The sequence below is a fragment of the Epinephelus lanceolatus genome, chromosome 12 (assembly GCF_041903045.1).
Source record: "Epinephelus lanceolatus isolate andai-2023 chromosome 12, ASM4190304v1, whole genome shotgun sequence".
Lineage (NCBI taxonomy): Eukaryota > Metazoa > Chordata > Actinopteri > Perciformes > Serranidae > Epinephelus > Epinephelus lanceolatus.
Genome location: NC_135745.1, coordinates 31001964 through 31073808, shown reverse-complemented (window position 1 = coordinate 31073808; position 71845 = coordinate 31001964). Strand labels below are relative to the sequence as shown.

Sequence of the window (71845 nt, the reverse complement as noted above, 5' to 3'; positions counted from 1 at the left end):
GGTGGACGGGAGGGGTGGTGGATGGGACCAACAAACACCAACTTTCGTCCGGGAGAGTGGTATTTGCGTATCGTAAGATTATAAAGCCTAACCCTGTTCTTTTTTCCAAAACCCAACCATGTGCATTAGTTGTTGGGGAAAAACAAATGTCAACTTGTACGGTTGTAGTGCTTTTATTTTGAAAGAGACTGAAGACAATGCATGTAACAGGCAGAACTTGACACAGTGTCCCAGAACGTTAATAACCAACACACCCAGGGTACCTTTTCACATCGTACCTGGATGTGGAAAGTCCATGACCAAACGTCAATATGTAACAAGGTCGGAGTGAGAATGTGTTGCAACAAACACACAGCCTCTCCAACAAGGCAGTGAACTACATACTTATCGATTCTGTCTTCAAAGCCAGACTCCATTGACAAAAACAGCAATTTGACCATGTTGAACACAGGAGCTGCTGGTGTAGCGCAGCCTCACTCAGTTTGTTTGTTTGTGTTCTTGTGTGACTTTGGTGAATGTGAGCTAACCCTTTAAAACATCAAAGTCACATAATAACACACACAACAAAAGAAACAAATGAGGCAGCAGAACACCAGCAGCTCCTGTTCAGTCGGGTAAAATTACTGTTTTTGTCAATGGAGTCTGGCTTTGAAGAGAGCACTGGTAAGTTTCACTTTTCATTTAGTTCCCTGTTGGAGAGGACTGTATGTTTGGGAAGTACTGAGCACAAGACTCAATAAAAGAGACTTGGATTCTACTTGTTGGATTGGATGTTTAGATACAGTCTTGCTGTTGACTATGACTACAATTCATCAAGAATTTTCTCCAGTTTTGACAAGAGACATTTTTGTGGTGGCCTGTCCCCATGTGACAGCAAGAGAGCACCATTTGCACCAAATAATCAGAATTTTATGACCTGCTCAGAGAGTCAGTTTAACTGGAATATTCTGTCCATCTGGTTCACAGGCACAGCGGATCCCCCAGCATTCCCTGCAGGAGCTTGTACTTAATGAGGATGAGAAGAAGCTTCTGGCCAAAGAAGGGGTGATCTTACCCAGCAAACTGCCATTGTCCAAGGTACATGAGCAAGACACACGCTTACACATATGTAGGGCAGATGTCTGCACACACACACACACTCACCATACACATTCACTGCCTTCTCTCTCTCTCTGGCACACACATGCATGCATCAAAATCTAAATCTGTATCCCCAGTTTCACAGCCTCTGCCAGTTGCCCCCCCTCCAACCCAGTTTCCCCTCACTTACCCTTTTCTTCTTCATTTTCTCTTGTCCCTATCCTCCCATGTGTTTCATCACCCTGACAAGTTTGAAGACAGGGTTTTGAAGAAGATCCGGCGGAAAATCCGCAACAAGCACTCGGCTCAAGAAAGCCGGAAGAAGAAGAGGGAATATGTTGATAGTCTGGAGGGAAGGTAGGAGCCGGCTGCGCTCAGCGTCCTCACACAACAAAACATAATCTCTGCACTGGCCTAGAAAATTAAACTTTTAACACTAAACTTGTAACACTTTACTTGAAGGTATCTACATAAGGGTGACATGACACTGTCATAACTATGACATGATACTGTCATGAACTTGTCATAAACATTATGTACATGTCATAAACGTTTATGACTGCTGTCATTAAGTGTCATTCGGTTTTTGTAATGACAAGTTGACATTGTTTGGGTTGACTTAACATGACATTAATTAAAGTGACATTACCAGAAGATGTCTTTGTCATGACAAGTTGACATTAAATTTGTTTGGGATGTCCTTATTATGACAACTTGACATTAACCAGGATGATGTCTTTGTCATAACAATAATAATCATTATGTCAACTTGTCATAAACACAAAAAGAGGTGCATTTCTTGTTAATGTCAAGTTGTTATGACAAAGACATCTTCTGGTAATGTCATCCTGGTCAATGTCAAGTTGTCATTATAAGGACATCCCAAACAAATTTAATGTCAACTTGTCATGACAAAGACATCTTCTGGTAATGTCACTTTAATTAATGTCAAGTTGTCGTAATCAAGACAACCCAAACAATGTCAACTTGTCATTACAAAAACCGAATGACACTTAATGACAGTAGTCATGAACATTTATAACATGTACATAACATTTATGAAAAGTTCATGACCAGGTCATGTCATAGTTACGGCAATGTCATGTCACTCTTATGTAGATACCTTCAAATAAAGTGTTACCAAACCTTTATCTGCATTCGTTGTGATCTGAAGCTCTCCATAATGATACACTTAATTCACTTTAACAAACTTTTGCATGGATTGTGTGGTTACATTTTTAAAAAATCAGTTTTTACTATTTCATATCATTTTTGATGAAGTGGAGTTTATGAAAACTTTTTTCACTGATATCCGGTGTTTATAAAATCTTCCCTGGAATAAGCTCCTCAGGCTCACAGCAACAGAAGTGGTTTGTTTGGTAATGAAAAAAACAGAGAGCGGTGCAGCTGTCATGGTTGAGCAAACGAAGAGAGATCAGATACTAACAGAAACTCAAACTTTTTCAACAGAAAAAGGCTTCACAGAGCTGTACACAAAGTTAATTGATATCTGGAGAATTCAGCACCAAAACATCACAGAAATAACAAGGAGTTATCACCAATGCTCCCCAAAGCAAACCACAAGGACCCTGTAGAGTTTTACTTTAACTTTCCACTGATATTTCTAAAAACTGACATGTTCGACAGATGAAAAATGTCAATTACTACTACTAACACTCACACAAGCATCATATCGGGTTATTAAGATGGTAAATGAAAGTGCTATGGGAGTATGATGTGCTCAATACTTGTCCAGACATGTATACATGCTTGGTAACATATGTCCTCAGGCACATTGCTACACACCTTAGCATGCTAATGTTCCCTAATTGTTATTATCCTGATTGTAACGACAACATATTGTGGACTATGATCAGTTAGAACTAATAGAAGAAGATGATTCGGTCATGTTTGGTGTAACAAATCAAAGGCATTATACACTCATTGACCACTTTATTAGGTACACCTGTACAACTGCTAGTTAATGTATAAAGCTAATCATGTATAGACATGGTCAAAACGACGTGCTGAAGTTCAAACCGAGCATCAGAATGGGGAAGAAAGGTGATTTAAGTGACTTTGAACGTGGCGTGGTTGTTGGCGCCAGACGGGCTGGTCTGTCAGAAACTGCTGATCTACTGGGATTTTCACACACAACCATCTCTAGGGTTTACAGAGGATGGTCTGGAGAAGAGAAAATATCCAGTGAGCAGCAGTTCTCTGGGTGAAAATGCCTTGTTGATGCCAGAGGTCAGAGGAGAATGGCCAGACTGGTTCAAGATGATAGAAAGGCAACAGGAAGTCAAATAACCACTGGTTACAACCGAGGTCTGCAGAAGACCATCTCTGAACCAACAACACGTCCAACCTTGAAGCAGATGGGCTACAGCAGCAGAAGACCACACCAGAATTTGGTGTCAACAACATAAAAGCATGGATCCATCCTGCAGCAAGCAAACAGTTTTCTGACCTCAGTGAAGATGTTGTTTTTGAAAGGCTAAATACCAACAAATAAGGATTGAAGCAGACTATTTTGTTAGATAAAGAAAATATTTTTTAAAATAAATTTTGACTTTTGAACTGTACAACATTTATTGAAAACATTTGGATCATACGAGTCAGACACAATCCTACACAGGCACCACTGGAATCTAATTCTACAAAGAGTTTAATACTAATAATATTAGTGTAGCTTAATACGTATCTGCAATTGTGCAGGAATACCATGCTTAAACAGAATAAATGGACATGGAAAAAAAAGCTGCAAAGCATTTGAATGATAATTTAGGATCTGAATGTCTGTGTTATGGATGACATTCAAAGCCCTAATCCTACGATACATGTGAAAAAATAGGCAGCTAAGGACTGACATATAATCAGTGAACAGTCTCAGGATGTGATGGTTTTCCAGAACAATTAGAAAATGTTACATCAGTACAGCTGACAGCTTCCTTTGTCTGATCTGTGGTCAGCTGGACAGAAAACCCTGAATAGTGTGATCACCAGCAGGACAAAAGGGCCGCTGAGCTGCTGTGTGTGTGTTGTAGCTGGAGGGGGGGATTTAGCAGAAGTTGAAGACGCTGTGCAGATGCACCATCTCACAAAAGAGGGACAGGAGGCTTTACCAAGATGAAGCCCAGTTTAGTCCTCCTCCTCCTCCTCCTCCTCCTCTTCTACCTCCAGGGTCTGCAGAATGAGTCCTATCACACAGCCAGCCTTTGTCACCAAATTTGTTAATCCTGCCTGCCTCCCCCACGTTGGCTCTCCCTCCCCATCACTCCTCCGCAAACAATGCAGAGTGGAAAAGCTTGTAGTTGGATTTATACGGTGAAAGACTCCTTGAAAAGGGCAATGCAGCAATATTCCCACATGAAACTGTGTGTCAGATGCCTCTGGGTTTATTCATCAGCCTCTCAGTATTTGTTCAACTGCTTGATCTTACTGATGCTGAGCTTCACAGGACTGCACCACTGGACTCTAAAACTTGCCACCAGTGATTCATCTCAGAGTCATCTGAGACTGTGCGGAGGTGCCAGGACCCAAAGTTGGATCTGAACTCTGAGAGAGTAGAATAAAGTGAGAGTCCAAAGATGGACAAGCTGTGGCCAGCGTGTGGTAATCTATAAACCAACAAACCATGGTGTTTTCCACCTGAATCAATAAACATGAATTTTAATTAGATCTATACTTTGGGATCAGTTTGTATGTTTATATCCTCTGTCAAATATTAATGAAGATTGATTGTGTGCCAGGCCACAGAGTCACCAAACAAACTTTTGTGCATTCAACCAGACTTTTTTTTTTAAAAAAAACACCTATCTGATAGTTTGCTATCAACATCTCATTTAAACACAAGCTCCGTTGCCTCTGGACAACAAGTTTCGTGATGAGATTGTCACTCCCAGTGAGCAGAGTCAGCATTTGTTGATAATTAAGCCAGCTGCAAGCGGAGCGTATCAACATGGTATCATTATCAGTTGTAGTTCAGCCCAGTCAGAGGACCATAATGGAGCGTGACTCACAGTGACTAAAAGACAGCAGCGACAGCAGAAGAGGGGAGGTGGGGAGGGAGGGAGGATTCGCTGGATGACAGAATGGGGTGCGAGATAACACTCAGCAGACGGATATTGGCAGGGAGACAATACGACATCATAACACGGTTTTATACGATAGCCTTTATCAACGTTTCTCCTCTCTTTGTCTTCTGTCTCTTTCTGCAGGATGTCTGCATCTAGTGCTCACAACCTGAAGCTGCAGAGGAAGATCCAGCAGCTGGAGGAGACCAACAAGTGAGTCCCCAAATCAGTCGAGAAAATGGAAATGGAAAATGGCCATCAATTTCCCCAAACCCAAAATGACATCTTCAAAGGGTTTGTTTTGTTGGACCAACAGTCTAAAATCCAAATATCCTCCTGTGACCGTGTGCCCTCATACGAGGACATCACATTTTGGGTTTACTTGACCTTATACTTCATTCTTCTTAACTCAGACATGTTGTCCTTGTTCATGGACACTTTTCCGTGCCATCTAGTGGTAGTAAGAGCACAATACGTTAATCCATGTAAAAACAAGATGGCAGCCATCTTTGCCAAGTCAGTCTGCAGCTGATCCCGACACAAAAGTGGACAAGGTCCAAAACCTGATCACATGTAATGGTTGAAACTTGTTTATGTATAATTAATAATGTTGGTAGTTTGATACGGCAACAAATTTGACCAATTTTAGCAACAGTAACAAGCTAAAGGCTAGTTGACATTACACGATTTCCACCCTGATTTTGCGTCGCAGAGACTATTGTAACCTTTTGAGTGTTCATACCTTGCGATGTTTGTTTCTGTCAGAGGGAGTCTTGCCAACTGCGTCACGACCTGTGTGTGCACACCACAAGATTTCTCCACCGAGCCCTCGCCGACAGAGCCCCAGATAACGCGGTGACATCACCAAACTACGTTTTTTAACTTGGAGACGACACATCGTAAAGGCATGGATATTCTCCCCAGTGTTGAATCAGATCTGCCTCCAGGGCCTGGGTCCAAACACAACGCACTCCCCCGATCCTGTGGACGCGCCATTGTTGTCGTTGCTTGCCGGCTTGTCAATGTTGCCAGATCTTGGGAGAGAAACAAGCAACCAGGGCTATGGAAACAAGCCCAAAAGAAGCAACTATCATGCGTTTAAATAACTTATTAGACGGATATATATAGAGGAAGGTGACATTTAGAGAGCAAGCCCAAACAAGCAACTCCACTTTAGAAACAAGCCCAAAGTCTTGGCTAATAAACGCACCTGGCAAGTGGCAACCCTGCAGCTTGTCCTCCTCACATTTCTTCTGTCCTCCTGCGTGCTGACGTAGGACGTGTCCCGCCTCTCATTGGCTGATGCTCTCTGTCAGACGTGTCACACTTCTCCAGTTTTCTAGCATGCCAGATATCCAGTCCCAGTCGCAGACGAGGGGGCGACTTGCTCGTCCCACACATGAGGACTCGTCGTGGCAGACTATCTGCCGACTCACCTCTCTATGTCAAAACCGTGGTAAAAACCGTGTAATGCTAACTAGGCTTAAGACACTACTAGTAAGGAGGTACTCGTTTGAAGACATTAAGACTTTATTATCGTCTCGTTTGAGGACATTGGAACTTTATTATCACTGGCAGTGTTTCGTTTTTTATACGTATTGGGTCCTCAAATAGCTAGGAGAAATTAAAAATGCATACCAAACAAAGGTTCAGTCTCAGGAGGATATTTTCAATTTACAGTGATTTAAATAGCATGGCAAGAGTTATTCAGCCTGTTCTAATTCCTACAACATCAAATACCAATGCCTTGGACACCCTTAAAGTATCTATGTGACACACAGCTGAAACACATTGTGACTTGTGGTTAATGTTGTGAAACGGTCATGGTTAGGCTTAGGCAACATAACTACTCGGTAAGGTTTAGAAAAAGGATAATGTAACGTAATGTGACATAAATACATCATATGAGTGATGTCAGATCATGATGAGCGTATGTAAATTGCGTAATGTGATGTTTAAACAACACTGACTCTTGGTTTAACACGGGACACAAACTGTGGTCTCCTGGGTGAAAGTCCGGTTTGTGTGACCCATTCGCCCCTCCAACCTCCCGCCATGCCTTTGACATCGATATCATCCACTGAAGGCTGTTACAGAGCAACAGTGTTTGATGCTCTACAAATGAGAACGGGCTGAATTTGAGAGGCTGGAACTATTTACTGTTGTCATTATTCTTTAGTGACTTAAACAAATATTTTGCCATCTAAAAATGATAAACTACCACTGTCAGATTGTGTCAGCTGTAGCTTATCAATTAATTAAAGACCCTGTAAAAGGGGTCAAACACGTGCTCTTGATGGTTACATGCATAATATGGAGCTAAAAGACTGAAGGTTAAAGCGAAGGCAAAACATCCATACTGACTTGACATTTCTCTACATTGAAATACACATGAAAAATTCAACAGCAATGTCTCTTGGGCCGCAGTAGCTCAGCCCATAGGGACGCGAGTTGGGAACCAGAGGGTTGCCGGCTCAAGTCTCTGTCTGGACCAAATATGGAGTGTGAAGTGGTAGCTGGAGAGGTGCCAGTTCACCTCCTGGGCATTGCAGAGATGCCCTTGAGCAAGGTATCATGACCCAGTTACTCAAGATAATCTACCGACCTAGTTGTGAGCAGTTTCATGTAGGAACTATTTTCTTTCTCTTTAAAACCACACCCACCAACCAAATCACTGCTCAGAAGGACGTGTTTACCAGAGATGGGGACTCGAGTCATTGTGACTTGGACTCGAGTCGACTCGAGTTGCTGTTTTGATGACTTGTGACTTGACTTGACAAAAAATAAAATACTTGAGACTTGACTCGGACTTGGAAGTTAAAGACTCAGGACTTGACTTGACTTGAGACACGATGACTTGAATGACTTGAGTGTTATTCACATCATGTTTTTGGTTAGAATATAAAATTAATAAATTAATTTAAAAAATAATGTCGATTACCCGGTAGGAGCGCAGGCTGAGAATGGCGTTGTCATGATTGGATCACTACCCTGTCAATCAGTCATGCCCTCTCTACCTACCTTACGTGTTTATTAGAGAAACAGGCCCTCTTATATCAGATAGGCATCAACATGTCAGCGGGAGGGGTACCCAGAGTCATCATCTTTGGCTTTCGGAATTACCATTATTACGGCAAAAGACGAACAGCGCAGTGCAAGACATGCGGCATAAACATCTCGGACAGCCAGGCAACAACTTCAAACTTTGTTCGTCATTTGAAGAGCCATTCTGCCCAGTAAGTGCTTGTCAAATAGCTAATATTATCTGGTTAGTCGGTAGTTACCTAACGTTAGCTTGATACAATACTGGGGTGGGGTGGGGGGGTGGGTCGGTTTGGTGGAACTTGTTTTTTAATTTATTTGCTAACATTAACCCCAGAAAACGAGAGCGAACATTCCGACCGGTTCATAACAAGACCGGCTGTACATTTTATGAACGAGCAACACAGGGTTAAATGAGCTAAATGGGTGATTTTGGCCGCTGCCTTGGTTAGTGTGTGTGTGTGTGTGTGTGTGTGTGCGCACGCGCATGCATGGGGGTCGTCCCTGCAAAGTAAACATTGCAGCGATGAAGTCAGCGTTTACTGACAGTTACTTATATCTTGTCTTTTCACTTTATTAAGATCAGATTCTGCAGGTAAAAACACAATAATAAGGTGACTTGACTTGGACTTGACTTGACCCATTACAGGACTTGACTTGACTTGACATAACCTGTGACTTGACTTGACTTGACTTGCCCAAGAAAAAATGACTTGGGACTTACTTGAGACTTGAAGGTTCAGACTTGAGACTTACTTGAGACTTGCTCATGTGTGACTTGGTCCCATCTCTGGTGTTTACATTTACTGCTAGCTCACCTAGCACTGTGGAGCTAGTTAAGACTGCAGCTCAACTGAGGAAGACACCATTAATGTTTACATCTCATGCTGTCATGAGTAGATGCATGCTTCCTTCTGTGCAGTGATACGGTTGGTGGGTGAAGTTCAGTAGAAAGAAAATAGCTCCTACATGAAACTGCTCACAACAAGGTCTGTGGATTATCTTGAGTAACTGGGTCATGATTTCTGGAAAGAGACAATGCTGTTGAGTTTTTCAAATTTATTTTTGGGGCTCTAAGCACCACAAATCGAGTGCCAACTAGCTCCATTATATTCGAGAGAAGGCCGACATCTCTACAGCTGATATCTCCAACACTCTGGAACTCACACCTTCCACGTGCCCTTCATGGTGGCATAGATACAGCCAATAGAGGTCAAAACGAGGTCCCAGTGGCGGAGGCTATATTTTCCCCTTTAACAGAGGCAGCATTGAAGACGGAAATATTCTGTGTGGCCAATAAATACATTGCGACATGTGGGTAGATAATTGTTTTCACTATATTACTGATTTGTTCCCTTCTACCACTTTTTAAATGTCTTCGTCGTATCCCACGGTCTTATCTTGCTTAAACTATGCTCCACTGCCCACATGATCTCTGGTGGTACCACTCCATTTCATCTGTATCCATGAGCTTTCAGATAACACGCACAAATACAGACGAAATGAACGCAGAGTGTAAACAGAGGGCTCTATCTCTGTCTGTATACATATCTAACATTGAGCAGGAATGAGTCCTAGAGGAAAAATGTGTATTTTGATTTGAGGGTGAACTGTCCCTTTAAGCTCTAGAGCCAGCTGCTGCAGAAAAAAAAAACAATTCCACAAGCATCCATCAATCCTCACAGTGTCATGAACTCAATTTTGGGCCTAATCTCAAACACAATAATTAAGTGGAGCCTTGGATATTTTAATGTCTCAGTTTCTCTTTTAATTTTCCATTTCATCTCACTCTATATTTGGTTTTCATGTGGCTAAATTGTTGGTATGAGTTTGTATTTTCTGCCTTAGCTGTGTGTTGGAGTACGTCTGTCTGTGTCCCATTGATCCTCATTGATTTTGTCCCGGCCCGTCCCTCTGTGGGTGCTGACAACCTTGTTACTTTCCAGTAAGTTTAAAATCAGGACTGAGGAAGCTCAGTGTTAAATCACCAGGACACAAAGCCCATCCAGTTTTAACACTTCACACAGTGTTCTCAGACTTTGCTTCCTCTTCTATCTCATTATTCTGCCTTTTTTCCTGATGCTGGCAGAGCGATGAATTGAAACAGACCGTGGGAGGAGGCTGTGTGCCTGCACCTCCCTGCCACGTGTCTGCACCTCTTTTTGGTGCTTTAGTTGCCACTGATCACAGACGCTGAAACAATGGTGCCTATATTTCATGTCTGTATTTGTGTTGCAGAGATTTGCTGGAGCAGCTAAGCCGGCTACAGGCCCTCCTTCCAAACAGCCCCAGTAAAACAACACACAGAGGGACCTGCATCTTGGTGAGATGTATAACACATTACATTGATTCACACCACTGAACTCAGACAGCATAATCTGCAACAGCTAAATAATATATACATAGCATACACAGTATATACACACCACAGCGCCTGAGCACATCATTAAACCACTGCCTGTGCTCCACTGTTTACTAACGCTGTGATTTCCTTCAAGATTATAATCAAAAATGTTGCGCTCATCTTTTATGCGAATTGTATGAACGTAACTCAATTTCTTCTTTCCCCTGTGCTCTCTGTAATTTCCCTCTGGCCTCTGTCGTCTGTGCCTGGCCTGTTTCGCTCCCACTGTCTTTGTTCGTTTCCAGGTTTTGCTCCTCTCCTTCTCTCTGCTCATTTCCTCAAATCTTCAGCCAGACCCCTACAGCCAGCCCAGCCAGGGAGACTACACACAGAGCAAAGGTGTGTACTCACACTCACACTTTCTCTCTCTGTAACACAGACACAAGCACACACTCACACTTCTCCTCCACCACATCTCTGCCCCTCAGTGCCTTCCCGCTCCCTGCAGACGATAGATGAAGTGCGAGACGTCCCTCCTGCCCCTCTCTTCTCTGTCTCCAGGGGCTTTGAAGCACTGTACAGGCTGATGGAGAAGCTCTGACCCTGGACAGATTTCCCCATGGTTGATTTCCCATCCTCTCAGCACCAGGATCACAGGCACCGGGACCATCACTGATCTCCTTGGGACCCCCAGGAGGAAAGATGTAGCAAAGGAAAGCGGGCTTGCTTGCAACTGCAGCATGGCAGTGAGCAGTTTAATTGCTTTTCAGCATCTGTTTTCTCACCGCAGAGACTGAGTGAGGCGTTATAGTATAGTATAGTATTTCAAAGATTTAAGGTCTGTGAGGAGGTCATCAAAACAGATGTAATTTTTCATTTTGCTTTGGAAAACAGAGCCCCAGGGACCTGGTGGAGCATGTATTATATACCGTATACACTACTGCAAGATGCATGATCTGCAAAACACTACAAATGTACATTCACTGCTGTATTTTATTTACTTTTGATGTATATGTTGAAAACCTTTTTCCAGAATGATTTGCATTTTGTAACAGTTGAGTGCAACGCTGACAAAGCACAAGTGAATTAAAGTGTTTACTCCAGTGAATTTTGGAAGCGCCTGAAGGGATTTGTTTCTTTCAGTAGCGCCATGTGTCCAGTCTGGAACAGATTTGCATCCCACAAGTAATAAGGCAACATGTGAGAAAATAAATTTGGTCCCCAAAAATAATTATCAGCAAAAGAGGCCGGATGACTTATCATTTCATTAAAAAATATCATAATAAGCTTCACTTTCATGCCAGCTGTCAATGTGGGAAAGTGGGCTTTAGTTTTTAAACTAGTAGGTATATCTCAGTTTTAGAGCAAAAGTCTTTGTGGTTATTATATTTGTGGAAATATAATTTTTGGAGGGTCATGTCTCTGTTTGGAGTGTCTCTCTCAAGTGGGGTCAAAGAGAAATGTTGCAAAACTTGGGGTCATTTAAAGTGGAAAAAGACAAGTTTTGCTTTAACTTAAAATTATGAAGTAAATGTTAACTACACAATGTAGTAGCTAAAGAATGATGACAAAGTCTAAGGGCAGCTGTGAAACTGAGCCTACTTTTGGGAGCCCTTCTGTGTAGAGTTTGCATGTTCTGGCTGTGTCAGCGTGGGTTTTCTCCGGGTACTCCGGCTTCCTCCCCAGTTCAAAGAAATGCAGGTTAATTGGTGACTCTAAATTGTCCGTAGGTGTGAATGTGAGCGTGAATGGTTGTCCGTCTCTATGTGTCAGCCTTGTGATAGTCTGGTGACCTGTCCAGGGTGTACCCCGCCTCTCGCCCAATGTCAGCTGGAATAGGCTCCAGCTCCACTGCGACCCTCAAGAGGATAAGCAGTTATGGAGAATGAATGAATCACATAATGTAATGGTTGTAGAATAATGACACCATCAGCATTTAGATTGGTTCCCTGTAAGCCTCGCTTTCATAGTGCAGCTCTGTCTGCCACAAGCAGCAACTGCCAGGGATGAAAAATGAAGCCAACATGGAAGTGCAAAAAAAAAAAAAAAAAAATTGCTGCTCTTCAAATGACCACTTGAGACTCCATAGGCAAGTTAATCCCCATCAACCTCCATGTTAAAATACCCAAATTTACAGCAGAATTAAACATGCTTACAGCCTGGTACAAAAAATGGATTTGGCTTTTATAGCTAATTCCCTCTTCATGATGACTGTATGGGGAGTATATTTTCATATTACTCACCCATTTAGAGGTTATAAGCCTACAGAATTAGTTGCTACCACACTCAGCGATAACAGTGGTTAAGTGACAAAACCATGACATGACCCAGGTCCATGGATTATTGGCCTAGCCATAGCTGTAGCTATTTCAGTGTGTTTTTACTTCATGAAAGTTGTCATGTTTTGGTCATCTAAAAGTCCCTCCTAAGAGATGGATGTTCCGCTTTTCCGTACATTCTGTTGTCATGGTTTAATCTCGTTTTTGCCTAGCCAAAATTAACGTCAGTATTACCATGCTAACCAAACTAACAGCTAGCTGTTAGCTCTCTTAGTGACAGCTTACCGGCTCCAAACCGTAGTTGAGAACATGCTGGCTTATTAACATTCATTTCAGCTTGGCTTATTATTAGTAGCTAACTTCTGGCGGTCCGGACCACTCTGCAGAAGGAAGGATGGCAAGGCTAACAATGACATTATTGCAGTCCTCACTGCAAGACAACAAACATGGCCTTCTCTTGAGGGTGAGCAGTAGCCCTGAGCTTATCTAGACGCTTCATTCTGCTGACTAGCATAACTCTTCGCTGCCTGCCGTCTTAACTGTGACATCGAGAGAGCTCCCAGCAAGCATTTTTTGGTTTAAAAAACGTCTAATAGCCATCTACATGAAGACCTGACGTCTAGGCTAAATCACGGCTGAATTTGGGCTGTCAGTGAAAATTTGGTAGACGTCTAACCATAGCCAAAGTGTAGACGTCATCAATTATACGGCTATGTAGAGACCATGTCCAAAAAATGGAGATAAACATATTTTAATTACTGTTGACTCTCCATACGTGATTGAATATCATACCGCATGCCATCTGCAATGGCGAAAATTACATTTAATCAATTTCAAAATTAAATCGGCTAGATTTGGGTTACGTGTAGCTAGACTAAATCGGAGCTAAATATAGCCAATACGTTTAAATCACGACTATTGCTTGCTGGGCTGCTTCCCTTCAGATACACACAATGACGAACACCCACACAGGTTACCCTCAAGGACCACTGTCTTTAATGGGGAGTAAGGGTGAGCCGGTAACATAGTGCTTGGGTTAGCTCCACCCTCTTGTCTGAATATGGTCACTTCTGGCTCCAAAAAACAAAGATGGTGCCAAATTCGAGGCTTTAAAATCGACAAACCAACGCGTGACGCCAAAGTGGCTATGTCCATTATTTAATACGTTCTTGATCTACCAACACATATGATCTCCTGGGAAAATAAAGGTTTGATATATGACACAAAGGAAGTGCCTCAACCTTTGCACAGCCAACACAGGAAGAGTATAGCGCTTTTGTTTTCCGTGGTAGCTATCAGCAGCTATCCCCATTTACGAAGAGTATCAATGTAAGTTCTTTGCAGCTACTGTCCCCAGTGGTGGAAATGGAGGATGATGGAACAAATGCAGTAACTGTGGAAACTCTACTCGGCAAAAGAAAAAGAGGCTCTGAGGAAAACGGAAAGCAATCCAGCTATCTTTGTGACAGTGGTGCCAACAATAAAACTACTTAGAAATGCTGGAGGTGGGAGCTGAAAAGTTGTCTGTTGACACCGTAAAACATTTGAGGGATGATGACTGAAGCTGCCATTTGTTACAGTCCATCCATTAAAACAACACTTGACTGATTATTCTGTTGCAGCGTCTCACATAATATAATCTGTTCCACATTCTGTGCAGAGCGTCCATTGTTTTCCTACTCATCTCTGTTCCTGTCTGTAATACATCATAATTCAGACAGCTTCATCTGTGTTACAGGATCGTCTTCACAGGGTCTCAACTGTAAATCTGCGTCACAATGTCCATCTCAGAACACACAGTTCCATTAGCTCGATGTCTTCCCAGCTAAAGAACCAGGGCAACATTAAAGACGTGTGGATTAATTTTTGAACTGCTGATGTTGCAGCAGCCTCACTGTACCAACATGAGCTCAGCCCCGTGAGATACTCTTTACCATAAATATGAATGTTTTATGTCTATGCTCTTTATACACTGTGTGTGTGTTTAAAATTTTATTTGACGTTTGCAGACAAGGCTGCAGCTCATACTGAGATTAATGTGAGGTCATGTCTGATAATATTTTTGGAAAGTTGGAGGATTTACTGTAAGACATGAATAAGTTTATATTTTATGATTATGGGTTTTTCAAGGCTGATCTCAATGTTCTTTTAGCATTAAGTTTGAAAGGCAAACAAGACTAATAATCTAGAGTTATGTTAGTGGCTTTGTGAGGCTTATGTACAGTGGTACTCTGAGCTAAGCTAACGTCAGCATGCTAACATGCTCACAATGACAATGCTAACATGCTAGTGTTTAGCAGGTATAACGTTTGCCATGTTCACCATCTTAATTTAGTGTGTTGCAGGCCTCCAGGAAAGCTGCTCAACCTTGCATCAAATGTTTCCAAGTGGTCACTCTCGGTATTGCAGCGAAAAAAATCCCCTGCGGCCCAATAAGCATTTTCCCCACAGACCACTATCGTAAAAGACTTGTCTGTAAAACTGTTGACACCTCGAACTACAAACAAGGTCAATTATGACTCTTTCTATTCTGAACTATGAAGCCATGGCGGTTTTATATTTGTAAAACTTTCTTCAAGATGAGAAAAGCCATTTAAATATCTGTGACATCATCACAATATAAAGTCACATATTCAATAGGCCGCATACTGCAGAAGTAAACCTGGAGGCTAGAAAACTTTTTTGGCGTACATGCCAGGTGAGCAACTCCATTGGAATAAATAGGCTCCATCTTGGCGTCCGGTATCTAGTTATTGTTGCACGCTAACATTTGTTGATTAGTGCTAAACACAGAGTAGCCTACAGTCAAGGCTGGGAGTCATACACTAAAGTATCAGACAAAATTGAATTTTAATCTGGCAATGGCACTGGGCGGTCGGGGGATCACCAAAGGTACAACATCATGAAGGGGACATAAATATCTGTTCCAGATTTCAGTGCAATCCATTCAGTAGGTGTTGAGATATTTCAGTCTAGACCAAAGTGGTGAAGCAACTGAACAACCAACACTACCATTGCTGACGCCAGGCTGAAAGCATGGCTAACTACATTTGAATAAAATGAGAGGAGTTCAGGTCGAACTTCAACGTAAGGAGATAATCATTATTAGAAAATATAATTCTGAATATAAATAAATAAGTAAAATATAAAATGTTGGGATTATTGTTTAGTACTCTATAATCAATTCGACAGAGTTTGGTTGGTGGCTTATCAAACACATCTTGGTTGGGTTCTGTTTGGCAAATTGAAATAAAAATCCAGACCCTGTTTGCAGTATAGGTGTCATATACATTTATCAATCCTCTCTGACTGTTATAAGAACAGAGATTAAACTTTACAATTTAAAACTTGAATGATTTCAGCATACCTGAACTAAAAATGTGAGAACACCATCCACACTGGGAGTCAGACTGAATTACTGATCAGACTGCTTTAAGCAGTGTGTTGGGGTTGTGTGATAAAGAAGTTCAGATGAAGGTAGAATTATGTCAGAGTTGAGCTGAGGTGCTGCTTCCTGTGGGGGAAACAGGTCTCAGGAGGAACAGATCATTAATTCTGATGATCTTGCAAGCTAAGGGTGTCCATGTGTGGCTTTAACAAACTCAGCAACACAATCATAAGCTGGAACATTTGCACATTTTGCTTCCTTAAAGGGACAGTTCACCCCCAAATCAAAAATACAGATTTCCCCTGTTATCTGTAGTGCTATATCAGTCTGGGTTGTTTTGGTGTGAGTTCCCCAGTGTTAGAGACATCAGCCATAGAGATCTCTGCCATCTCCCAAATATAATGGAACTAGATGGCACTCAGCATGTGGTGCAAAAAAAACACAACTGAAAAACTCAACAGCTCTAATTAAATCATGACATGGTTACTCAGGGTAATCCACAGACCTTGTTGGGAGCAGATTCATGTGGCAACTATTTTTTGTCTACCGAAATACACCCACCAATCGTATCACTGCACACAAGGAAGTGTGTGGACGAGAGGCTTATGCTGGTGACAGTATGAGATGTAAACTCTAGTGGCGTCCTCCTCAGCTGTAATGTAAGGGGGCAACGTTCATTCAGCCTGTTCTCATTCCAAAGTCGTCAAATAGTGCTACTTTGTCAGTGATTTCAGTGTCAGACACCTGACGCCAAAAGCCACCTTTTGTGGTTGTATGATACACAGCTGGGCAGAATCAGTATCAGACAGCACTTGTCGCAGCAGTATGATTCGCCGCTGGAAGGTGTCCGGTTGAAACACTGGCGGTTACAATGTAACATAGGGAGCTGGAAAGTCCCTATAGGGCAGGTGGGAGGGGTGGTGGATGAGTCCAACAAACACTGGACTTTCACCCAGGAGCCTGGTTTTGCTTCTGTATGAATGTAGCGCCAGACCATAATGTTTGTTTCCAGACCTAACCATGTGCTTTGGTTAACTACACCTCGTCATGTGCATTTGTTGACATCCCAGCAGTGGTAACAGTGATAACATAACCCAGATCTTCCACAAGATTTTGCCCACAGAATGAGACTCTGCCAACTGAGCAGCTAATTTCCACTAGCTGAGCTGGCTACTTCTAATTTAGCCCCCGCTAACTTAAGTGGGGAAACAATGATATAATTGTGCAGCTCTTCTGTAATTTCTAAATGTCATCTGACCAAATTGTGAATCGAATCATTTCGCAGGGGTTGTGACACTCAAAAAGATTTATCCACTGATTTACAGATGTCTATTTCACAATGTAAGTCAATGGGGAAAAGTCTTTTAGGGCCCAATGGCATCATGTGAGGGACCTTAAAGTTGTTGCTATAGGGGTTTGGCCACTTCCTGGGGGACTGGCTGTAAGCTTAGCTAGCTCAGTGGTGCTAGGTGAGCTAGCAGATATGTGTTTCCTTCTGTGCAGTGATATAGTTAGGTGTACTTCGGAAGAAATAAAATTGTTCCAACATGAAACTGCTCGGGAATGTATTTTTTTTTTGGCGCTTTTAGCACCACAAGCCGACATCTCTGTAGCCAATATCTCCAGCACTCGCACCAAAACCATCTAGACTGATAAATAGCACTAATTAATGATGATAAACATTTGAAGGACTGACAGACATGTCACATACCATCATTATTTCTTTCAAATTGAAGTAGTGTAGAACTTTGGGTGGGCATATTAGTAAAATTTGCTTGATATTTGAGATATTTTGTTGAGTTTTTTCTTTTCTTTTGGAAATTAAAGTCTTATGTGTCTTGCCCACGCTTGGGTTTCTAATAAGAGCTTTGCTCAAATGAAGAGCTCTTTAAGAAACTAATTTGTTTGACCCCACTTGTCACCTCTCTGAGGCAAGGACACAGTGAGAGGAACTGATTGAATCTTCGCCTTTCTCTGCCGCTCTATGGTTTATGCATCACAGCGGCGCGGAGGGAGCCATTCAGAGTGTGTAGTCAAATCACTTTGTCTGCGAGATGCTCTCTCCACCAAAGAACGACAAAGACGGAGCACATTTAATGTCCTTGGTCAGCCAGGAAATCACAAACTGAGTGTATGGGAGGCGCACAGAGCTCACAGTGTCTGATTAGGACTACAAAAGAACATTAATGCTTTTATCAGGAGAGCTGCAGCAGGTCATTCTCATTCATGATAATCATATACATCTTTATCCTCATATAAATAAAATATGACATGTGTACTGTATATTCACTATCATACATATTAAAATAAACACTTATTTTCACTCATGTTTTACCCTTGTCTAGAAACGGGGGGAAAAGAGGTGTTTTTTTAATGATTTTTAAGTTTTTTATCTTCCTGTCTTATTGCTTTTTAGGTGCCGTGATAAACAAAAACAAACTTGTGAAAATGAAATTACCTTTTTAAGTCTCTTAAAAAGCTTCAGTAGAATGAAAATGAGCAGCACAGAGAACCTCCAGGTCGCACTCCAACCATATCTTTGTTTTAATAAGACATTAAAAGGAAACTGTCAACATATTAGTTTTGTTTTCTGCTTATGGAGCCAGACAGAAAAACAGGAATGAAAATAATTGCTTCCAATTGTCTTGACTGGACTTTAAATAAGACTCAGTACAGCATTTTAATAGCTGGAGGATCAGACAAATTCTGCAAACCCCAAATGCATGTGAAAGATTTGTGCAAATCGTTTGATGAGTTACAGACTGTCTGAGCACCTCCCATCTGGACTGTGGAGGCTGCTTTAGAAAAACAGTCAATTTCCACCTCCTTTTCTCTCCCACACACAGCTGACCAAAGTTAGGCATTGTGTGATTATACTGAGGGTGACCTATAGGAAATGCAAATCAAACACACACACACACACACACACACACACACACACACACACACCTTTCTCCCTCACAAAGACTGACAGCTGTTTGAAATCTCATTTATCATTCCTCTGATGTGCATCGTTTCAGCTGCACGTGAACCATCCCTTGTATGTCACCCAGGAAACCTTTCTGAAAATACCATCCTGTGTAATTTACCCTCACATCATATGCAGGAATATTAAAGGTGATATTTAGATGTGACATCAGAGAGCGGGATTAGTGGGCTCCATCAGAAACAATGACAAACAATGAATGGCACGCTTATAGCTCACCATTTACAGAAAGCAGAAATACAGCTTGAAACACATATTTTTCTGAGCTTAACAGACTCTTTTGCAGTTCATCAAACTGCTAAAATATTCTTCCCACCATGCAACACAAGGATTTACCGACCCATCTGGTTGGATCTTATACTAGAAACAGAGCAGATAACTGGCATTATCATGGTTTTAAACCAGAACTGTGGTTAGAGGAGCTTCATTCCTGCTGAGCATCTGCTGCCGTAATCACCTTAACAGTGGTGGGTGGGTGTCATTTTCAATCAACACCTTCTGCAGCCTAACCATCCAGGGGAAGAGTTCCTGCAGCTCCTTAAAAAGTCTTTAAAGGCACTGAATTCATTAATCTAAAAACTAGGCCTTAATTGGTATTAAAACAACGTTGGGATAATGGACTGAACTTGTACAGCGCCTTTCTAGTCCTCCGACTACTCAAAGCACATTAACACTACATGTCACATTCACCCATTCACATATGGGCTACCGTACAAGGTGCCACCGCTACTCAGTTTTTAACACATTCACACACCGAAGGAACAGCCATCAGGACCAATTTGGGGTTTAGTATCTTGCTCAAGGATTCTTCGACATGCAGACTGGAGGAGCCGGGGATCGAACCACCTATCGTCTAATTAGTGGCCGTCCTTTGGTGGCTGCAGCTCTTACTTGTGGTGCTAAAAAAATCCCTCAAAATCTTACGAATGCTACGACATGTAAGAAAGATGGGAAGGGGTGTATAGGATTTTTTTTTTCTGACACTGCATTACAAAATCTATCTATCTATCTATCTATCTATCTATCTATCTATCTATCTACCTACCTAAGACCATCCTGATGACTCACTCTCTGTATCAGTCTGGACTTCGCACTGCCCCAAACACTTTCAGTGGGCGGGAGTACGCGCCTCATCAGACAGACTCCTTCATCAAATCAGTGTAACAAAACACCAGGAAACATCATCTTCATCACCAAAAGAGCCAGCTGATAAATCAAGCTTTTACCAAAACCACTCGAAAGCATGGCAAAAAATGTATTTTCCTCTGAGAAACTCTACAAGTGCTCTTGATCTTGTTGAATTGTTGTTATTGACTGTATTTCTACAATAACTTCGCTTACTGCTGTGTTTACTGTATCAGGGAGCAGGAGCTGCCATCACTGTTCAACACTGTTGCAAATCCCTGATTTGTTCCAGTTGGATTTTAATTTAAAGCGTTAGGGCAGCAGTGACTCCAGACTGATACAGAGAGAGAAACAGAATGGCATAATGACTTTTTATGACGTCTTATACTATGACATTTTTAAAATTATATACTATGTTATGATTTTTTTAATTTGTATTTTTTTATGACATATAAACAGTTCACAAAAACTACAACAATCGTCAGTGACAAGGGCGTAGGTTTCATTTCAGCATTGGGGGGGACATGGTTTTAGGGTCCTGTAAAAAGAAAATTTGGAGCATCAAACTCTCAGACACTAATTTTTCTGCACCAATTTATGGTGTAAACATCCCAAATTTAGTCAATACAAAAGTCCTCTTCTATTTCATGTTTCTCTTGGGGCAGACAAATGCACATGTTCTTAATAAAGAGGGGGCTGTGTTCGCTGCATCAGCCCCAAAGTCTACACCTATGGAGCGACCTTTAGCTCAGTGGGTAGAGTGTGCACCCCCATAAAGTAAATCCTTTGCAGTGGCCCAGGTTTGATTCTGATGTGTGGCCTTTTGCTACATGTCATCCCCGCCCCCTCTGTCTCCCACCTTCCCCACCCAATCTTCAGCTGTACTATCAATAAAGACACAAAAACAGCCACAGAAATCTTTTTTAGCCTTTCTGCAGCCCACAAAGGCTACATAACACTTATATTAAATTCTAGTTTCCCACTGAACACAATTGAAAGCAATAAAATGTGTGTGTGTGCTTTATTTTCATTATTTTATTAATCTTGCTTTTGTTACTATATTAGGCACTTGTGTTAGGAAGGGTGTAGGTTTCATTTCAACACTGGGGGGACACATGAAATAGAGTTTGGAGGTCCTCTCCCAGAATATTTTCAGCATCAAACACTTAATTTCCTGTATTCTGGTGGATTTTTATGGAGCAATCTGTGCCTTTTCTGCATCAATTTATGGTGTAAACATCTCTAATTTCGTCAAAATAAAAGTCTTCTGCTACTTCCAAAGCTTTATTGCGAAATCTACACCTATGTGTATCATTTTCACTTCTTCTACACTTTACATTTACTGCTCTACTGTTTGTATCCTAACCTTTTCATGTCCAGTGGTTTTAAAAGCCATCTTCTTGTATATGCATGGGTTTTGATGCTATAGTTGCATTTAATTCACTATAGTGGACCCTAGTGCGTCATGCCATACACTGCCACCCACTGGCCAGGTGTTGTCAGTGCAACACAAATCTCTCAAAAACAAGATGGCCGACGGAAATCAAGAAATGTTGTGCAGCCAATCCTATCTCCAATAGAAGACCCTGACAGGTAAATCAGATAAATAAAATCTGGAAAAGTCAAGTAACAACTAATCAATCAATCAATTTTGTTTATAAAGCTCAATATCACAAATCATAATTTGCCTCACAGGGCTTTACAGCATACGACATCTCTCTGTCCTTAGGACCCTCCCAGTGGATAAGGAAAAACTCCCCCAAAAAAACCCTTTAACGGGGGAAAACTAAGGTGTAATACAGTTATTAAATTTCCCAAATATTGATTAAATGTTGTGAGGAAATTACAATTAATCATCTGTCCACTAAACTGGACTTCATGCATTGCTGGCTATATTTCAACTACAATTAATAAGATTACTGCAACTCTGTTGCTCTTGAAAAGACTTCATCTGCAGTGACTTTTTTGGCTGTAAAACAATTAATTTATGTTATTAGAATGTAACCTACGGCTTTTCTAACAGAAACAATATTTTTGCAGAAAAGGTTCATCGGGAAAATGATATAGGAGGTGGGTGGGGGCTGAGGAATGAAGAGGAAGGAGTAGAAAGAGAGAGGGGAGAAGCTGAGGAGTCAGGAGCAATTGAGGCATTGAGCCACATTAGAATATGTTTAAAAATGTGGACATACTAGTTAAACAGTATTAAAATATACTTTTATAGATTCACATAATATATCTTTTTCTTTTTGTTTAAAACTTAAACGCATGCTGTGTTTAAAACAATGAACTTTTTTTTCATGCCTAAAGAGGAATAAAAACACTAAAAACATCTTGACTGAGATCGTAATAATTAATGCAGGAAAGGGCTAATGTAAGTTTTGAGAAATGTCTAGCAATTTTCTTCGGGATTCATAAAGTTGTACCTTATCTGGTTGTTATGAATGTGTCTGTGTGGTGCTCCGGCAGTGCGCCATCAAGCGGTGGAGGAGGCTCAGTGAGTATAAAAGCTTCAGGATGCTGTCAGCTTCACTGACACAAGATGCGGCTGCATCAGACTTCAGACTGAGCGCTCCTCATAAGTAGGCTGACACGGATCAGGCAGCTTTAACTTTATTGATTTTCTTGGCTTGTAAAATCCGTGCGGGTTTAGGGATGAGCAGGATTAATAATGTCACTGTGAGGTTTTAAACAAGACTAAATACAGGACGAGGACGATGGGGATTTTTACATCCACACCTGCGCACCCACACTCTGGAAGTTAGCCGAGAGGAGGAGGAAGAGGAGGAGGAGGGGATACCTGCTGTGTTTTGTTTTGCTGTTTTTTTTTGGTTTTTTTTTTATAAGAGGAGTCTTTTCTTCTTCAGAGTCATGCAGAGCAACAGCAGCGGCTCCGGACCTCTGAGCGCTCTGAGTGTGTGCGGAGGAGAAGAGGACGAGCGCGAAATCTCTAAACTTATCGGTCCCTCGGGATCAGCGTCTAATCTCGCAGCTTTGAACCTCTCACTGAACTGCTGGCTCCACATCCTGTCCAAGGAGGAGTCCTCGCTGGACCTGCACGCAGACAGCGCAAACCTGGCAGTAGGTTCAGATCAGGATTTACCTGCCTCACAAATCCACATGGAGAAAATGAATCAGTTTGCATGAATGACCTCAATATACTTAAAGAAGTGGATGATGCATGTTGTGTGTGCACTTTCATTCATCGTCAGTGTGTGTTTGACAGGTCCGAATCGTCATTGCCCTGGTCTACCTGGTGGTGTGTGTTCTGGGGCTTGTGGGTAACCTCCTGGCACTCTTCCTGCTCCACTCCCGCCGCCGGGGTCACCACCACTCTTCCATTGACTGCTTTGTGATGAGCCTGGCACTGACGGACCTCCAGTTCGTCCTCACCTTGCCCTTCTGGGCCGTGGACACGGTGCTGGACTTCCGCTGGCCCTTTGGCCGGGTCATGTGCAAGATCGTGAGCTCAGTCACCACCCTGAACATGTACGCCAGTGTCTTCTTCCTCACCGCCATGAGTGTGACCCGTTACCACTCCCTGGTGACCTCTCTGAAGATGGGCAGCCCCAGGATCGCCACAACTCGTGCCAAATGGGCCAGTTTAACCATTTGGGTGGTGTCACTGGTGGCTACACTGCCGCATGCTTTCTACTCCACCACAGTCCAGGTTGGTTGATTTCACACTGACCCCTCATTTCATTTGCTTACATGCTTCCTGTTTGGGGTTTGCTACATCTATGTTGTTGTGTTTACAGGTGTCTACGGACGACGAGTTGTGCTTGGTGCGCTTCTCTGACTCTGATTCAGGCCACTGGGATCCTCAAGTCCTGCTTGGACTCTATCAAACACAGAAAGTCCTCCTGGGATTTGTAGTTCCCTTGATTATCATCTCTGTGTGCTACCTCCTCCTCCTGAGGTTCATCTTGAGCCGCCGCACTGTGGGCAGTGTGATCAGCGCAAGTGTCACCGAGAGGTCAGAGTGTGAGAAAGGACGTCACCGCCGCCGCTCCAAAGTCACCCGCTCGGTCACCATTGTAGTCCTGTCCTTCTTCATCTGCTGGCTGCCCAACCAGGCGCTCACACTGTGGGGGGTGCTGATCAAATTTGACTTGGTGCCCTTCAGCAAAGCCTTCTACAACGCCCAAGCCTACGCCTTTCCCCTGACTGTGTGCTTAGCTCATGCAAACAGCTGTCTCAACCCGGTGCTCTACTGCCTGATCCGAAAAGAGTACAGAGCTGGACTGAAGGAGCTCCTGCTGAGCGTGTCGCACTCTGTCCGAAATGTCCTCACTCTGGCTCTGAGAGGGAGGAGGGTGGAGGAAGCACCACCCAGCCTGGTCATGATACACAAAGACATCAATATATGATTTAAACTGTGAAAAGAAAAGTTTGCCATCTTGGGAAATACGTTTGTTTTTCACTGAAAGTTACATGAGGAGTGATGCTGCTCTTATTTTTGAAGGCAAAATATTAAACTAGAACCAGTAGCAGATTAGCCTAGCTTAGCACAAACACTGAAAACAGAGGAAACAGCCAGCCTGGCTCTGTGCAAAGGTGATTAAATTTGCCTACCAGCACCTCTAATGCTCACTAATTAACATGTTACATCTCATTTATTTAATCAGAGCAAAACCCAAAGTGAAAAAAAAGAGACTAAATCAGTTTTATAAACAGATTAAAGGTCCCATATTATGCTCATTTTCACATTTCATATTTCTATTTGGGGTTTTTACTAGAACATGTTTATATGCGTTCATGTTCTAAAAACAAATTATTTCCTCATACTGTCTGCCTGAATATACCTGTATTGACCTTTTCTCTGAAACACTCTATTGTAGCACCTGTCTCATTAAGCCACCCCACTTGAAAAAGCCCAGTCTGCTCTGATTGCTCTTTCTGAATCTTCCACATCTGCACGCTTGGTGTCTCCGTACTGTCATTACACCTGGGGAATGACTATAACGGCACTGTAGCAGCAGTTTCTACCTTTATGTGGTATAGTTGTGACATCACAACTTCACAAAAGTCCTGGCGGCTCATTTAAAGGCACAGTTTCTGAATTCGGACTGCGAGCATTTCTCTGTGGATCGCAGCATTTACGTAGCACCTAAACCTTCTTAATAATAAAAAAAGACATGAAGATTTGATTTAAATGAGGTATAACATGTTAATAAGTGAGATTTAGAAGTGCTGGTTGGTTGATTTAATTCCCTTAATACAGAGTCAGGTTAGCTGTGTCCTCGTTTCCAGCAACAACCTCTGGAGCTGAAAGACGAAACTAAGTTGAAAGTGCCAAAAACTGCAGTTCCTAGAATGGCCACTTGGGGCTGGCTCCAAAAGCAAGTCAATCCCTATTCAGAGGCAAAGTCCTTATGGGACCTTATGCCTGAAAAAATATTTATGGTAGTGAACGGAAGGAGTCAAATACTATTTTTTTATCCTCGAAAAATAAAAATAAAGAAATGACCGGTTGCTCGGTATCTACAAATGTACATTAAAACCTTGTGTCGGGTGCTCATGGAGAATGGGACACAACAGGATCGACAGGAACGCAATCCAAAAAAATGTATAAAAACGAGGTAGGAAATATTTGAAAGCCTTTGTAGTTGTGGCTAAGTCATTAAAAAAGCCAACATGTTTCAACCACTTCCGGTCTATGTCAGGGCTTTCCAAATAATTTCTTCTCTCGAGTAGCCTACTTGGATTGCTTTCCGCACTTTCTGTGAAATATGTCACTTTGGAAGTTATTTCCCAGGTGACAGGAACATTCCTGAAAATAATCAAACCCTCAAATGTGCCAGCTCTTAGTTAGACTGCAGGCTGATTTCTTATTTCTTTTCTTAACATATTCAGGTGAAACACAGTGTGATGTTTTATTAGTTCAACCTGTAAAATGATTTTTGTACTTTGCACCTCAAACACCCACACAGGCAATCACGACGACTGTAAGATTGTTACGTCTTAATTAGGATTGATGTGTTTAATATTTGTGTTTATTGTTGCTAACTCAACCAGGACACCACAGTCGAATCTAGCATGAAACTGTTGTCCCTTGTCATGTCTCTTGCTGTACCGCTGTGAACTGTTTAGTAATTACATGTGTGTAACGCGACAATAAATAAAACGAGAGGACAAAGAGTTCAGTGACATGTCTGCTAAATTAATCTTGTCTGCAGTCACGACAGACAGAAACATGAAGACAAAGAAAATGGGACAACCACACAGAAGCCGCTCCACATTTTTGCCCTTTTGCAACCTTTAAAGTCTGAACATCGACTGACATGCAAATACCACATACACACACAGTGCCACGGTCCCTCCATTGTGTGCCACTCTTGCTGTAATTACTTCTCCAATGGGAAGCATTTATTTAGCAGGTCTCTGCGTTGGAGGCTAAAAAAGTCAGCGGGTCACCAAAGGAACCAGCGTCTTCCAGCTGTGAATTGAAACATGGTTTCAGAACAAGCATTTGTCCGAAAATTCGTGGCGGTTCTCTTCCTTGAATGCCTTGAATGTTTTCTCATCAGGCTCTACACAATACACAGCGCAGGAACGGCACGTCCACCCACACCAAGATGATCTTTTCTATTTCCGAGCCCCTTCACAGAAAACAAGAAACATCTGACAGGGACAAGGGTCACAATCTAAGGGGTGCCAAGCTATTCCTCTTAAAGTACAAGGAGTCATTTCACAGAGTCAGACTGATGACAACCGATTGTCCTCTATACGTTCACATATCGCCAGTATGGATCGCTGGTTTAAAGCAATTACAGGCTCACAATGCTGGGGAAATCGTCAAAGATGATAAGCACGAGTGACACATACATGGGCATCGAAATGGGTCAAAATCAATCACACTCAGAATTGATGTGTCAAGCAGTTAAAGGGAAATTTCGGTTTATTTCAACCTGGCTCCTATCGTCCTAAATTTGTTTCAAGTGACTAGTGACACGGCACGGTATGAGATCGCTGCTTATTCTCGCGATATTTCGGCCGCGCTTTGGAAAGCAGAGCTAAATGGTAAACAAACATAGCACCACAACGGTAAGGTAAGACAAAACGTTTAGATGTCGTTTTCTATATGTTCTCTGACATTTATCCTAACGATATGAGGTGGTCTTTGTGGAAAAAAAGCTTGTTTAGTAGACTAACTTTGCACTTGAAAGGATGCCCGTTCACTTACGTTTTAACAGGTCTGAAGCTACTATGCGCCCCAGCTGTATCTAGGCTAACGGCTAACATGCTAACTATTATTTTTATGTCACTAGTCACTTGAAACAAATTTAGGACGATAGGAGACGGGTTGAAATAAACCGAAATTTCCCTTTAAGACATGACACATCTTTACATCTCAGCAAAGCTCTTAGCTTAAATGCTACCACTCAGAGATTTATGAGACAATTGGTCCTCAGCAGAGTTGGGTATAACGCATTACAAAGTAATGCATTAGAGTAATCAAATACTTAAGTACATTTTCAAGCAAGACATCAGTTACTTCCATTACTTTTAGAACGCTGGTCCTTCAGCTCCGAAACAGCAACAGCTGTCGTTTGGTTCTAATATCGGAGATAACGTTAAACCTATCAGTCTGAAAGAAGCCACGGAGCTTGTGGCTCGCTACATGGTCGGAGAAATGTTGCCGTTGTCTTTGGTGGAGTCTCAAGAGGTGGAGTAGGACTCGCTGACAGACATGTCAGACTCAGGACTTGCATTATGCCTAGTACACGCTACACGCTGGTACTCACCAATTATCCCAGTCATCTTTCACGGTGTGTGTGATGTCATTGGGTTATTCTTGTCCTGTTTTATTACTTTGACTATTATTTGAGTCACTGTGTCTGTTCATGTGCCAGCCGACATGTTGTTGTAGTCACCTAAAAGCGTCAGCAGATGGCAGGAGCTACATTTGAAGCGCCACATAAACTATCAAGCTACTGTATCTTCCACAGGAAGTTCTGACAAATGTTTCAGAATAAAAGCCTATTTAGAAAATGGAGGGATTCTCTCAGCCGAGGTTATAAGGGCCTTTTAATCTGAAACAATGGTTGAGTTTGAAATGACGGTGCGATATATTAACTTTACTGGGGTGTTGTTGTCATACAGTTGTCTACGGCAGCAGATCGCTCTGTGTTTCTACTGGTCAAAGTGACGGCTGTGATGGGAGAATTGGATCTCAGTGAAGGGCAAGTGGTCCGTAACTTTAATTGTGGAGACAAAAAAAATGTAGGCTTAGCGCCCTGTGGTCCATTGCTTGAGTTACTTTTCTCAGGGAGTAACGTTGGAAGTACTTTTCAAGTAATTGAGTTACTTTACTCAGGGAGTAACGCAGTAAAGTAACTGGTTACTTTTTAAAAAAGTAACGCAGTAACGTACTTTGATTATTTTTAAAGTAACACACTTCATTCAAAACCCCACAAATGAATCTTCTGTTTGTTTGGTGACCGCTGTATTTTTTTTTTTGTGTGTGTGCTTATACGTTTCTTTGCCTCCAGTTTCATATCAAACCATTTACGCTTCACCTCTGACATGTTTCTTTGTACTACGGAGACAACATTAACAGCATCTGTTACCTCCCTCCAGGCCTTCGCTTTGCCTGTCCCTGTCACACCACTACTAACTGAAGAAAATAAAAAGTTTTTTCTTAAGTCCACTTCACCCAAAATTATTTCGATCTCTGCTTCGGAAAAATTCTTTTCTCTGTCTTTCTTTGCGCCGTGACTGACAGGTCGACTGGATTTACCTATACCTCCTTATATGGTGGTCATTGGCTATTCATGGGCAGAGATTTATGCTAACTGCTGATAACCGGGAGCGCGCTGTCACTTTACGATGGATTGGCATTCATGATCATACACGTGTTTACGATCAAATCTGAGTTTCCTGTGGCGTTCCTGAATCTGGAGTAGGTTTTTAGTAGCGTAGGGTTTTATGTGCAAATCTACACACAGATTTACTCACTTTTCATGAATGAGACCCACTGAGCCCACAGATGAGTGTCCCTGAAATGGTTTCTGACAGTTTGTGCAGAAATTCTTGGGTGGACAAACCAATTGTTGCATCAGCTGCTGGGGTTGCTGGTCTTAAAAGATCTTGCAGGTGAAGAAGCTGGATGTGGAGGTCCTGGGTTGATGTGGTTACATGTGGTCTGCGGTTGTGAAGTGGACTGCGATGGACCTGCGCAGCGCCCACATCACTACAGAAGCCTCACCAAACTGTTGATCCATCTCACGCTCCATTCTACCCTCACTTGTGAACAGGACCTTGAGATACTTGAACTCCCTCGCTTGAGGCAGTAACTCTCCCCCAACCCAGTGGGGGGATCCACCAGCTTCTGACAGAGAACCATGGCCTCAGATTTGGAGGTGCTGACTCTCATCCTGATATGACTTTAATAGACGCTACAGCCCTGCTCACACAACTACAAATATTCACTGCCAGTACAACCGGTCTGATCGGTTGGTCACTTGTGCAGCTCCACAGGAGGAATAAGGATGAAAGGCCTTCCTTAAGAGCACCTCAGCTGTGGTGACAAGGTGCAGACACTGCTCTGTATTGTTCACACACACAAATCTGCTTCTCTAGATGTAAAGCATCATGTCAACACCCATAATTTTATTCTAAACCCTGAATGAAATGAGATAATGAATATTACTGGACAAAAACATTTACTCTGCACAAGAGTCTCCATTAAGAATTAAGGTGATGAATCTGGGTGCACCTGCATCTTATGACTCACTCATGTAACAGTGAACATATGACTGTCTTCAAAGAGCACAGACAAGGTCATGCTCCTCTTTCAGGACGGACAAAAGGTAAGGTAATTTTCCAAAATGTTTGACATGTTTGACATCATTAAAGTGGGTCACACGAGGATGAAAAGGATCATTCAACCTTAACTGTCGGCTGCTATTGTAATAGTGTCAGTCAAGATCAAATCTGCTCCACTTAGCAGTAACAGCTCGGTCTTTATGAACATTTTATTTCCCATTTACAAAAAAAGGACAGCGATCATTTTTTTCCTTTTTTTTTTTTTTGCATTTTTCATGCTTTATGGACAGCGAGAGACAGTTATGAAAGGGGAGAGAAAGGGGAGTATCTGGAGCAAAGGGCAGAGGGCCAGACTTGAACATGGGCTGTTGTGGTAAGGACTTCAGCCTTAATGGTGCGCACAAAAACAACATGTCATGTTGGTTTTGTTTTGCACTGAAACCAACTAGCATTTGGGTTTTCAAGCATAAGGGCCGAAGCTTTCTAAAACTGATTTAACCAAAATAGATACCACTGAGAATAAAAATCTCTTTTTCAAATGAGTCCTTGCCAAGATGCACCACAACACAAGACACAAACAAGTGACTGTAACCTGACACAAAACAGGCAGGCAGACAGGCCACCTGCCCAGCGCCAGGTTCGTGTGCTTGCATTTTTCTCTGACTACTTAATTTGTGCTCACCTTATTTCTGATCCAGATGTTCAGGAGGTTTTTTACCAGAGCTAAATTATCCACAGGGGTTTCTTCCTCTCCAAAACAAACAGACCCAGTGATTAAAACTGGTAAAACACTGAATAAAGTGGTTTCACATTTAAATATCAGCGTTTCTCTGATGCTGTTTGGTGTGTTGGGGGCGGTCGCTAGCCCAGCACCTGCTGATGTGTGCTCACCTTTATTCTCAGATACCTAAAGATCCAGATGTTCAGGATGTTTTTACCAGGAGCTGGTTTATCCACAAAGGTCACCTCCTTTCCAAAACAAACTGATTTGGTGATTAAAATTGGCAATAACTCTGAATAAAAGCTAACAACAAAGCTAATAACTAAAAGCTCTTCTCCCTCTCACACTTCTGGCTCATACTAACTTTCTGAACTTTGTTCTGTACTCTCCCATACGGCTGCTGCCTTCATCTGAGGGAGACTACTTTCTTGTGGGTTGGACTCTTATGGTTTATTGGAATCATCAGAATGGGTAAATTAAGACTTGTTTATATCCCCAAGGGAAATTAAGATTCAGTTCAGTGAAATCAATGCTGGACAAAGATAAGAAGCTGCATATATGGATGACTCAATAGCCATCAGGAGCTTGTTGAGACAAACGCTGATATCATGCTTTAAACATTGAGACAAGTCTACATTAGTAAAATGTGAAGTGTTTTTAGGTTTTAAAGTATTTTACTCATCAGTCTAGTCTCAGTCTCTTCCTCAGTCTGCTCTCGACCTTTTAAGTACCACGCCTTTGACAGTGATTACTTTCCTCCTCAGGGACATGCTGGAGCTGAACAGGGAGTGTCTGTAATTAGTCTATAAACAGCCATCTTCATATTATTCCACTCATTCCTTTAATGAGATTCAAGGACACCAACCTCCGGGTCCTGATTTACTGAATAATTTCCCTCTAACCATATTGGAGCATAAACTCATCCCAGTCTAGACAGTCTTTGAAACTCCTGCAGCAGGTTGGTCTGATCTCTTTTTGCTCCATTCGTTTTTCTCACTGTCCTTAAAAAGCGCCCAAGTCACTGCGAGTGAAACTCTGTCACACAGCGTGACGCTGCCGCCCTGGTGCTTCACAGCATGGCTCATGTTAAATGGTTAATGAGCTGCGCCTGCTTTTCTCCAGACCTAGCACTTTGAATTACAACTGAGGAGTTTGATTCTGACAAAAAATCTTTGATGCAGAGTCTTCGACTCTCTTGGTGCCGACCCCAGACATGCTGTCACTGGCTCCTTATGTCCGTTCTGCCATGTAGCACAGACTTGTGAAGTGCTGCACCGACTGTTGTCCTCCGAGACAGATCACAGCCAGCAGGGCTCTGATGTAGATTCTCTGACCAAGGTCCCCACAGAAGGAAGAGTCTGTCTGATGCTATGTGAAGTACAATAAATACAAGTTTTAGAGACTTCTTAGATATCTCCTGTGGAATCTACTGCTCCAAACTGAATGAGGTTTTTCCAACACCACTGCACCACCGCCAGCCTGAACCACTCATACAAGGCAGAATAAATCCATGGACTCATGTTGTTTACTCCAAACTCTGACCCTAACATCCGCATGTTGCAGCAGAATTACAGATTGGTCACACCAGGTGACATTTTTGCAATCTTGTAGTGAGCCTGTGCCCACTGTCGCCTTAGTTTGCTGCTCTTAGCTGATAAAAGTGGAAGCCTCTTTGGTCTCCTGCTGCTGTAGCCCGTCCACTTCAAGGTTCAATGAGCTCAGCTCAGATAAACTTTTCTGCATAGCATTGTCATAACACGCCAATATTTGAGTCACTGTCAGGCCAGGTATTTTATTTTAGTCTGTTTTATTGAATAAAAATCCAAAAGGTGACTAATTTACAACATTGTGAAAGGTTTGACTGATGACTGAATTATTAAAGGAATACTTCATCCCCCAAATTACCATTTGCATTTCAGTTACTCATCCTGTGATGCACTGAATTTGGGACAAAAACCTTCTTTTTTTCGCACGCCTCCACAGTGAGCAAAGAATCCAATAACTGAGAATATTCTTGATGAACTGAAGTCTTAGGGGCGCCCATGTTAACCACAAAACTACATCAAATCATCCATTTACAAACTCGTGCAGTATAAGCCAGGTCTCATTTATCTAGTCTTATGCTCAGTACTTCCCAAACACATGTACTCTCTCTAAAACCATGGAACTTCTGCATTAACAGTCTCAAGCACAGACGAGTAGTGTGCCTGTGCTGTTTATGCAAAAATGTTTAAATACTGAGGTCAAAAATGCAGTTGTAGTAGAAACAGTAGTAGTAGTAGTTGTTGTAATAGCAGTAGCAGTATTAGCAGTAGTAAAAGTAGTAGTAAGAACAGTAGTTGTAGTAGCAGTACTATTAATAGTAGCAGAAATAATAGAAGTAGTTGTAATAGTAATAATAGTAGTGGTGGTGGTTGAACTACTTGTACTACTTGTACTACTACTACTACTACTACTACTACTACTACTACTACTACTACTACTACTAGTAGTAGTAGTAGCAGCAGCAACAACAGTAGTAGTAAAAGTAGAAGTAGTCATACTACTGGTGCTACTAGTAACAGTACCTGTAGTAGAAGTAGTCTACTAGCAGTAATAGCAGTAGTAGTTGCAGTAGTAGTACAAATAGTAGTAGTAGCACTACTACTATGGGTAGTAACAGTAGCATTAGTTGTAGTTCTACTATTAGTATTAGTAGTTTACTACTACTAGCAGTTGTCTTAGTAGAGCAGTAGGAGTAGCGTGAGTGCCAGTGTTCTGTTTGTTTGAGAAAAACAATGTCTTCTTGTTTCTGTCAATGTAACACTGGGTGAGACATTAGTATACACATGATCATGTGGGAGGTGAAGTATTACTTCAAAAAGATTGAGAAATATATATGCTGCACAAAATGATTTTTATATATTTATTTATTTTTGTGGTTGTTCTAGTGAAATATTAGATTCTTTCACCTCTTCAGGCCTGTGAAGATCCTTTAAATCAAACTATCTCAGAAAGAAAATCCCTCTAGCTGAACAGTTCACAGCTCATAACCTGTTAAATGGTGAAAAGACGTGTAGTTTAAGTATGCTGCCGTCACATAATCATGTGTGCAACACCATCAATGCATGAACAGAGGGGCTGAGTACATTAGATAAACACAGAGTGGAGATGAGGACCGTGTAATGAGCCATTCTCAGAACAGGCAGCTGGACATCGTGCATGTGTTTGTGTTGCAGCTGTCTCTGTTGCTTACACACGTGGACTGACACATTATTCAAGATCAGACAGAGCAACATGTTTACTGCAGTACGCTACAAACACCTGTGGCCTGCTGTACAGCCATAGCATCTGATGTAAATGCTTCTGCTTTTATAAAAAAAAAAAAAAAAAAAAGGAAACACAAGATCTGTGTTGAATGGAGCATCAGAAAGAGGCTCTTTGGTCCTCTTGCCATAGCGAGAGCTCTTACGGAGGAGGTCGTAGGTGTTTTATGATGACCAGTCACAGACATTTTATAACTACCCAAGTGTACAGATGTTGCCCTCAGAGATGTTAATAAAGCCCTTTTCACACAGAGCACGCAAAGCGCAGACCTCCGCCGACGAACCCATTCATTGTGTATGTGCTACCGCAGCGCAAGAGTGCACCGCTCTGCCGCCAAGCTGAGCGGCGCGCGAGATGGCGCATACCGCGGCGTCTGCGCCCCGCCAGCCTGCGCTCGAATTGAACATTTTTTAATTTCACTGCAACGCACTGTGACGACACCTTGGCGCGTCCAGTAGCAGAGAAGAGCCTGAAGTAGACCACTCATCACTATGGAGCTGTAGCTCCTGAACGAGCCTGTACTCTCCCAAATCCTGTCTTGTGCGCCTTGCTCTCCGCTTGCTCTGCGCCCTACCCCGCGGTGGGCGCCGCGAAAATCGCGCTCTGTGTGAAAGAGGCTTGAATCGTCACGGCAAACACAAAGAATCATACCATTACGCAAGCCGCCTTCACTCCCTCTGACATGTTTGATCACATTTGCAACGAGGCCACCGCCGTTTGACGGTGCACAACATACAGCGTACACACACAGGAGGTTCTACCGCAAACTTCTTGCGTTTATTGCCAAAACATGTTTAAAATAAAACCGCTAAGTGACATTTTCCCCAACAGAGTACAATGCTTTTTCCTGAGATAAAATTCTTTTCCTAGAAACGTACAGTGCCATTACAGTCAAGCGACAGCAGCTGCTCCATTTACATAGACAATCAGGCAGAATTATACATCTCATCAGAGGAGCACAAAGCCTTTGTACAGTGAGAGAAGCACTTTGATGATTTTGTCGAAAATGTGCTAATTTAACAGTTAGGATCAGGGCTGACCTAAAAATTCCCACAAGCTGTATGAGAGCTGGAGATGCTCACTTGATATGTTCTCATGAAGTATCCACCCACGAAGTCTTTCGAGGATATATCTGTGGGGACGAGATCTGGAGCATGTGGTTTTTAGTAAAAGCTTTAATGGTACGGGAACTATACAGACCCTATTAAAAAGGTATATATAACCTGCACTGGGCTCTACCTCCTGAGAGATATATGGCTCAACCCTAAACTTTGCATAGGGAAAATCACCATTCTTCTGGAGATCATGGGTTGAGAGGGGTGTCTTGGTCCTTGGGGACCTATATGTGGGGGACACGTTTAAGTCTTTTTCTGATCTTAAGGCATAATTTCATCTGCCCCAGCAGCAGTTCTGGAAGTATTTACAGCTCACACACCTGTTGCTCCATACCTTTGGATCTCTTTCAACACCTCCCCCTACTGCAAGCTTCCTCACACAAATACTGAAAATCTTTGGCAAGGGACATGAAGCCTCATTGTATTATTCAATGCTTTTAAAATGCTCAAACAAAGGTGCATCTTCCCTTAGAAAGACTTGGGAAGCAGACCTCAACGTATCATTCACAGAGAGGGAATGGAGTGGGATCTTACAAAACTTGAAAAAGATGTCCAGAGAACTCAAGACTAGACTAGTTCAATTCAAGATCCTGAATAGAGTCTATTGGACCCCCTCCAAGCTACATAAAGTCAAGTTAATACAGAGCCCAGAGTGCTGGAGATGCCAAAATGGGGAAGGCACACTGACTCACATGCTGTGGAGCTGCCAAAAAATAAAAGATTTCTGGTCTGAGATTCACAAAAATATCACAAAAATCATAGGGAGTGATGTGCCTTTCTCCCAGAGGCTATGTATCTTGGGAGACCCATCCCTACTTGAGGACCTCCCATCCCATGATGCAAAATGGGTACAGACTGCACTGATGCTGGGGCGTAAACTTATTATTTCAGAATGGAAAGCATCATCATTTTCTGGTTTATTTCAGTTTGGTTTCTTTCCTTTGTTTATCCTGTTGCTGGATTGTGGGCACTATGCACTGTAGATATCTTCATACTTTAGTGTACTTAAGTGTCAACATTAATGCTGTTGGTTATTTAGCCAAACTTTTGCCACATATATGCTTGTAACGTGCACTATCTGAAAATGCCAATAAAATGTTAATCATAAAAAAAAGGTATATATATAACCATGTGCTCCAGATCTCATTTCTTTGTCTCGTCTGTAAAAGGTCAATCTGGAAATCCATCAGTAAAAAAAATAAAATAAATAAAGGATTTTTTTTTTCTTCCTTTACCTCTGGAGGCACTGCCCGTAGTTTTTCGACTAACGGAAGTGCAGGGGCCTTGGGGAATCGCTCACCCCCTTCACTTCCGGCGGTGCCCCCAGGGAATCGCCTTGTTGTTTACATGTGATGTACACGTGATGTTTGTAAAGTCTATAAACACAATGATTGAACAAACATTACTATTTATGTGTGCATGTTTTGTAATTAATAACATGGTTATCGTAGATTAGCTGGGCTAACCTTTAGCTGTTAGCCCCGTTAGCGGTGTCTGTAGTATCTCAGTAACTCGATATACGGTCCGTGAAAAAAAATTTTTTTTTCCGGCGGATATCTTAGTTACAACATGAATGAGCTAGCAAAGCAGTTTTGTGTTGCTATGTGTGGTACGTATTCAGTTTTGGGAAATCACGATGTCTAGAAAGCAGCAGTGGCTGCAGCTGACAGGGACAGCTAACAGCAGCAGCAGCAAAGCTAACATCAGGACGTCATCTGTTAAAAGCCTCCTTTTGTCAGATATGACATGAAATCACTCCAGTTAGCTCAATCATGTTGTAACTAAGACATCCGCTGAAAAAAAAAAAAAAAAAGTCACGTTGATGAGATGGCGTTTTGGGTGGAGCGGTCGCCATGGACGCAGAGCTTACTGTTCCTGTAGGTACACATTTCCTAGGGACATCGGCACGTCTCGGCCACGCCCCCTCCATTGTGATTGGCTAAAGCACAGCATCGTTCAAACTCAAAGCCCCGCCCTCCCCCCCTCCATAGTTGTCTTTCACACAGGGCTGCCGACAGATTCTACAATGTAAACTGCAGAATCTGTCTTGAGAGATTAATTAAAGGTTGACTCCGAAATGCCGACTCAGTCATTAGGGAAAGGCAGTGACGCAGGTTATAGTGCTGATGCCCTATCGTCCATCAAACCTCACACACATCTTTCGCTGACATTGTGACCTGTTGTGACTGTATCATGTGTATATGGAGGTGAAAGATGGTGCTATTATTAAAACTTATACATAGTGAGATTCATTATATTGTGTATTTCAACTAAGATTTATTTATAGTTTTCCTGTACTATTACGCTCCCAGTTCTCCCAGTGTTCTGCAGGGTAAAATTACTGTTTTGCCAATGGAGTCTGGTGGCTGTGGACGGGAGCAGCAGTGAAATGTGTTTTAGCCACCTAAAAAAGAAATTAATTAGTTTAAGTGTACGCTATCTACAATATTATACTATATTATAATAATCTACACTTTACCTTGTCATCAGACAGCACTTTCCAGCAGGTAGGTGAACTCAAACTGATCTATGCTTTCTTAAAAACCAGACTGCACTGACAAAAACAGTAATTTTACCTCACTGAACACTGAGAGTTACTGGTCTACCAATACCTTGATCATTTGTGTTAATGTGTGACCTTCAGGAACTGAACTAATGTGACATCCAGCAGAACATATTTTAGCTTCTGTGCACGTACTGTCTGCTCTTCAAACTGGGAGAGTAAAGGCCTTTGTACACTGAAATTTGTTTTTTTTTCAGATGCAAGTCCGTCATCCGAAAAAAATTATTATGCACAGACACCTTGGACACTGATTCAGATGCTTTTTATTGTTCTACTCGTTGCGAAAATTTCAATTCAATCAAATTTCAATGCACCTGAATATTACTGTCTGACCTGTTAAACGTGAGCTGTCTGAGTTTTGAAATTATCCTGTGCCCCCTGTTCCTCTGTGTTGTTGCTGATGTGTCCCCCCGCCACATTTTCTTCACTGAGTCTTGGTCAAATGTCTCTGAAGGCTCTGATGGATGCGAAAAACGCAGAAAATCGAACCTGTTCGCAGATGATAGTTTCAGACTCAAACATGATTGACACAATGTGAGGTGGTATTTATTTTTAGACGTGTGATAATTATGAATGAAAAAAATTGACTCAGTGTGCAAAGGCCTTAAGATCAATAATTACAAACAATTCTCACATACTACATTCACATCTTAAGCCTTGGTGTTCATTCGGATTTATTGCTCAGATCTTTAATTTGGCTGTTCATATAATTTTTTAAAAATGTGGCCAATATCAAATTCCAGTGTGAACTGGTCACGGTCCTGAACTGACCCGCATGTGCATAAGAATAGTAACAAAGACGTCACGTGTAGCGTGCTGTTGTATAGAAGTAAAGATGGAGGCCACTGAAGTCAGTGATTACAGTTTCAGGTATAAGCTGATGTGCAGCGGAAGCCAGCAAATTCGTGAATAGATGATAATGAGGACGAGGAGGAAGACAGCCAGGTTTTTAAATCATGGCTTTTTGTAAAGCTGTGGCTGCTATTTCTGTACGTAGGCGTGTGTGGGTGCAGCGTCAGCACCAGGTGTTGTGGGATTGTGACGTGAATGACTTCACTGAAAAAGATTTCATTCAAAATTTCAGGATGTAAAGGGACAGTTTTAACTACATCTGTCAGCGCCTCTCCACAAGACTCTGGCACTCAGTTCGGGGTTCTGATTCAGGATCACATATGGAAGAGACCAAAATCAGATTGAAAAGATGAGATTCCATGTGATTTGTTCACACACAGCACGAGGACGCACCACAAAGCGTGCCGATTTTCCGTGCCCCCTTGCCTTTGCTGCCCATTTTAACCTTTCTGTTCACACTGGACGCGGCACAGCACAGAGCACCCTGGCACACACATAATCACACTCACAGAGCCAGAGGCAAACAGAGGTAATACATGTAATCTAAACAGAGCAGAGGGGCTGAGTCACTTGCTGATCGGCACAGAGAAATGCCGCTCTGGTGTGAATGGCCAGGTGACTGCTGACGGGGGGCTGTGTGATTATTAACAAATCATGGTGCTTCTGTGTCCAGTGTGAACCTGGCGTTATGAAAAACAACTGATCTGAGTCACATATGAGCAAAAAGATCAGACTTTGGCCACATTAGCCTGCAGTTTAAACGTAGTCCAAGAAGACTTAGCTCAGTCCCGAAGAGGCACATTAGGCGGGCTAGAGAGTTCATATGTAGCAATGTCACCATGCAGAAACCTAAGTCAGGTCATGAAAGTTTATAGAAGGGCTTGGGAAAACAGCATTTGATCCAAAAACATATGTACTTCCAGCAAAATTTTGTATTTTTGGATTTGAACACATTAGGAACACTACTGGGAAAATACAGAATGATACAAAAACCTAAAAAATCATAGAGCTGCTCTTTAAAGGCTGGTTCTCCTAGTAAAATAAAGCCTCAAGTTGAATAATATGCAAAGATCCCCTTTACCATGTCCTTACTATGACAGCAGGAACATTTACATCGCAGGTTGTGTATTGCTAAATCGACTTTTTACACACGTAGTTCAATCGGTAATTAAAAAGATACACTCCCATCTGAACATCCACCTCACGTAGATCCTTTTACCCCGGACACTATCGCTTAGTCAACCTTTGAGCCCTCAGCTGAGGAGTCAGTTTCACACCCCTGTTTATCGTGGCTGCAAGGGGAGTGTAAGAGATCTGGGTTTAACCAAACCACTGCAGTACTTGAAGAGTCTTTGCTCCAGAGGGTGAAGATGAGAAGAACCCCTGTCCTCTGAAACTGATCAAACCGAGCGCCCTCAGTTGTGAAGTTTGTTCCTGGACGGGTTTGTGTTGTGAAGTTGTTGTGAGGAAAAAAATACCTGAGGCTATTTCTCTTCATTTATCTCCACTGGGGGCTCCGCTCTCTCCCTCTTTACCGACACCGCCTCCTCCATAACACCCCCATCCTCTGTTAGTGCCGTTGTGTCTCTTTTCCTCTCCTCCTTAATCGCCTCCTTTTTCACCTTTTTCTCTGCTGTAACTGCACGTGGTGGTTTGACGTCTGTGGTGGACTCAGAGGCCACTTTGGAGCTCTCACAGAGAGTCGGACCTTCCCACTTTGGGATTTCCAATCCCAGCAGCTCCATTACCTCTTTCATTACATCATCCACGTAACCATGGATACGCAGGTGGGCATGCTTGTCCTGCAAGACAAGAAATCACAACTGTGAAATGAGGAATCTGATCATGGCGGACAGGCACATGAGCAGATATTTCTAACCACAATTTAGCCTTTAATTATGTGCACAGTATTTCTATACATGTGTGTTGGGTGGGGGTGCATGAATGAGACTCACGTGTTTCGTGGCCTGCAGGTTGACAATGGCCAGTTTCCCTCCTTTGCGCTTGGTGAGAAGTGGAAGGTCTCCACTGGGTTTGATCTGCATGGAGGTGCCGAGCGTCAGTGCCAGGTCTGCTCGTCTGGGTGCAGACAGAAGAGAAACATGTCACACATAATAGTCACATACATCCTACATACTTGTCTGGGCTTAAAGGGTTCACTAAGTTTCCAAAGCTGGCAGAAATGTTTGGTGGTAGGGCTGCATGATTATTGGGACTAAATATTTTTATTGCATTTTTACATTTTAATCAACAGAGCACTGCTTTACTGAGCCAGACGGCGAAGCTTTTGATTTACTGGTCTATCTACGTCCCAACCCTCACCTATGGTCATGAGCTCTGGGTAGTGACAGAAAGAATGGGATGGCAGATACAAGCGGTTGAAATGAGTTTCCTCTGTGGGGTGGCTGGGCTCAGCCTTAGAGATAGGGTGAGGAGCTCGGACATCCGGAGGGAGCTCAGAGTAGAGCCGCTGCTCCTTCGCATCGAAAGGGGTCAGTTGAGGTGGTTCGGGCATCTGATCAGGATGCCTCCTAGGCGCCTCCCATTGAAGGTGTTTCGGGCACATCCCATTGGTAGGAGGCCCCGGGGCAGACCCAGAACACACTCATCTGGCCTGGGAACGCCTTGGGATCCCCCAGGAGGAGACTCAATGAGCTGACGTTAGTGAGATTATTCTTCTTGACCTTTATGCATTCATCGTACTGCAGTTTGTGGTGCTTTTCTAGGTGCTTTAACAAATGAGTTGTGTTGCTTTAAAGCGCAGGCACAAGTCTCATGCACTCTAAATCCAAAATACTCCCGACAACGGATCGAAAAAGTAGCTCTTCACCTTCTGCTCCAGACATTTGAGTTTTGCTTTGATTTCCATCTGGTATCTGTTGTTGTATTACTCTCCTACTCTGGGCTGCAGCCACAACATTCAGGAAGGTTTTTCACAGACTGCTGCTGCAGGGTGTGCGCACACACCGTAGCACAACAGCTGCCATTGTTGTTTGTTTAATTCAATTCAATTTCAATGCAATTCAATTTTATTTATAAAGCCCAATATCACAAACAACAATTTGCCTCAGAGGGCTTCACAGCATATGCCATCCCTCTGTCCTTTGGACCCAGCGGATTAGGAAAAGCTTGATAAGCAGCAGAGTTTTCTAAAAGCAGAGCTCGCATTTAAATGTCAGTATCGCAATCGATCATGTTCATTTAATTGTGGGAAGCGCAAATTGCGACTGACATGAATATTCGAGTCATTGTGCAGCCCTATTTGGTAGTGAGGAGAACATGTTGAGGAAAAGATTCAAAGTACGTTCTCAGTTTGTGCCTCTTGTCGGTTAGATGTGAGCCACAGCATTAAGCATTCTTTTCTATGAAAAACAATTACCTGTCAACATTTGAAAAACCGCAAAGATTTTTTTAACACTTATGCTTGTTTTGAAGTTATTCCCAGAATTCACAAAGACTAAGAAAAAAGCAGCACAATTCAGGAAATGCATACATTTTTTATCTTGCAAAAGAGGGAATATTCCTTCATCAGGCTGGTTGAGAATGTCTTTAAATATCTTGGAAACACCTTCAGAAAATCCATCAGTGTCGTGAAATGACCTGCTGAGTTCTTCAAAGACTGGTGTGTAATTACCTTTCAGAGAAACTGATGCTTAGCACTGTGACTCAAGTGTAGCTCTGTAAGTACGTGCATAAGCACGCTACACATTGGTCAGAGCTCAAAATCTGCTCTTTGTAATTCAGATGGTAATTATTCATCTAATATGGGTCACTGGCTACATCAAGGTGAAACACAAACATCTCATTCACCCTGCTCTTTTGTCGAGACACAGTAAAAGATCTTTGTGGCTGAAGGATTGAATAGAGACGCTAACACACATGAGCCTAATGGTTAAAAACATTAAAGCAGACAGTGAAGCACACCTAACACTTTTGTCTCTCACCTGCTGGCATCGTCTGCTTTGTTCAGGTCTCTGTCAGGAAGAGCATCCTCCCAGTCCAGTATAGTGCTGATCAGCTTTCCTCTGTTTAAGTTAAGAATACACAGTCAGTCATTCATCATACTTATAAAGGGATCATGGCACATTATTGGTAATTTCAAACTGCAGTGATCCCCTGCCTGTGATACCTGCAGGCTCTGAGTCCTCTGGATCGAACCACATCACAGTAACGTCCTGTCGGTTTCAGTCCCATCACGCCGATCACTTTGTCTCTGACATACTGCCTGAAAACAAAACTCCTCCAGGTTACGTCTCTGTCCAACCACATCAGCTTTAGTTCGGTTACAGTTAAAAAAGATAAAGCTGGTGATGCTTTATGTGAAGTTGTGGGCATAAGACTGACATGACACGGTCATATTCATGAAAGAGTCTTTATGAATGTTAATGACTGCTGTTATTAACGCTGAGGTAGGCAGTAAGAAGACTGAACTTCTGCACCTCCTCTTGACTCGGTTTTTAGAAAATGTAGGCTGAGATGGGAGTCTTTGGCCAATTACAGGTAATTTCAGGGCGAGGGCGCTCCTACTGGCTGTTCCACAGATACAGATGTGCATGCAAATCCCTTCAGTGAAAGCCTGAAACAATTGTGGAGAATCCTGCAGAGAAAGTTGCTATTTCAGCACTGGCAATAACTGCCTACACTGCAAAGTAGTGTTGTACGGTAAACTGGTACCAATGGTAGACCGCAGTACTAAAACACCACGGTACATACCATAACGTTGGAGTACCGTACTACGGTACCTCACGGTACCACTACTGTGGGATAAGTTCAAAGTTCAATCGCAAGAGGGTGAGTGTCCATGCGCCGTCCAATAACAGCGCACGCTGGCCACATGGCACTCAACATGCTGCTGCAGTGGTTTGTTTTCCAGTGACATTTCAGGTATTAGCTGAGCTACTGAGTGTCTTTAAGCAGTGAAAGTTATTATTTATTTCTTTTTACTTGTAGGCTAGATTTGTTTATATATGCTACAGTGATTTGTTTTCCACTACAGAGCTCTATGGTGAGCATTTTACTCGCATTTGCGACTTAAAATAGTTTTGTGCGAGCAAAAGAAATCATTCAGGAGCACGCTGTGCGAGTACAGATTTCAACCAGCAGCAGAAACGAGAGGCGAATCCTGCCGGTTGTGGGTTGAACGGGGGTCACAGACAGGAATATGGCGGAGCAGTATGGCCACCGCAAGATAATGCGTTTTTAGAAGTCCAGCTCCAGATCCAATAATTTCCTCTTCATTGGTGTCATGATTGCCCAGAAGTACCTGAACAGCGGAGCTGTGGCGGCACACAGGTATGTGACGTGCCAGAGGAGAAACGAGCCGTACACATTTCTCTCTTTGTGGCAGGTAACGGTCCACAAACCTCACCGCACTTAAGGGACTGTTCTTTACTTGTCAGGGGAGGAGGGTGGCTGGTTGATTTTTGGTTGATTTTTATTTCATTTGTTTAATCTATTTTGATCCCCCCTATGTTAATCACTTATTGATGCTGTTTTTGAAGTATGAATAAGTCAATAAGTAATTTATTCCATTGAAATATCATTGATGTATTGATGTGACCCTGTTGATGCCATTACACAGGCTAGACCTGGGGCTGCTGCTGCTGGCCGTAAGCCCGCTTTGACTGCTGTATCTGAGCTGCTACAGCTGCCGCCAGAAGGTCACCTCCAAAGCAGCTGCCCACCCTCTCACTGACAAAGAAATCCACAGTGATGGGAAGTAAGGACAAGGGATCGCAGGGTGTGGTAACTAGCTAATTTGTGTCGAGAGATCCACAATGAAAAAAGATTGAATAAATCAATGTAAAGGAAACACTAGGTTATTGTATGAAGCATGTGCATATGCCCATATTCATCAGGTGGGTGGGGCTTAGGACAGAAAGGGGGGAGCTGCAGGGGGAGGGTGTATTTTAAATTCTGCCATTTTTTTTGTCCTTTGCCTACCCCAGTTTTAAGTGTCATTCAGTCAATGATGTCATTTTTAATACATAATTAAATGAAATGTCTTTGTTATGACAAGTCACAGCCTTACTGCAGCTTCCAAATAAGTTAAAAAAAATAGCTGCCCACAGACGCCATTACGGGAGATATGATAAACTCACTGACTTTGGTTTAATGTCACTCACTGTTTGATGATCCAGGGTGCTTTGGTTGGTTTAAGAGTTGATTGATTTGCAGGATGTGTGGGGAGTTGCAGGATGAAGCTATGAATTGATTGTCTTGACTGTCGCATTTAAAACATGAAAAATCCCCAAACATTCCCCACATAAAACAGTCCTTTATAAAAACAATGTTCAAATTACAGGGGTATTAAACGACTTAATCAAACAATTAAAAAAAAGGCAGCGAGTTTATCATATCTCCCGTTATTGCATTTGTGGGTGGCAACTTATAATAGGAAGCCACAATAAAGTTAAAGACTATAACGCTGTGGCATCTTCCACGCTCCACACACTTCAGCACACCTTGAGAGATTCCCTCAACAGGTTCCAGAGAGACTGGGTCAGGTGGTGCATTAAAGTGACTCAAAATAATAGGACACTAGAACCTGCTAGAAATGTCTCTAACAGGCCTAATTATCAAACTTAAATAAACTATCTAGCTTCATGTGTTAACATTGCATTGAGGTGTTAACTTACTTGTGGTTGGTTTTGACTTGAGATCATTATAACTGTATCATGAATAAGTTTCTTGACCTCAGCCACAGTGGTACAATTTGGACTAGCCATTAAAATGTCATTGTAAGTGTTGTTATAATAAGAGGATGCCATATGGATCATGACAGTGTAATGTTGGACTTATTCACACCCCTTTAAATGATACCAGTGATACCAGAATGCTATCTAGAAGCAGCACACTGAGGTTCATTCATACACGCGCTCATACACAAACACATGATAACAGAGTCGGTGAAAAGAAAACCTCTGACTCCACACAGCTCTCTTCAAGATTAAACATCACGTTGGTGATGCTCTTAAGGGATCTCAGTGTCTCAATGGCATGATGTAGCTGCTGGAAACATTATGTCCATGTATGCTCCTGTTCTACTTCATCTCAAAGGCAATTTATTTGGATGAGATATGGAGGCTGTGCAGGTCACTGCAGTGAAATGAAGTCACCGTCATGTTCCTGAAATCGTTTGGAGATAATGAGCGCTCTGTGAAAGGAAGCATTATCCCGCTGGAAGTTTCCATTTGAAAAAGAGGTGGTGCAGCTGGTCAGCAACAAATAGGACACACAAGTGGAGTAAATGCGCCTCACGTGCGCAGAGAAAACACAATTACACCCACGGCTTTTACCTTTGACACATGCAGGATGGATTCATGGATACATGCCTCCTGATCCACAGCATGGTTTATACATTGTGCATGGTGCTGCTGCCACATGATTTGTCTTACCAAACAGGTGTACCAAATGAAATGACCTCAGTGACAGACAGCAGCTTGTGAAGATGGGCATTGTCAGAGTTTTAACATCAAAATGTGGGTGGTGAGTGCATGTGTGTGAGTGCGCACATACCTGCCACACTTCTCACACTTCTCCACAAACATGTTCCCATGAAGCTCCGATAACAGATCCCTGATAGATCAAGAGAGAGAAATGTCCACAGAGACAGAGAGGTTACAAAGATGACATTAGGGCATTAGGGCGACACATAGAAAATCAGATATCACAATATTTTTAACCAAATACCTCAATATAGCAACAATATTGTAGGGATTACTTCTACTTCTGTTTTGATAATGTCCATGATATTCCACGTTTTACAGCTGATTCCATTTTTATTATCAAAACTTCCGCAATTCTGTCCGTGTTTTCTGCATTGATGAAATCACAGGGCCCTACACCTTATTAGGACATTTAAAATCTAAGATGATATCTAGTCTCACATCACGAAATCAATATACTGCCCAGCCCTACATGATATTTACTTCTACTATCTTTTTTCAAAGTCAATGTCAGGACTCTTCAACACAACATTTTCACAGTCTTTGATAAATATTCCCAGCCCTCATACTCATTCCTGCGCTCCACTTTGCATCTTCGCAGATTAGTGCCAACCAGTTTACTTCACCAGTTCATGCGCTACCTCGGTGACTTCCACAGAGAGCCACCATTTCACTGCCTGGCCTCGTCTAAAAGAACCTGACTGATGGAGGGAGAGGAAGAAATGGCTTCCAGGGAAAGCAAGTCGTCCAATACCCATGAACTCTGGGTGTATGTGCTGAATGAAAAATTGAATTCTTGGCCCTGGGTTAGTCCAATAATGTTTTGGATAATCGAGAGTCAGACCAAACATTTTCCATTACATGAAGCATTACTTGAGCTGTATCTAAAAAGATCCTCACTGCTGGCGATGTTACGGCCATTATCACAAAGCAGCAGCTTCATCTTTAAACAACACTGAGTCAGAACAAACCCAACATGTAACAGAGTGCTGTGAAACAATATGGTTATCTCACACAACTTACAACGTTGTACATATTTCTGTTTGTAAAATACCAGATATTAATAAAATTAAAATTAATAATAATGTGGTAGTTTCCTCCACAGTCAAGTCTTCACTGCATTTTCTGAACAAGTTAACTTGTTCAGAAAATGCAACATAAACAGCGTCTGCAAGAAGATCAGCTCTGCACTCAGGAATTCAGGTAAATAGGCCATGATGTGGTGCTTGTTGAGGTTGCTTAGCAACCTTAGACGCCACCTGCCACCACCTCCTGAAAGCAGGCACAAGATTGGTGCCCAGTTCCTGACCTCACATTTTCCAGGCGGTTGAGACGCGGCATGTGTACAGGTCCACTTCTGTCCATCATCTACCTCCTCCCCCTGGGCACAATCCTGCGTCACCATGGGGTACATTTTCACTGCTATGCCGACGACACACAGGTCTACATCTCCTTCAAACCCACCACTGCCATCCCTCCCACCTCCCTCACCACCTGTCTTGAAGACATCCGGAGCTGGATGAGCAGGAACTTCCTGAAGCTAAACGGCAATAAAACCGAGGCCCTGCTCATCGGCTCCAAATCCACCCTCACCAAGTCACAACACACCCCAGCTCCACCCATCATCATCGACGGATTCCCTGCACCCTTCTCCTCACAAGTCAAGAGCCTCGGCGCCATTGTGGACAGCACCCTCTCATTTGCACCTCATATTCAAAACATCACCCGGAATGCATTCTTCCACCTCCGCAACATCTCCAGACTCCGCCCATCACTGTCCCAATCCAGCACTGAAATCCTGGTTCACTCACTTGTCACATCCCACATCGACTACTGCAACGCCCTCCTCACCGGCCTCCCCACCAAACTCATCAACAGATTGCAAATCATTCAGAACTCGGCCGCCCGGATCATCACCTGCACCAAATCATCTGACCACATCACCCCTGTTCTCATCCAACTTCACTGGCTCCCTGTACAATACCGCATCCACTACAAAAACCTCCTCCTCACCTACAAAGCTCTCCACAAATATTATTATTATTATTATTATTACAGCCCCTTATCCTCCCACTCAGCAGTTCCCCCCAGCTCTACGCTGCGTTTTAGCATCTTCCAGCTCATTGTTTTGGTTTCATGGCCCGCAACTTTAATGTCTTTGTTCACTCTCATCACTTTTATTAATGTTGATTCTAGCAGCAACATGCAGCTGTTTTCAGGTTAAAAAAAAAAAAAAGCTCTTATTAACAGACTATCACGACCTGACCGGCACCAAACGTCATAAAGTTAGCATAGCTGGTCATAAAGTTAGCATAGCTGGTGAAGAGCAGCTAAACAGACAAATACTCCTCTCAGGAGTTGTGACTTTAATCAGGAGGACACAAACATGAATCCAAATTAATGCCAATGTTGCTCTGTGTCTGCTGGGTGGCTAAATAGTTAACTCTTTGCTAACTTGTTTCCCATAAAAACTTGTTAGGTGATGATTTATGTTGTAGAGCTGCAACGACAAGTCGATAACTTGACCAACAGAAAATTAACCTGCAACTATTCAGTCATCTTTCAATCAAGTTTTAGAAGTTAGAACCACATTTTGGCTTCTTTTTCTTAACATGAAAAACTGAGTATCTTCGGGTTTTGGACTGTTTTTCTGCCAAACACAACAAGGCGAATGATGAAGGATGAAATAAGCTTGTGTTCTCACAAATTATGATGGGTAGTTTCACTGTTTTTGAGAGGTCGATAGACCAACTGGTCAACAGAATTACTGGAGTTGCTTAAAACATAGGTAAGGTATGACCATTTCTAAATGTCAAAGATGCCGAGTAATTGATTCAAGCCTTTAGTTCAAGCTGCTTCAACTACTGTAACACACTTTTTACTTGCCGCCCAAAAACACCACTGAGAGACTTCAGCTCCTTCAAAACGCTGCAGCTCAGCTATTAACCAGAACCAAGAGGAGAGAACACATCAGGCCAGTCTGAGCTGCTCTGCACTGACATCCTGTTACATTTAGAATTGATTTTAAGCTCCTTCTCCTTAAGCTCTACATGCGCTGGGACCGAGCTACATTGCCAACTCCCTTGTTAACTATTTGCCTCCAAAAACACTGCGACCATCTGCTGCTGGTTTATTGGAGGTTCCCAGCAACAGTTGGAAGATGATCAGTGATGCAGCCTTTGTCAATTATGACCCAAAGCTATGGAGCACACTACCTATAGATATCAGGGAAGCTAGCTCGCTAAATATTTTTAAAAGAGAGCTAAAAGCGTATCTGTTCACTTTAGCCTTTAGCTAGCTCTGACTTCCTGATATAGGTCTGAAACTCTTTTTACGCTTTAACTTTCTATTCACGCTCCACGCTCTTAAAATCTTACTTGATTTTGTAATTTTTAGTTTTACAAGTCTATGATTTTATGAATCAGTTAATCCATGTTTTAAACTGCTTTAAGTGTCTTGTATATTGAATTGCCTTGTCTGCTTTATGTCCATTATGTCTATTTACATGTGAAGCACTCAGTGCTTATTATGTCCCTACTGTACAGCACTTTGTGCTGCATTTCTTGTATGAAAGGTGCAGTATAAATGAGCCCACAGTGTTGTATTTACAGCTTATTCCACTGCCCGCATTTGTGGGAAAAACAGCAATTATTACTGCTGTAAGTGCTAGTGGCTCTATGTGGCTTTTCTTTGAGATAATGCATTACTCCACGCTTTCCAATAGCTGTGATATGAGTCAGCTACTCAGTATGTACAATGCATGATGTTCATACATTATGCTATAGGACGGGAGGCAGAGCAGAATTACCTGGGGAAGCCTGATCGCACATGTAGGCCGTCCACATTCTGGCTGATGAGATACTTGAGGTAGCCAGCCCTCTGCAGTCCCAGGAGGGCCATGTGAGTCAGGCTGGGTCGGGCATCTTCAAATGTGGTGTCAAAGTGAGGTGACTCACCCTTTTCTTCTAACGTCCACACACCCTTCGGACCCCTGAAGGAGAGTACAGTGATGAAGAGAAGACTGATGGTAGTTGTAATTTAGAACTGAACAAATTGTAATGCAGAGGGCTGACTGGAGGCATTAAGTGTCTGCGTGGGTTTGCACTCATGGTTGAGTATCAAAGGTCCAGTGTGTAGGAGTTAGGGGGACATACTGGCACAAATGGAATATAATGTAATGAGTCTATTTTGTTGAGCGCATTATTACCTGAAAATAAGAATCCTTGTGCTTTTATTACCTTAGAATGAGCTGTTTATATCTACATAGGTAGCAGGTCCTTGTCCATTGAGACCGCCATGTTCACCGCTGTGTTTCTACAGTGGTCCAGAAAAGACAAACCAAACACTGGCTCAAGATAGGGCCTTTCATGTTTTTTGCACAGCAGCTTCTCTGTGACGAGCAGTGTTGAAAAAAACACTGATTTTTGAACGTGAAACAGCTTTACTCAGTGTTTTTACTGGTTTAAATCACCAGGGGCCTCATTTATAAAGCTTGCTTACGCACAAAACGGGGCTTGAAAGTGGCGTATGCCACTTACCACGCAAAGGTTGTGATTTATAAAAATAAACTTGGTGGGAGAATGTGCGCACCTGTAAGCAAACTCTGAGTCATGCGTGCGCACATTTTGGAAGACACTGGGAAGTGGCGACGCAGACAGCGAGGTGGAGAAGTGGAGTCAGATTTTTATTGATGTCTCACTCAAATTTAATGTCACGCTATATCCACCTTAGATCCACGTTATCATTGAAATTAAATCCAGCAGCCTTATTTTGCCCTTGGAGTGAGTGATAAGTGTATCATAAAAACGTTGTAAAATCCAACTCAAATTATGAATTGAAATTCTTTCTAAATACGTATTTAATCCGCACTGCTTCTAACGTCTCATTGTCCACTCTGTGAGCGCAGGAGGGGGAGAGGATGGCGTGACTGCATAGAATATATTTATTTATTTAGCTAAATATTTCCAGTGCACATATCATGTCTCGAAATACAGCCATTAAGCACAACCGTTACACTCATTTCATCAGCGCTACTTAGACATGTGCTGTTCATGACAAAACCGGCATGAAGAAACGTGTTCGCCTATTACACTTTCATCTTTGAATTGTATTTTAAATTACACGTTGTATTTTGGGACAGGGATACCACTGGTTCATGCTGTAATTCAGGCCGGGAGTCTGATCAGACTAATTGCCATAAACATATAAATACTGCGCTGACCCTCGTGCATAATTGCGCAAGATGGCATGAATATGAGGCGGAATATGAGGCGGATCTGGGTGCGCACAACTCCAGGAGGTCGGTGATTTAGAAAGAGAACATTGCGTGCAAGCGTGCGTGCGCACGGTTTTATAAATCATTTTATTTTTTGGCGCACGCCATTTTCAGCTTTTGGGCACACGTCAACTTTTAGTATGAATCCTAAGCACTCTTTTATAAATGAGGCCCCTGGTCTGTCTGTTTTGGAGAGGAAGACACCTCTGCAGATAATTTGGATACCTTGTGTATATTTGGTCTATGCTGGAAAATGACTGAAATGAACTAAACTAAACTTAACTAAACTAGGGCTGCCCCCTAATAGCCGACCAAACATTAGTCGACCAGAAAGGTCATTTTTCGGCAAGATTTCATTGGTTGCTTAGTTGCAGAAAAAAAAAACAAAATGTGAAACTCTATTAGGAGCTGTACCTTGTCAAAATAAATCAAAACCTATATGACTGGGCTGGTACCTGCGGTTATTCCACAGGCTAATTAATCCAAAGTGTGGGATCATTTTGAGAAGGTGAAGGATGAACCCAAGGTGATATGTAAACTCATCTTCATTGGTCGACTACAAACATGATGTATCATCTGAAACATGGAAGTAGCTACATGCCCATTAACCCACAGCGTCATTAACAGGCGGCTCGCTCAGTGTGTGACGTGCACTTGTAGATAAAATATAGGCCTATATTAATGAAGGTTCATTAGTACGGTTTTGTATTTCTCTGTAATGTAGCACAGTGTTAACAATGTTACTGATACTATTCTTTCTCACACCTTCAACTCAAACCATTGTGTTGCCCCGCCCAAAATATATACAGTACAGGCCAAAAGTTTGGACACACCTTCTCATTCAATGCGTTTTCTTTATTTTCATGACTATTTACATTGTAGATTCTCACTGAAGGCATCAAAACTATGAATGAACACATGTGGAGTTATGTACTTAACAAAAAAAGGTGGAATAACTGAAAACATGTTTTATATTCTAGTTTCTTCAAAATAGCCACCCTTTGCTCTGATTACTGCTTTGCACACTCTTGGCATTCTCTCCATGAGCTTCAAGAGGTAGTCACCTGAAATGGTTTCCACTTCACAGGTGTGCCTTATCAGGGTTAATTAGTGGAATTTCTTGCTTTATCAATGGGGTTGGGACCATCAGTTGTGTTGTGCAGAAGTCAGGTTAATACACAGCCGACAGCCCTATTGGACAACTGTTAAAATTCATATTATGGCAAGAACCAATCAGCTAACTAAAGAAAAACGAGCGGCAATCATTACTTTAAGAAATGAAGGTCAGTCAGTCCGGAAAATTGCAAAAACTTTAAATGTGTCCCCAAGTGGAGTCGCAAAAACCATCAAGCGCTACAACGAAACTGGCACACATGAGGACCGACCCAGGAAAGGAAGACCAAGAGTCACCTCTGCTTCTGAGGATAAGTTCATCCGAGTCACCAGCCTCAGAAATGGCAAGTTAACAGCAGCTCAGATCAGAGACCAGATGAATGCCACACAGAGTTCTAGCAGCAGACCCATCTCTAGAACAACTGTTAAGAGGAGACTGCGCCAATCAGGCCTTCATGGTCAAATAGCTGCTAGGAAACCACTGCTAAGGAGAGGCAACAAGCAGAAGAGATTTGTTTGGGCCAAGAAACACAAGGAATGGACATTAGACCAGTGGAAATCTGTGCTTTGGTCTGATGAGTCCAAATTTGAGATCTTTGGTTCCAACCGCCGTGTCTTTGTGAGACGCAGAAAAGGTGAACGGATGGATTCCACATGCCTGGTTCCCACTGTGAAGCATGGAGGAGGAGGTGTGATGGTGTGGGGGTGTTTTGCTGGTGACACTGTTGGGGATTTATTCAAAATTGAAGGCACACTGAACCAGCATGGCTACCACAGCATCCTGCAGCGACATGCCATCCCATCCGGTTTGCGTTTAGTTGGACGATCATTTATTTTTCAACAGGACAATGACCCCAAACACACCTCCAGGCTGTGCAAGGGCTATTTGACCAAGAAGGAGAGTGATGGAGTGCTGCGGCAGATGACCTGGCCTCCACAGTCACCGGACCTGAACCCAATCGAGATGGTTTGGGGTGAGCTGGACCGCAGAGTGAAGGCAAAGGGGCCAACAAGTGCTAAACACCTCTGGGAACTCCTTCAAGACTGTTGGAAAACCATTTCAGGTGACTACCTCTTGAAGCTCATGGAGAGAATGCCAAGAGTGTGCAAAGCAGTAATCAGAGCAAAGGGTGGCTATTTTGAAGAAACTAGAATATAAAACATGTTTTCAGTTATTTCACCTTTTTTTGTTAAGTACATAACTCCACATGTGTTCATTCATAGTTTTGATGCCTTCAGTGAGAATCTACAATGTAAATAGTCATGAAAATAAAGAAAACGCATTGAATGAGAAGGTGTGTCCAAACTTTTGGCCTGTACTGTACTTCAATAATTAAATTAACATCGTAAACATGCGGGCGACTAGTCGACTAATGGCCCTAAATTAGACTTAACTACAGTCAACTGGTCTGTTAGTGTTGGAGAGGAAGAGACCCTGCTGAACAATGAACACTGAAGAAGTTTCAGCTGGCTGAAATCTTCAATCCTCACCTCTACATGCCACTAAATCCCTTAAATCTTACACACTACTTTAAAAATCTGATCTCTGCAAAGTTCTTGTACCAAATTGACAACATGCTGTCAAATGCTGCATGTCCAAACCAATATGAAAAACCAATAGAGACACCACACAAAGACTCTCACACTACAAAAGGAAACAGGAGGAGATTTTCACAGAAATGCCAACAGTTTAATTTGACAGAAATCTTTCAAACTACGCACAGTGACAAGTTTTCAGATTGAAATGTCTGAATGAATCTGTTGTTCGCTCTGATCCATGCGTCTTTGATCAACCAGTCAGCTGTGGGTGTCCGTATGAGGGATGAACGCGGCGGTCCTGTCAGTCCTGCTGCTGTCTAACACCCTGACAGTTGCCAAGTTACTTCGAGGATACACAACTTATCTTTATGCATCAGCCGAGGGAACGCATCCTGTGCATCCTCAAACTCAGCCACAACAGCCTTTCAAGACCAATATCATTCACCGCCCGCTCCGCCAAGGCCAGTTCAAAGAAAGAGCGCCATTACAGGAAGAGTGTGTACGTCACTTATTACATGCTTATCACCATGAGAAAGATGCTGCAGGACATGAAAGCCACAGAGGATCTGTGAAGCTGGTGTATTTGCATGCTCTGATATCGTCAATAATATCAACAACAGCAGCTGAGTTTCTTATCATGCGAGTGTGTGTGTGTGTGTGTGTGTGTGTGTGTGTGTGTGTTTGGATGGCAGCAGTAGGAATATAATCTGTACACACAGAAACCTTGGCTTTAATGATACTGCTGTCCAAGGTCGACTCCACCTGACTGACAGGCAGGCCAATCAAATATTAATTGATCTGCACAGCAGCCATCTCCAGGTATGCATATATGAAATCTCACAGGGAAATATCTGTCATTCACACCAGAACTAACTCAACTGATGTCTTCTTCTCTTCTTCTTCTTCTTCTTTTTTTAATCTGATGTGCCACAGCTCAGCTATAAGGGCAATTTATGTGTTTGCACACTATCAAAGGAAATTCTTGCACTACATGGAAAGAGCACAGAATTAGCCAGGATATATTTTAGTGTGTGTTTTTCAAAGAGCTGTATCTGACAAATAAGCAGGTACCGCCCTCATCTGCTCATTGAGTGGTACTACAAGAGAAAGCAGGAGGATAAGAGCAAAGTGGTCTGGTAAACTTCCCTCCATCTTACCAGCACCCAGATCTCCCCGCTCAATCCTCAGCTCAAAGTCGCTGGATGGGATTTTCACTGGCTCTACAGTGTTGCTCCGACTACAGATTGTACATGTGCATCATCATATGCCCACCATCACAGAGACAACGAGGATAGAGGCAGATCAAGAGAAAGAGCCACCCCTCTCTCTTTCTCAAACTCAGACCAAACAGTAAAACTAGGCAGTTTTTATCAAATATGAACCAGTATTATGTTACTGTGTTGTCTATTTCTGGCCTAAACTGTCATAAGAAACATATTTTATAGCATTGTTTGGCTGTAATGCAAGAGTTTGTGAACAGGAAGTGGGTGCTATACTGTTTCCAGTATTGTGAAAACAAAGGCTGAAAAAATGAGATCAATTTGTAAAACTAAGCATCTTCCATTTTTAGCCACTTATCCGAAGTCAGGTCGTGGGGGCAGCAGGCTGAGCAGAGTATTCCAGACGTTCCTCTCCCCAGCAACAGTTTCCAGCTCCTCCTGGGGGACCCCGAGGCGTTCCCAGGCCAGACGAGATATATAATCCCTCCAGTGTGTCCTGGGTCTGCCCTGGGGCTTCCTACTACTTGGACGTGCATCTACTGGGAGGCACCCAGGAGGCATCCTGATCAGATACACGAACCACCTCAACTGACCTCTGTTGACACGAAGGAGCAGCAGCTCTACTCCAGTATCTCTTTGGATGTCCGAGCTCCTCACCCTGTCTCTAAGGCCGAGCGCAGCCACCCTTCGGAGGGAACTCATTTTTTCCGCTTGTATCTGTGATCTCATTCTTTCGGTCGTTACCCAAAGTTCATGACCATAGACGAGGGTTGGGACACAGATCTGTAAATCGAAAGCTTTGCCTTTTGACAACAGTCCAGCGCAGAGCCCACATCACTGCAGAAGCCGCACCAAACCGCCGATCCATCTTACGCTCCATTCTACCCTCACTCGTGAACAAGACCCTGAGATACTTGAACTTGGGGCAGTAACTCACTCCCGATCCAGAGGGGGCAACCGAGTGTGAAGCGTTTCGGGATGACAATCAGCACGATTGTCATCCCGAAACGCTTCACACTCAGCTGCCACCCACCTCAGTGCATGCTGGAGGTCACGGTGTGATGAAGCCGAAACCACATCATCTGCAAAAAGCAGAAATGCAGTTCTGAGGTCACCGAAACGGACCCCTTCCTCCCCCGGCTGCAAATTGAGATCCTGTTTCTGAATATCACAGACAGAATCTGAGACAAGGGACAACCCTGGTGGAGGCCAACACCAACCAAAAGCGACTCCAGTACGCCATATTCCCACAGTACCACCCACAAGGCTCCCCATGGGACGGGGTCATAAGCCTTCTCCAAGTGTACAAAAAACTGAGCAGTGCTGATCAAATATGAACCGAGATTCTGTTACGTTGTCTTTTTCTCACCTAAAATGTTTTCAGCAAAATGTATTAGCCTACTGTTACCAGCTGGCCCCATATTGTTTCCTATGTCAAAACATTACATCACCCACCAGCAGGAGCATTTATTAGTCTGGTGCGGTGCAGTGCATTCTGGTAGTGGTAGAAGTATTTGTTTCTTTCTACTGCATACACAGTCTAGTTTTTTTAAAGACAATCTTTCCAGCAGTGACACACTTCTTTACGAGTCTTTTTCTTCTCTTGTCCTTCCAGTCTCTGGTCAACTGTTTGTTCGTCTGGCCTCAGCACACAGCAATAGGACTGTCTTCAGAATGGCTGCCGTAATTCACAATTGTCTGCCCTCTACCTGTCAGAGCCACTTCTAGAAATTGTCTTTTTTATGAGATTGCCCTGGTGATTCACCATCGCCATGACGATAGCAAACTTTGAGATTTTAGATTCACACAAAGACTTTAGATCGAAGTATTTGGTATAAAAAAAATAAGCTGCATACTTGGGATACTGCATTAAGTTGAAATCAATTCAAAAATCCTGCATAGATTTTGCAAAGAGGTGAAAATACTTTGCACAGAGTTTGTCCTGGCTGGCTTTAGCAGTAAAAAAAAAAAAATATTAGAGCTGCAGAGATTAGTCGAGTAACAGAAAATTAACTGGCAGTGGTTAGCATTATTATTAACAAAATAATATCTAAAACTTCAAGTTCAATCTGTGATCTCATATTTCAATTTAAAGACGAATGTACAGACTAATTCTCAATTTGAAGACGTCACCTTGGCCTCTGAGAAATTACAGAGAGAGTGTTTCACTATTTTCTGACATATTATTGACAAAATGATTCATCGAGAAAATAATGGGCAGATTAATCAATAATGAAAATAATGGTTAGTTTCAACCCTAAAAAATATGTAAGGTAAATGCACACTTGAGCATTAACAGGTATACTGTCCTAAAAATCAGCAGACACAATATAAATGACACTATATACTGCTTGTATTTCTTTCTACTTCCTGTAACACGTTAATTAGGAGAGCTTTGGAAAAAGAAGTTGAACTTAGACAGAATAAATGAGGTCATTGTTGCCCTGCTCATCATGTTCGTGAAGACGAACCATGGTGGAGAGAAAAGCAGTGTGTGCTTGTGAAAAGGCTCGATGGAGGAAAAGATCTGTAGTGACTCTGTGCCTCACCTGAAGTCAGGGATGCCTGCTGAGGTGCTGATTCCTGCTCCAGAGTGGACGACCAAGTACTCAGATTCTTTAATCATCTGAGCGAGGGTCTCCGCCTTCACCTTCAGCTCCTCAGGGCTGTCGAACACCTACCACACAACAGAAAACATCAGGTTTGAAAACAGCTGATGAACACTGGCACAATCAGACATCACAACATTTTTAAAACCGTAGCTAAATATCAATAATAAATGAAATGACGAGGGATTGAGAAAGGATGCTTTCGAGCGATATGGTCTAATGTGGTATGATGGCCACGCAGGAAGAGAGAGTCCAAGTTCATTAAATGCAGTTTGAAGCCAAATAAAGACAAAATCATTGTATCATGACAGTTTAGGTGCTACAAAATAAAAAAAATGTTCTCAGTGTTACAATGACATAAATTCAGATTAATATCTTGTCTCATGTTGCAGATCTAATGTTATGCATTTTGCTGTGAGTAAACTATTTAATATTTAAGTGTTGCAATAAATTACGTATCATAAAATAAAAAGGAAATCTGCACCACTCTTTGGGAGAGTTTCAAAGACAATCAAATATAATCCACTATCTCCAGTACTAAACAGCTTTGGGGACAGAGTTGTAAAGTCTATAACAAAGTTTTAACAGCAAGGGTGACATTATGTTTGGCTGTAAAGAAAAAATAAATTCACTCCATCTGTGTACAGCTATCATGTATTTGTATTTTTCCACTTAATGCATCTTAATACTGCATTTCAGAGTAAAATAATGAACGTACTGCCCCTTTACTTTTCTCTGGATTCCTGAAGTTACTGTCTTTAACACGAGTTTGTGTCTCTCATATAATCTACTTATCAATGCAAGCCTTGCATGTTAAACATATGATTACAACACAAAGTAGGAGACTAACTTATTTGCAGACAACATTTAACACATGCAATATAGGCCCTAGAGATGCTACAGTTAAAGTAAGTAAATTTTGTATCATCAGAAACTTAATATCTTTGAGGTTTGAGGTGCTGGTTGGACAAGACATTTGAGAAACTTTGGTGGTTATTTGTCTTATCTCTGACACATATAGACCACAAAATTAATAGATTAATCCAGTTTATGAATACAATTGTTAGTTGCAGCGCCTGTAGGCTCATAATATGAAGCAAGAGTATAAATTACTGAAATATTTACAAACAACGTTAGTTAAACCACTTGAACCTGCTCCAACACTGCTACCACATTAGTAATGTTTTAAAATTAATATAAAACTCTGAATGGAGCCTTTCTAAACAAAAACTAATGACGGTAAAGCATTTCATAACGTTATTTCAATGTTGCTGGCTCATATTTCAGTACTTTTTCTCCAATACAAACCGGAATACACAACTTCTACTCGACACTGGGTATTTTTATATTTAATAACTGCTATTTAAACATACGTTGATTCATTTTCTAGAGTAACATCCAACAGACCGACCATGGAAAAGCATCCTGGGCTAACTTGCTACCAGTTGAGAAGCTAACTAGCTAACGTTAGCTCACAGCAGCTGTATTTTACCTCCGGAAGTCCGCAAACACCTTTGTCCGCGTACGGCGACAGTCCGGCAGCATAATTCACAGACATGGCTGTTGTTGTTGCCGTGTCTTTATTATATTTGTTTAGAAAACTGCTTGTTGTGAAGCTAAATAATCTCCCAGGCGGGTTTTAATTGTGATGTTTGGCTGCCGTCATCTCTGGGCGACGATGTGTGCTGCATTCACTGAAACAGGGAAAATTGTAATTCTACCCTCTCGTCAAGACGGTTGTCTTTGTTTCGAAGAATAATGTCGACCTTTCACTACAAATGAAAAGTAGATGTGTCCAGCAAACTCTAGGATGTCTTCGTGTCTTAAATTAATAAATAAATAAAATAAAATGTGTTCATTATCTCAAATTATCGCTATTTCGCTGGATTTCACAGATCAGATATGAACGCAGCACCGTATCTCCACATACACTGAGGAATCAGCTCTTCTGTGTTGTCTGTGGGTTCATACATTTGACAGAGACATAAAATAACCAATAACTTCACCCACGGTCATATTTGTAGAGGAGAGACAGATACAGCAAAACAGACATAGACAAACAGGCTTAATATCATATTATCAATATGCAACACAGCCAACGAAGAAAGCTGAAAATGTGTAAATTCACCTTTCAAACCTGTCTTAACGGGTACAAATTACATGCATACAAAAGAGGGAATATTATAATGCTGTAAAAGTGAGTTTGTGCAGGGAAAACAATCATTTAACTAGAATTACTGCCTCCTTGAACCAGTTTACATCCATGTTACATATAAGCTACATATTCTAAAACATGGATGCTACACACATCTTAAGCCCAGCAGCACATAAGATCTATACAAGCACTTAAGTTTCAAGGTGGATGCTCAAAGTTAGTGTCCCCAATTCAGTGTCTGACCAAATGTCTGCCCGAGTTATGGCGTTTAATAATGGATGGAAACATGTTTTTGCAGACCCTTAGCTTTGGATATAAAATTTCATTACTGTATCATTTTATTCTACTCCACATTAATCGTTAAACTTCAATTAAAAGACTAGTCACAATTTAATGCTCAGTCCCCTTTTCCAGCCTGGTGTAGCTACACATTTTGACAAATAATCACCTGTCTCAAATAGAGGCTTGGTCTGGTTACCAAGCAGTTATTTTTATAGAGTTCTTTGGGTGTATGGTTAGCTGCTTAAATCTTGCATACAAATATAAATGATTTAACTTTCATCAATGTGGAGATGCTACATATTGTGTCATTTTACTGAAACCATGAGCACCAGAGAAGACTGTAAGTCATTCAGATTTATCGGCATGGCAAAGAATCATGGTGACTCCCTTCTTATGAAGCTGTCATTAAGTCAGAGTAGTGTCCATCCCTCAGTTACCCGGGAAGTAATTTATATTCCTTTAGTCTGTAAAGGTGCACCGATCAAAAGTATCAAAAGTGTTTTTAATAAAAAAAATAATCACTTATGAACATTGTTTTAACAGGATAAAGTGGTGTTGTGTTGGTATGTTGGGTGCTGTTATCTTCGGGTGCCACAACACAAGTGTCGTAACATAATTAATATGTCAATCAAAGCCTAACTTTTATACAAGTAATATTCACACTGGTTTAAATAAACAATTTGATTGTATTTCCCATCTTTGCTGAGCAACAGTTTTGTGTAAAAGGAATTAAAGGCCTGTCCCAAATAAAGGCCTGTTGAGTTCAGTGATTTAAGTATTTAAATCAAGACTTAAAACTTATTTATTCAGGATGGCCTTTAATACCCAGTAGTGTGGCAATACTTTTATTCTGTGTTTTAATTGTATGTTATATTCTGTAAAGCACTTTGGTTCACCTGTGGGTTGTTGTAAAGGGCTATATAAATAAAGTACATTTACGTTTAGTAACCCAGGCTACTAACTGAAGTTTTACGCTATGTGAAATGTCATAATTAGCATATTCTTGGGTTATGGCCAAAAACATGTTTTCTGAGGCAACAGTGACCTTTGACCACCAAAATCTAATCAGTTCATCGCTGAGTCAAAGTGGATGTTTGTCCCAAATTTGAAGAAATTCCCTCAAGGTGTTCTTGAGATATAATGAGACAGACAAGATTACAATGACCTTGGCCTTTGACCACTGAAATTTAATTGGACGTTTGTGCCAAATTTGAAAAAAATCCCTTTAAGTGTTTTTGGGATATCACGTTCACAAGAGTGGGACCAATGGACAACCAAAACACTGATGCCTCCGACCCCAGTTATTGCTGGAGCAGAGGTATAAAAAGGAAAAGCTCATAAACATGAGCCGTTATAAAAATAGGCGAACAGTTTAAATAAAATCAAAGGTGAATAAATGTTTTGGTTACTAAAAGACATGCTTAAAGTGCAACCAACAGACTGTGCATTCTTTTCCAATAAATCTTTATTTTTCAGTTTTAAATAGCCGAAAATAAAAAATAAACACAGGTGAATAAAACAATACGGTGATCATCCATACAGCTACATGTGCATATCAGTTATGGTTCCTGCTGAAGCTGTAAACCAACTCCGTAGACCACCTGCGAGAGGAAAAGAGTTGCTTGTCTTAACTGTTTTGTCATATGTAATTCATTATCCTGAGAAATTCAGTATGAAGTCCTAATTTGAGTAAATTAAACAATCAATATTGCTGATGCAGAAATACACACAGAGGAGACCCATGCACTCTAAAAATCATAGCAAAACCACTCTCTGCTGACACAAAGGATAGAAATGAAAACACAGCGGCCTTGTTCTCTTTCACTTCCAGGGCTGAAACACTTTGAGACTCCTGACTGATACTGCAACAACACCTTTTGACAGACACTTTTCCTACAGAAGCTTTTTTTTTTTTTTTGCTAATCAAACCTAATAATCTCATCACATAAATCATTCTCAAGCAAAAAGACTGCAGGCGTAATGTCTAACCAAAGAAAGACTAAAATAACAAAGCCTGCCAGAGAGCAAACAAAGACAGGGATACAACAAACGGTCAGAAAATGTTTTGGGCTTTCTTTTACACTGTTGTACGTCTTTGGCTCCATCAGGCCTCTTAGCAAGCAAACCTGAGGAGAAATACAATTCTGATCAGTAATTAGTTCAGCCCTCCCCCAACCCCGGAAAAACGTCCCTACACGACTCTTAAATCTGAGCTACTTCAAATAACACAACCCCCCACACTCAAAATGACAGAGAAACACATCCAACAGTAACCAGAAGAAACACAGCAAGTTCATGTTACCAAAAATGTCCACATGAGGATCTGACTCAGCTTGGCAGCCGGTCCTCCAGATACAAAGTTCTCTGGGTTCAACACAAGTCTGTCTTCTCACCGAGCTGAAAATGGATCATTGATGTTGGTGAACAGTCCGTCGGTAAAAAGGGACAGGAAGCTTCCGATGATGTTCTGGCATGCACAAGAACTTTGAAAGCATCGTCTCGTGACATCCTGTCATACCGAAGCGAGACCGTGAAACTTGTAAATGTCTGATACGATGGATTTGCAGGAGATTGTTCGGCACAAACAGGCTGCTTGAAGTCCTCAATCTTCTGTCAGTCAGCGAGACCAACTACTGGTGAGCAACACCCAGTTACAATTAGGGAAATAAAGATATGCAAGAGAGAGGCTGAGCAAAGTTTGGAAGTGTTTGCACCAGTGCAAATGTTGCTGTTGTTAAAAGTGGTATTAACCCCACAATATTAGATACTGTACAGGGGACTGGACGACTCAACAGGATTAAGTTCTCAATGTAAGGTTTTAGGTGATAATGGAAATGATCATGTCTGCAAGACTGAAGAAACTGGTGACTTTTGTGCTGGTGCAAATATTTTACCAGGTCTGACCCTTCCGCAACGGTGCATCGACTCCCGAAAAGAACTCAGAGGCTCAGGAAAAAACAGCTCTTTTCATTGGTTTAGAAGAGGGAAGCTTCAAATCTTTCATGGCTGTAGACCAAGAAGTATGTCAGCTAGGTTGAGGGATGCTGTCAGGAAAAGCATGTCACGACTCCTCCGTGCCCGAGTCGTCCTCATCGTAGCAGCAGTCGCCGTCCTCGCCCTCCACGTCGTCGTCGTCATAGTAATAGTCATAGAAGAGGTCGGAGCCTTCGTCGGGGGCCGGGGCGCGTGTGCGGACGCAGTACTCGGCCAGTGTAGTGGGCACCTTCACACCGTCGCGCTCAGCTTCCGCTTTGGTGGCCACTACCTGTTTCCTGGGGGAGATATCAAAGAATATATGATGACTGACTCATGACAAAGAGGCTCTTTAAATCTGGTCTACTCTTCGTAAGTGACAGTGATAATAATGAGCGACTGTTTACCTGATGATCTCGACATATTCGCGGTCCTTGCCCTTGCTGTCCCTCCACTTGCGGTACATGACGGAGGCGTCCACGTTGGCAGGAGAGAAGGTGTTGGGTTCATTCAGCAGTGAGATCACACTCAGCAAAATGGTCCTGAGAGCGAACACAAAGGTGAGTGATTATTAAAGAGATTATTTTTTGGGCAGGTTTTTGCCTTTAACCTCTCAGATGATGTTAGACAAGCCTGGACTCTGGCCACTTTTAAGTCAAAGCTAAAAACTTTCCTTTGTTAAACTGCCTACTCCACCCTGTAAAGACTCCAAAATGAATTTTAAACTCAATTTTAAATCATCTTTTCATCTCTGCACCTCATATGCACTGCTACTTTTAATGGTGACTTCTTCCTCTTTACTCTTTCCTGTATCCTTTATCATGTTTTATATACTATTGCTCTGTAAAGCACTTTGAATTGCCCTGGAGCGTGAAATGTGCTATACAAATAAAACTGCCTTGCCTTGCCTTTATTGACAGTACAGCTGAAGATGGACAGCAAAGATGGGAGAAAGCGTGGGCGAATGACATGCAGCAGTGGGCCGCAGGTTGGAATCAAACCCATCTGCTGCAAAGGACTCACCTTATATGGGCCGCACTCTCTACCAGGTGATACAGAGGTTTCTCCATACGCCTGTTTTTAACAGGCTATAAACACAATAATTATCGGTTTAGCAAATATGGAATATATTAGGGATGCGCCGATTCAATACCTGGATCGAATATCGGCACCGATATCATCAAAATAGATGGATCAGGTATCGGAAAATGCAACCTACACCTGAGGCGATCCTTTCCCTTTAAATCTATTGCGACACGAGCTACATCATACGTCATGGAGCGAAGGAGAGAATATGCTGTGTTTAGGTATTTCACACTATTTCAACCGCTGTTGCACAATTGTTTATTTTTGTTAAAAATAAATAGTTTATCATTGCATTAATCTGTTTCATCTTGTTTCATTTTATCTTGGGAAAGAACTGCGTAGTCATCAATGCCTGATGCCGCTAGTCTTTTCTGTTCTACATGTAAAGGTATATAGCTTTTTAGGTCAACCATAGTATCGGATCGGTATCGGCTGATACTCAAAGCCACAGCATCGGGATGGGTATCTCTAGAATATATAATCTGCTTTTAGCACCTAGGCGTATGTTTCTGGGCTTCGTGGCAACATAAAAATATTCTGCTAACGTTTATGTACAAAGTCTAAAAATGACAGGCCAATGTTGACTCACACGGGAGTCGACCCCCCAAGTCCAGAGCTTGACCCATTCATCCACCACGTCCTACTCCCTTCATGGACTCTGTCGATCTCTATACTATGTCACCTGACTATATGGCAGTACATTATTACTCAAAGAATATGCCAAATTAGCTAGTACTAGCCCTAACCTTGACCTCTTTGCCCTGATCCTAACCCCTTCTGACCTCCACACGTCAACGTGATGAGTACAAGCCAATCACAGCATGCAGGGAGAGCCATAACAACGCATTGTAGGGGTGAGTGTAAATAGCCGAATAGCTGCAGTGTGACTGTTCTCATCTGGATGCAAATAGACAATCCATATATAATCGACCCTCTCCCTCGTGTCTGATTAAGTTCTATCTGTCAACAAACAGGCAAACCTTTACATTAAATCCCCTATTAAGCATTGACAAGCAGGATACAAACATTTTATAAATGGTCTATAACAGATTATACCGTTTATGTATGTAGTTATAAGGACTTTTTTAGGACAGGAGGAGCAGGGGATAGAGGGCGGATGACATGCAGCAAAGGGCCCAGGCTGGAACTGAACCTGAGCTGCTGTGGTAAAGACTGAACATTAATGGTTTGGCTTTACCAGGTGAGCCACTGGGTATTTAATTCAGTATTAATGTACGTACAGTATTCATCAACACTTAGAACTTCATTTTTACAAGTGCATTTCAGTATATTGCCATACATTATCAGCCTCCACTTACTGGTGCCCACAGGAGGAGTTATGGTTGTTGACAAATACATTAACAAACATTTATATCTGCTTACAGCTACACTGTAATTGCAATTTTCTAATATACCACTATAAATGCTAAATAGGTGATTCAAAGGGAAGTGTTGCCAACTGGTCAATTAACGTTATAATTATTTCACACCTGTTAATTGTATTTTTATTGCAACATTATTTATAGAGACTGGTCTCATTTTGTGTGTGACTGAGTCAGAGTTAGGTGGGTTCAGTTAAGGTGCAGCTTTTATTTTTAGCAGCGGTGGAGAATTTCCTGATGTGGTGGCCCTTAATAAATGATTGCTTAATAAATTATTTGGAAGAAATGGTGCTCCTCTGACACAAATGCGCCAAAAAGCACTTTTGTTTAAAGGAAGCCGTTGAAATATTTTCCTGTGTACACTGAGAGGTAATACCCACACATTGTGTAGGCTTACTAATATTGCACAACAAACCAGCATACAAAGGGAGATGCCGAGCGACAGCACCAGCCAACAACAGATCACATTACAAATATGGTGCTGAATATCCAGATATGGATTCAATGTCTGGCGAGACTCGTCTGATGCCAAATGTTTTGTGATGAGAGTTTGAGTCAGGTCAACCAGTTAACTGGCAGAGAGAGTTCAAAGAAGGGGAACACCCAGAAAGGAGAGATAAAGAGGGAGAGTGCTAACCGGACATTCTGGGTAGGATTCCATCTCTCTGAAGGCAGCTCTCCACTCTGCGGGTCGTCCACTGGAGGGTGCAATATAGAAATACATACGTCTCCATTCTGAAAAACAGAAGGAGGAGGAAACAACTCCTTTCATTATGAGATGAATCATACAACTACTTAAAGATGTTAAATTAAATATAGTGATAAGGGCATGAAAAAGCGTCACATTTTATATAACAAAATAGAATCAGGGTGTTGCTACGCCACCTCGTAGATGTTGGGGTGCCACATCTTGGTGAGGAACCGGAAGGCAGGTGGGGAGTATGGGTAATCTATAGGGAACTTGATCCGAGCCTGAAACACACAACAAGTCATACACTGTGTTACTACAATATATCATATAACATCATTTACTGACAGACTTGATTGTGATTGATTTCATATGGTGCTGCACATTAGATTTTTTTATTTTAATATTTTACTGTCATCGCCATGTCAGCATGTGCAATTAACACATTGTAAAAGGCTGCGATATTGTGCTTAGAGATTTTTTGAGTTAGTTAAAAGTAGTGTCATTCCAATACTGATACCAGTATCAGAAATGCCTCTATGCCAATGCCACACAATTTAATAATAAACTTAAAGTAGTTTCATACCTGGATAAATTCATCTTTGCGGCTCAAAAACACCAGTCTGCTAAGTAAGTTGCACTGTGCAGCCCCTGACAACTACTGTTTTAGAGCAGCAAATAACTGATTTCAGGCAAATCATGTAACGTTAGCTTAAAGAAAAATGTCAAAAATTTGCCAGTTTCTATGGCATTCATTATTTGTTCATGTTTTACAAAGGGTTTAACCTGAACCATGCCATACAATGATAGCAATCATTTTACATCAATACAGGGTTAGTGGTATACAGATGTTTATTAAAGTATTTATTTATTTACACAATGGCATTGGATCAGTACTAAGTATCAGCCGATTTGCAAGTTCAGGGGTTGGAACTGGGAAGGAAGGGGGTCTCTAGTTGAAAGAAACTGCACTTTAAAGGTCCAGTGTGAAGGATTTAGTGGCACCTAGAGGTGACGATGTAGAACTGAAACTTCCCATGTGTGCCAAGCATGTTAAAAAAACTACAGTGGGTAATGTGAATACTCAAATAACCCCATCTGGAGCCAGTGTTTGGTTTGTCCATTTAGGGCTCCAGTAGAATAACATGGCGGACTCCATGGGAGCGGGCCACTCTGTATGTAAATATAAATATAAAGTGCCCCTAAATCCTTCCCACTGAACCTTTAAAATGTAACTATCATTCTTTTTTCTTTTCAAATTAGTGTCTTTTGTGTTCAGTTTCAGTGTTCAATGAAAGAATGTTGGAAATGGGGTTGCAATATGTACAATTACCGTCTCAAAAATATCGTGTTTTCACAGTATTACATAATTTACATTATCATCAGTCAAAATGACCCTTAAAGGAATTAAAACAGAGGGATTATTTTTGATTAAACAAACGTGTCATTACTGTAATTGAAACTTGAAACCATTTTGTTACCAGAAGTATGTGTAAAAAGTCTCCACTTAGAAAGTAACTAAAATTAAGGGGAGGTTTAAAGTCCAGTTGTATTGTTTTTTTCCAATATCGTAAATAAGCATCTGTCAACTTTTACATCGCGATATAACTTGAAATCTGTATGTAGCTGCAAATCTTGTGGGAAGTAATGTCCTTTTATTATTAAGTTTGGCATTTGTGCTGGCTTTTTTCATTTTTCTAATGCTCTCTACAGGAAGGACCAGAGCCGTCTCTATTTTCTGAGGCGACTGAGGTCCTTCACCATCTGCCGGACTATGCTCTGGATTTTCTATGAGTCTGTGGTGGCCAGTGCTATCCTCTATGCTGTTGTGTGCTGGGGCAGCAGGCTGAGGTGGACGCCAACAGACTCAACAAACTGATCCGCAAGGCCAGTGACATTGTGGGAACGGAGTGTGACTCTCTGATGGTGGTGTCAGAGAGGAGGATGCTGTCTAAGCTACGAACTGTCTTGGACAATGTCTCACACCCACTCCACCATGTGCTGGTCAGGCACAAGAGTACTTTCAGTGGGAGACTCATACCACCAAGATGTACCACTGAGCGCCACAGGAAATCATTCCTGCCTGTGGCCATCAAACTGTACAACTCCTCCCTCTGAGTGGCCCTGAGACTTTTTCACACACTGCAATAATTTAATTTAACTTGTGCAATAACCCCATTCACCCTGACTGTATATATTCTGTTTGTGTAAATAATCTTGTTCAGTTTACAATATATATATATATATATATATATATATATATATATATATATATATATATGTATATATATATATTTATTTACGTTTATGTTTGTTAATAATTCCTGTTTATTTAACTATATATTTGTTAATACTACTGTTTAAATTTCTTATATTTTCACCTATCTTTCCTCTCTTGCAAGGAGCACCTGTAACATAAATAATTTCCCCTCGGGGATCAATAAAGTATTTCTGATTCTGATTCTGATTAATTTAAGAAATTTTAATTAATGTTAGCAGAATACTGGGAAGAGCAAAAGGGCAGAATACACTTTAATATATGTTTATGGATCGCAACTGTAATATCGTTATCGCGATATTTAACAATTATCGCATATTTTCTTCACATGTGCAGACCCACTGCTGCCATGCAAGTAGTGAGACAGATTATGTTTTTAAGGAAGTCAGAAACAGGCAGAATTTGTATATTATTATTTAAACACTGTAAGTGATGTTATTGTGTATCTATGTTTTAATGATTTCATAAACTACCACATGTATCAAAGACAAATTTTCACTTAGATGGACAGTTAAATTGTGTCTTACCTTAAAATACCCCCCTTCATAGTGAGTATTTGGCGGACCGAAAATGGCCACTTCCCAGTTGTACAGATCAGCCTCGTCCACCAGTGTTATTTTGAATCCCTCGACAGGCTCCTCCTGAAGACTCTTCATCTCCAACATGAGTGCTTTCTGTGAACTGGCTACATGAGAGTGGTCGTGTTGCGCCATATTGTACTATATAGCTTTCAAGATAATCTGGCGACGACAGCTGACGGCTTTGTTTACACGAACACGGCTAAGTTAGTCCAACTAGCCAAACAACCTCCTGTCAGTGGGAAAACAACTTGTCTGTTTTCGATGTTCGGAGACAATGAAACAGGCCAAACCAGCCAGGCTGCGCACAGTCAGACAAAGGTTGCGTTGTTTTGTTCCCAAATCACACAAATAATTTACAAATGTTAATACTCTGAAATTGCTGAACTGACCAGACCATTGTGGCCGACCAGCGGCTCCAGCTTTAGCTGATCTACCTGGCAGGGCAGCCACGGATATAAGCCGTAAATCTACTGGTAGCTGCTGGCTAATGTAAACTAGCTAACAAGCTGTGCCTGACGGAGCAGCTGAGGATGAGTTTACCGCGGCGCGAGTAGTTTCTAACTCCCTACGAGAGCCGGGTTCAAAAAGAAAACACAAATATCAATATGAAAATCTAGCAAACAAAAACTCTAACGACGGTTGTCAGAAACGTAGTTGATATCGCCCTAACAGAAGACTGATTGAAGAAGAATGTAGCTGAAAGGAGTCTCCTCTTGCCTCAACACAGGCAATGGCGCCTTGTGTTGTCTGGGATTTGTAGTCTGCGTCTCACCTGTAAACATCACTTTTAACCTTCAAAGCAAGGACGAACCCACGCTGTGGCGTACACAAATACTTGTTTACATTTAGAAAGTAAACACCAAGGGGAATCGGTCGACCCGTGACTGTTATTGTTTGAACAATTGATTTAATAGTCAGTTCAGGAAACTACATTTGCCAGTTGCGTGACGTCACGAAAACACGAACGTTGTTTGTGTTTCTGAAAAGCAGCGCTGACCTAATTTAACCCTAACCTTATTTAAAAACAATAACACGTTTCTATGATATTAAATTAATATAGGATGTTCTTTGCACCGTTAAAACTGCCTTTAAACAAAATATATTTGTTTATACTTTATTTTCCTAATCCTTAGTAGTGACGTCAAGAATATGCGACATTTCGTAGAAGTCCCTTTAGGTTGGCTTTCTGCTGCCTGAGTTATTCATTTTGGAAACAGACATATTAACGCATTGTTTGGATATGTTTATGTGTATTAGAGTACGACATGGACGTTCAGTTATTTTATAAAATGTTTTAAAGTACATAGATATACTTTTCACTGCGAGGACAGCAAACCGTTTTCTTTGCTACCTCTTATTTACGCGACAGAGTGCCCCTCGGACCCCGCATTGACTGGATGATGGGCTCGAAATCACGACGTAGGTCCCGCTCTAAGTCCAGAAGTCGGAGCCGTGAGCGGCGAAACAGGTCCAGAGTGAGCAGGTCCCGGTCTCCGGAGTTAAGGAGAGGACGCAGTCGGTCTGCGGACACCAAGAGAACCGCCCGTGGACGGGGACGGTCAGGCAGCAGGAACTCGAGCGATGGCTCTCCTGACCGGAGTCGGCCTCAACGCAGGGACCGTTCAGGTTCCAGGAGCGACTCTGAGAGCGACAGGAGGCGAGGAGGACCCCACCGGCCCAGGAGCAAGTCGAGGGGTCGATCATCAAGGTAAGTGTTGGCTGTGTGGTGCTAGCTGGTTGGTATGGGTGTTTGTTTAAAGGTCCCGGATAATGCTCATTTTGAGGTCCATACTTGTATTATGGGTTTTGACTAGAACACGTTTACATGCTTTAATGTTAGAAAATACCCTTTATCTTTCCCATACTGTCTTTCTAAATATAACTGTATTCACCTTCTGTCTGAAATGCTCAGTTTTAGCGCCTGCCTTTTTAAGCCCTTCTCCTGAATATGCCCAGTGTGCTCTGATTGGTCAGTGTTACTGGGTCTTTGGCATCTCTGCACCATCATTGCATACAGTAGCACTTTTTACATAGAGATTGCTGTAGGGCTGCTACGCAGTCCCTTACTCACGCCACCTTTGATCTTTTGGCAGTAACAATCATTTACCATCTCTGTTATATGGCGGCTGATCTCATCCGTTGCTCAGGGGGTAAGGAGCTCCCAGACATCACTGTTCTTCTTCTTTGAGTTAGCTGCTAACTGCTGACAGCTACTTTTTAAATCTCCTGCGGTGGGTCGCATGCATAACACATCGTCAAAACTTCACACCCATGCTGACCATGATCCTGTCTAGCCGACTATCCTGGTCATACAGACATAGTTTTAGCGCTTTTACTACCACTGATAGGCAAGGAAACTCCTTTCCCCCGTTCCATGATTGTACCTTTTTAGGCGGCATGACAGCTTGAAATTCCCACCTTGAAGAGGCAGTGTAAAAGCTGCTTGTATCACCCCTGAACTTGCACCTTGTACCTAAATAGTTATGGTCCCTCTTTACTTCCTGTCAGCTACTGCGTTAACAAACATTCCAACAGGAAAGTCAAATGGTCTCATTGAGAATGTTTATGTTG

General features: G+C 42.0%; 5 protein-coding genes across 5 annotated transcripts in view; 3 read left to right on the top strand and 2 right to left on the bottom strand.

Annotated features, from left to right (window-relative positions):
• Positions 1-11650, top strand: part of LOC117271672 (cyclic AMP-responsive element-binding protein 3-like protein 3-B) — a 15479-nt gene extending 3829 nt beyond the window's left edge. Inside the window, exons 5-10 of the mRNA XM_033649999.2 lie at positions 967-1077; positions 1331-1437; positions 5301-5369; positions 10437-10521; positions 10848-10941; positions 11031-11650. Of these exons, the coding sequence (XP_033505890.2) occupies positions 967-1077; positions 1331-1437; positions 5301-5369; positions 10437-10521; positions 10848-10941; positions 11031-11143 (579 nt within the window). The 3' untranslated portion in view covers positions 11144-11650. The remainder of the gene's footprint in view (positions 1-966; positions 1078-1330; positions 1438-5300; positions 5370-10436; positions 10522-10847; positions 10942-11030) is intronic.
• An 11198-nt stretch (positions 11651-22848) lies between these two features.
• On the top strand, positions 22849-26465 carry LOC117272373 (relaxin-3 receptor 1-like). Its single transcript, XM_033651272.2, has 3 exons — positions 22849-23398; positions 23544-23987; positions 24076-26465. The coding sequence occupies exons 1-3, from the start codon at positions 23189-23191 to the stop codon at positions 24685-24687; spliced, it is 1266 nt and encodes a 421-aa protein (XP_033507163.2). The 5' UTR covers positions 22849-23188; the 3' UTR covers positions 24688-26465.
• Positions 26466-39559: 13094 nt separating this feature from the next.
• On the bottom strand, positions 39560-59520 carry sirt6 (sirtuin 6). The gene is made up of 8 exons (XM_033649538.2): positions 59342-59520; positions 57790-57917; positions 49902-50084; positions 46164-46223; positions 42775-42870; positions 42590-42670; positions 40601-40724; positions 39560-40447 (listed from the first exon to the last, which is right to left on the bottom strand). The coding sequence occupies exons 1-8, from the start codon at positions 59405-59407 to the stop codon at positions 40130-40132; spliced, it is 1056 nt and encodes a 351-aa protein (XP_033505429.2). The 5' UTR covers positions 59408-59520; the 3' UTR covers positions 39560-40129.
• Positions 59521-61733: 2213 nt separating this feature from the next.
• Positions 61734-70013, bottom strand: cdc34b (cell division cycle 34 homolog (S. cerevisiae) b). The gene is made up of 5 exons (XM_033651160.2): positions 69221-70013; positions 66613-66699; positions 66365-66462; positions 63667-63801; positions 61734-63558 (listed from the first exon to the last, which is right to left on the bottom strand). The coding sequence occupies exons 1-5, from the start codon at positions 69404-69406 to the stop codon at positions 63348-63350; spliced, it is 717 nt and encodes a 238-aa protein (XP_033507051.1). The 5' UTR covers positions 69407-70013; the 3' UTR covers positions 61734-63347.
• Positions 70014-70632: 619 nt separating this feature from the next.
• cactin overlaps positions 70633-71845 on the top strand; it is a 6517-nt gene continuing 5304 nt past the window's right edge. The window contains exon 1 of the mRNA XM_033651512.2: positions 70633-70982. Within this exon, the coding sequence (XP_033507403.2) occupies positions 70672-70982 (311 nt within the window). The 5' untranslated portion in view covers positions 70633-70671. The remainder of the gene's footprint in view (positions 70983-71845) is intronic.

Excerpts from the sequence above, each read along its gene's own strand:
- LOC117272373 (XM_033651272.2), top strand. The coding sequence starts at position 23,189 with ATGCAGAGCAACAGCAGCGGCTCCGGACCTCTGAGCGCTCTGAGTGTG. Across the intron at positions 23,399-23,543 it reads CAGACAGCGCAAACCTGGCA|GTCCGAATCGTCATTGCCCT; the intron begins GTAGGTTCAGAT and ends TGTGTTTGACAG. Across the intron at positions 23,988-24,075 it reads TCTACTCCACCACAGTCCAG|GTGTCTACGGACGACGAGTT; the intron begins GTTGGTTGATTT and ends TTGTGTTTACAG.
- sirt6 (XM_033649538.2), bottom strand. The coding sequence starts at position 59,407 with ATGTCTGTGAATTATGCTGCCGGACTGTCGCCGTACGCGGACAAAGGT. Across the intron at positions 42,871-46,163 it reads AAGTGTGAGAAGTGTGGCAG|GCAGTATGTCAGAGACAAAG; the intron begins GTATGTGCGCAC and ends TTTTGTTTTCAG. Across the intron at positions 40,725-42,589 it reads AAAGCAGACGATGCCAGCAG|ACGAGCAGACCTGGCACTGA; the intron begins GTGAGAGACAAA and ends GTCTGCACCCAG.
- cdc34b (XM_033651160.2), bottom strand. The coding sequence starts at position 69,406 with ATGGCGCAACACGACCACTCTCATGTAGCCAGTTCACAGAAAGCACTC. Across the intron at positions 66,700-69,220 it reads ATGAAGGGGGGTATTTTAAG|GCTCGGATCAAGTTCCCTAT; the intron begins GTAAGACACAAT and ends TGTGTGTTTCAG. Across the intron at positions 63,559-63,666 it reads GAATATGTCGAGATCATCAG|GAAACAGGTAGTGGCCACCA; the intron begins GTAAACAGTCGC and ends TATCTCCCCCAG.